The following is a 63,656-nucleotide window of genomic DNA, read 5'->3' as shown; positions in this document are numbered from 1 at the left end:
CAAAGTCCATGGCTGAATATGACGTCCTTGAATTATGGTCATTATTGGCCATTCCCAGTGATATTGACTTACATACTTCATTGTTTAACAAAAGAATCACATTTCCCGCAAATATGAAGTGGGTTAAGGTTTTGCTAAGAAATCCAAATAAGTAGAGATGAGGTTTACATTGCAATAATGAGAAGTGCATTTCTGGGTGGGCTTAAACCACTAACCTTTCAATTAACAGAGACTCACGTGTGTCCCTTTTCTCCATTTGCAAGCTTCTGATTAAAAAAAAGAAAATAATGCTTCTTTCTTACCAGCCTGCGATATACAAGGCAAGATTTGTATTTCATCTTTCACAAGCTGTATGAATTTCATGAAAAGCAAGTTGTTCCAGAAAGAAAATGAAAACTTGCGTTAAACAAAATCAAGCTGTACATAATCATCCATAGTGATACATTTTGTGAGACAAGACAGGAAGAAAAGCACTGTTGGGATTTGAATTCAGCATCTCCTGTTTAAGAGGAAAGCATGTTAACCAAATCAGCCAAAGTGCCATCAGTGTATCAACACCATCTCTGACTCAGTGATTGCAGCTGACTGTCACTGGAGGACAGTTCATCGTGAACAAGTCAGCCTGCATAATGAGGGGGAAGAGACTGACCTCTGTGATGCAGTATCGACAAATACTAACCTTCTGTCCAACTGTTCTCTGCTGCATTCTGGATTAGCAGGTAAATATTGGTTTCCATGCATGTGTAGGGGTTTTGTGTATTTACTTGGACAATTATTAATTGTAGCAGTAAGTCACAAAATGATTCTTTGATGGCTATTAGAAAACCGACCTTGCGGGTTAACTCATTAACGCACACACACAGATACTTAAACACTTATTAATACATAAAATGTGCATATAAACATAACAGATCTTAAGAGTGTGGGTTAGCAGAATACAAAAGGTATATATTAAATCACGAAGAGTTCCAAACCAAGAGGGACATACATTCAGTATACCATTCATTTAGACTGTTTCGTAAATGAACTGGGATTACAACTTCTACACTAGATACTCAAAAGCAAGTACATCACTCATAGGTATTAGATTGATATCAATTGTGGTTGAGGTAACAATTGAATTCTCGAGCTGTAATGCAGAATGTTGAATACTCATCCGATCTGTGTGGATTCAGATCTCCCACGGACACAAAGAAGTAGTGGCAGGCTGTTGCTGTGTGCAATCGGCGCTCTCTGGCTTGGTGCCAGGCAGTGGCCGGTGCGGCTGGCGTGAAGGAGAGGAGGGAGAGATTCCTGCTGCGATGCGCTGCTAATGCTCTTTGAAGACCGGCTAGTTAGTGTTGGCTGAAACTAGCAGAGCTTGTGCACATGGAAAGTGACTGCGGGCCCAAGCAAGTCACACTCTTTAGATGGGAAGAAGACCAGTTCGTTCCCGATGTAGCGCTAGTCCTGAATCCTGAGATTCAGCTGTCGACAGTTCCAACCGTAGTTCACTCGTTGATCAGGCGAGCTTTGGCGGTGGAGTAACGGTGGTTCACGAGGCTGTCAGCTGGGCTAACCTCGGGCAGATCTTTTTGTTATGCACGGGCAACCTCCGCTCTCGACTCTTAGAACAAAGTTAAGTCCTGGCACTTGGACACACTGGCCGTCACGTGATTGTCCGAGCTGAGTCTGAGAACATCCTGGAGGGGCACCTTCTGGGCATTGTGCTGCCTGTTTTATCTGGAGGAACTACGGTAGTTCAGTGGCTTAAAGTTCCGCGGGCATTTGAGACCCACGTGGGGTTACCCTGCCCTTCCAGTTCCTGATTGGCTGATTGAGGTGGAGGATGAGTAACAATGACCTTAGGGTTGTAAACCTTGGGATGAGACTCTCCCATGGAATCTCCCAGACAGTAAGGCGCCAGAGATGACCATTTATTAGGGTGGCTGGTGAATCTCAGCCTTGGGAGCTGTTCCTTATCAGGAAACTCTATCAGCTAGAAAAACACCTTAAATGTGAACCAGATGGAATGGCCTCTCTGTATCCAGCTGCACTGAGATGAGGGAGAGAGGGACTGGCAAGGGAGCAGCAAACTTTATTCCTGTATTTTAAATCAGCCTTGCTGCTACAGAAATGTCCTTAGAAGAAAAACATCTTCTATGATAGTGGTACAGTCCATCACGCCCCTCCTATAGCCTTTCGAAGAGAAAAAAAAACTGACAACAAAGTATGTCTATGTGTGGTAATCAACCAGGTCTTACAAACATTCTTAAACCCTTCCACCTCTTTTCATTGCAAATGATTTGTATATGTTAGAAGGTTAATTTTGGCTTCTGATATTATGGTGGATTAAGAGTCCTGGAATCTTTGTAGATGTACAAAGATGAAAGAAAGAGCAGTGTAATCATGTCCAAGAGAAGGCAAATGTTGGACTATCTGCTTGGAGTGAATGGAGCAAAACGTAGGCAACTCCTTGAGCAGAACCTGCTTCATCCTTCAGATTGGGGTTTCTGAAGATCTGTACATTTGAACTTTCAAAGTGACTAAAGTAAAGGAGTTTTCCCTTTTTACCACATAATTCCCACAGATCAACACTAACAGAGAGCCTAATTCCAGACAGGATTCAATCACTGTCTCTCAGGCATCCCAGCAGTGGATTTCATGACTTCAGAAAGCCATCTTCACCAGTGGAGAACTCAATGCTCTGAGGTTTACTGGCAGAGTCTCACACTGGGTAATGTTAGATGTTGATAAATAATGTCCTATGGAATTCTACTATTGATAAATTCTACTATGGAACTGTGATGTGTCCTCAAAAAAATCTTCTATGATAGTGGTACAGTCCAGCACAGCCTTTAAAATAGAATAAAAAACGGACAGCAACAAAGTAAGTCTGTGGTGTAATCAACTAGGTCTTGCAAACATACTTAACCTCTTCCAGCTACCAACATTACAAATGCTGTTTACACATTAGATGGTTATTTTTGGCTTCTGATATTATGGTGGATAAAGAGCCCTGGAATCTTTGTAGAAGGACAAAAGATGGAAAGAAAGGGCAGTGTAACCATGGCCACTTTTTATCATTGTTTTTCCAGCCCAACAAAGATCAACATATATGAGCAGGCGTCCTGTACCAAATCCAATCTGCCTTCCTTCCAAGCATACTGGAATGTCAGTGAATTAAATATTGACATATGAAAATACACAAAAATATGCAATCACACTGTAGTGTGCTCTCTGAAGGCACCAGTTCTGTAGGGTTTGGGAATTTACTGGGACAATTATTAATTGTAGCGGTAAATCACAAAATTGATTCTTTTGATGGCTTTAGAATCCAACCATGCGACATATCTCAAACAACGCACACACACAGGTACTAATACACAAGGATACATTTATTAATAAATAGAATATGCATATAAACTTAACAGATCTTATTGAGAGGGTATCAGAATACAAAAGGTATATATTCAGTCAGTTACAAAGTGTTACACATATCAAAAGGACATACGTTCAATATATCATTCATTTAGACCGTTTCGTAAATGAACTTGGTTATAACTTCTACATTAGATACTGAAAACAAGTACATAACTCTTAGGAGTTAAATTGATATCAACTGGTTGGGATAACAATTGAATTCTCGAGCAGTAATGCAGTGAAGTTGAATACTCATCCAATCTCTGGGGATTCAGATCTCCTGCGGACTCAAAGAAACAGTTGCAGGCTGTTGCTGTCCAATCCGCGCTCTCTGGCTCGGTGCCAGGCTGTGCTGTGCGGCTTGCGACGGTGCGCTGATGATGCTCACTGACCGGCTAGTTAGTGTTGGCTTTAACTAGCAAAGTTTGCGCACAGGAGAAAAGATGACTGTGGGTCCCGGCAAGTCAGGAAGAAGACCGGTTCGTTCCTGATGAAGCGCTAGTTCTGAATAGTGATTCAGCTGTCCACAGTTCCGACCTGTTCACGAGGCCTGCTGCTGGTGCTAACCTCGGGTGGATCCTCTGGTTACTCTCTGGCAACCTCCGCTCTCGACTCTTAGAACAAAGGAAAGTTCTGGCACTCGGACACACTGGCCGTTCCGTGGTTGTCCGGGCTGAGTCTCAGGATGGTCAGGAGGCGCGCTGTGAGAATGTCCTGCCCTTGGGAGCCTTCTGCTCCTGGGCCGTCCTGCCCTGGAATTCTCCTTTGAATTCCCTTTAGAAAAGTCCACAGAATTCTCCTGAATCTTACTACAGGCTCTCTGTGTTGCCTGTTTTTACCTGGAGGAACTTCAGCTCGTTGATTGGCTGAAAGTTCCATGGGCATCAGAGTCCCACGTGGGTTACTCGGCCCTACCAGTCCCTGATTGGTTGATCAAGGTGAGATATGAGTCATTTACTCCTGACACCTAGGAATGCAGTCCAGATGTCCATCTGGCACTCCCTAGACAGATAGGCGCCAATGGATGACCATTGATCATGATAGCCAGGCTTAGCTAAGTGCATCCCCCTTTGGGAGCTGTCCCTTATCAAAGGAAACCTTAAATCAGCCAGCATGAATAGTTTCTCTGTGGCTGCACCACAGAGATGAACAGAGATGGGGCCTCATTTGGGAAGGCTCAGAACACTTAATTTTTTCTTATTAATAAGCCTCGCCGCTACAACACATATGCAGTTTGAGCAAACATAAGACAATAACGAAGTACCACAAACTACCAGGCATCTAGTATCATTAGCAGTTCAGGTGGGGAGCTGTGTCACCATGTGTAGGCTGCAAAGGAACAAGTAATAGGTCTATTCCATGCTTAAAAGAAAAGAAAGAAAACACAACATTTCAGCCGTGGAGCCCTCACACCTGAAGAAGGCTCCACGGCTGAAACGTTGTGTTTTCTTTCTTCTCTTTTCATCTAGTGTCATTAGCCTTTTAACAGTTCCTGTCAAAATAAAATAGAAATGGATAACATTCTAGAGAGAGTTTGAAATACCAAGGTACAATTTAAAACATATCTCTTCCACTACAACCACAATATTTTGGAGAGATCATTTAACCTCACTGTTCTGACATGTCCGTTAGCCTCCGTCCTGCTTCAGCAATGAATGTGGCGGGGCACATTCTGAGGGAGATGAGGTCAATCAGGTGGCAGGAAAACCACGCTATGCTTTTTTTTGAGATCCTGAAAAGGACAGAGGGGCCATCTATATGTGTGCAGCTGGATATGTAATTGCAGGTGGCTAGCAAATTCTGCTGAAGCCCCACTGCCTGGTGTGGACGGTAGCTGTGCATGTTGCAGCAGAATTGTGCATGTGAGATCAAGGGGGCATGTCATGTGTTTCAGCACTTCACTCCCTTCAGAAGCACATGATTCCCTGAGTTCTTTGGATGACCTGTGGACCGATCTTTCACGATGAAGAATTCCTTAAGAAGAATAGATCTTGGCCCACCATCCGAATGCCTCCGTCTCAAAACAGCGACCTCCCACTGCCCTTGGTCTGCAAGGCAGTCTTTTCAAGTGCGATGACGACGCCGGGACCTTCGTTGCCTATTGTACGAGCTGAACTTTTGTGCTCATCAATTCAACGGTCTTTCCATCAACTCATCTTGTCTTTTGACGCTTCGTGTTTTGCGCTCCTTTGACTATCGGCATATCGGGTGACTGCAAACACTGAAGTTCTTGCTTACGGAGTGTGGAACATTGTTTTCAAGTGATCGCTGTTCTGTCATGTTGACGCCGAGTGAATCTTTCTTTGGCAACATGGGCAGGCTGACAGCAGTGCGAGCGAAAGTAATGGCAAATTTCTTGACTTATTTCTGAATGTGAATGTTCTTTAGAAAAGGGATGTGGCGTTGCTTCTCGCCCGTGTAAAGGTCACGCATTCCAGACGTGGTTATGAGCGAACAGTTGCCGCAAGTGTTTGAAAAGAGCAAGAGAGGAAGCAGCCCTGCCCCGTGTGAGGATCAAACTCAGGCCCTTCAGATGACGAGACTGACGCACTACCAATTACGCCAACAAGCCCAGCTGCAGTACACACACCGGAAAGTTTGCCTCACATGGATTTCAGTCGCCCGTTCCCTAATCTTTAGACGCCCTCTGCTGAATGTTGCATTTGCCTTTTGATCTCACCGATACATTTTTGGTCTGTTTCTGTTGCGAGTCCGTCTTTCAGATCTCACCTAGCACAAGTCTCTGTGGCTGAAGTGGCCTCTCTGCTTCAGCATCGTGCCCTCACTCAGCCATTAAAAATGTCACTCGGACTTCTGACATGCTGACATGAAATGTCAAGAGAGAGGGGCGGAGTGACGCTTAAGCCAGAGAGAAGATGAAAAGGGGGCGTGGCTGCGAAACGCTTGACAGCTGCACGATGCTCTCCATGCAAGGCGTGACCACAGGCTAAAGGACACCTTTCGGCACATCAAGCTCTAAGCACACACCTGGAGGATGCAGGAATTGATCCTGCTACCTCCCACATGCAAAGCAAGCGCTGTACCATACAAGCCAACCCCCCTCGCTGGGACTTATGCCTCGGCGTCACCTAGTGCCGCTTGTTCCCCTCTTACCGGGCACAGTCTTCTAGCACGTCTTCTAACAATTCGTGAGAGTATTATCAGCACTGTTTTCACTCGGATATACTTTTCACTTGCTAAGCTGACAAATTGGACTAGAATATGCCGGAGACGCACTCAGTGCAGACTGAGGTTCGGAAGGAGGTGTGGCCCTTCAACGCTTGACAACTGAAGGACATTCTCTCCGCAACGGAGGAGCACCTCTCAGAAGTCGCAGAGGCTGAATGAGAGCACCGGGCTCCCGAATCTCCAAACTCAGACCTGGAGGATGCGGGCATTGATCCCGCTACTTCTCGCATGCTAAGCGAGCGCTCTACCATTTGAGCTAATCCCCCTCGCTTCATGCTTCTCGGCATCATGGCTTACCGCCTCTGCCCCTCTTACCGGGCACCGCCCACTGCCCTTGGTCAGCAAGGCAGTCCTTTCAAGTGCGATGACGACGCTGGGATCTCCGTTGCCTATTGTACGAGCTGAACTTTTGTGCTCTTTCCATCAACTCATCTTGTCATCTTACAGTCTGGGTAATTGGAGACTGCACTGTTCTGCTTCCTAAGGTCATATACGGGTTTTTCTCATGAAGCCGTATTGAGCAGTATTTCTCGCATTGTGAACATGTGCACACAGCGGTCCCCCGGGTTCCAGTTAGTGCGTAATTACGCATCGATGAAAAACGAAATTAGCTCACTGAAAGTTTGATGTAGAGAATGTGGAAATTTCCACAAGTTGTGGTCTTTAAAATGCATTTGGTTTGAAGACGTTCTGTGTTTCCATTGTGAAGATATGGACAAAACAATATTTGAGCGTGGTAAAAAAAAGTCATAAAAATGGCAAAGTGAAGGCTGAGAAAGCATTCCCAATGCATTTTAATCACAAAGCAAGTGTTTTTGTAACTCTAAGAGATTTCGCGAAAGCACTACAGGTGTGCCAAAATCGTTTTTGAACTTCAAGCTAACTTTACCCCGGTCTTAGAGAAATGACTGCCTTTCACTTCTCTGTGTTTTCTTTCACAGCGCTGTGCACTTTTTCATTGCCTCGCTTTCAGAGCCTCTGCACAGCACACGACTCGACATCAGGAAGCACATTGAAGTGAAAGCAGAAAGCGCTGCGACATGCACTGTGCAGATCCCGCCACAATAAGAGGTGAGTGGGTCTGTTCGATCACAGCGCTAGGCGTATCCCAAACAGTGTGCGTGGCAACAAAAAAAGCTGCTCTGTTTTGAACTGGGGACATTTCACATGTGAGGCTAACGTGATAACCACTACACTATGGAAACAGTGGGAAATTGTGCCCAGTGGCCCAGTGCTGAGCTTCGCCAATGCTATTCAGGGGCTATTCAGGGGCCAATGCTATTCGATGTGAATTGAATGCTATTCAACTCACCAATGCTATTCAGGGGTGGAAAAGGGTGGAGCCGTGTGTGTCTTTTGTTCAAAGACACCCCCATCTCAGAGCCGGAAGTACAGGCCTTCCTCCCGCAGGTTCACAAAGATGTTATTTTTTAAGAAGATCCTGCGAAAGTCGGCCATCCGCCTTTCAGCCCTGCAGTAGGCCAGGCTGAGAGAGAAGCAGTCCTTCACCCTGGCAATGTACAGCCTGACAAGGTCTGGCTTCAGGCCATTGTACATCATGAGGTTCCTCCTCTCCCAGACAGCTGTCCTCGTTAGGCTGAGGAGGAGGTTCACTAAAATGGCGTTAACCCCCCTCTCAGACCCGCGGTACCCAAAGAGGAACAGCTCTTTCCAGGGCACCCCGTCAAGAACAGCTCCTCGAACTGAGCGAAACAGGCCATCCAGCAGATCCGTCAAGTACGCCCTGGCTCGAGCTGGGGGAAGATCTTACCCCAGAACACCTCTGAGACCGGCACTCTGAAGCGTTTCGCCAACATCAGCCTGTAGAACATGCTGGTTGTGCACCCCAGGAGGTCCACCCCACGGTCTCCCCACTTCACCCTCATCTCCGGCCAGGCCGGGCCTGCTGCCCCGTCTTGTAGATGGAGCTTCTCCAGCCAACTGTCCGGGAGACTGAGTTTGAGCTGCTCGTAACATCCAACATTCTGATGGATGTTACTGACTGGCAGCTCGTCGTCGACCTCTCGGACAGCGTCGACAATAGCCTGGGTGGGCAGAAACCCGTCTTTTACTTCATCAAGAAGATCCTTGACCTTGGATATGCCAGCCTCGTAGAGCCGCCTGTTCCATCGAGACCCCAGCAGGGGGTTGAGGAACAGAGGCTGCTACAGAAGCTGGGCCCGGGTCTCCGGCGTGTAGGAGACATGCTGGGACATGAACTCCCCCCACTCCAGCAGGACCTCCCTGTAAAAGGGGGGCAGATGTTTTACCAGCCCCGGAGTCAGCCTCGTCAGGAAGTCTCCTGCCCTAAGCCCCCACAAGTCTCGAGGGCCCGGGCGGTTGTACCCCGGCTCGCCCACTCCCCTCCCCTCCCCCACCTCCCTGTCCTCCCTCTCCACCCAATCCATCTCCACCACCTCCCCTTCCCCCTCCATCTTCATGCCCTGTAATTCCACCTCCTCCGTCCCTGCCCCATCCATCTCCAGACACCCATCCTCCATTCCTACTTCCACCACTTCCCCTACCTCCTGTGTAGTTGAAAAGTGAAATTAATTCTCCGGCCCGCGTGACAGTTCCCCCGCCCTTTCTGCCACATTCTCATTGCCAACACTTGCCGCTTCCTCCGCACCTCCTGTCTCCGCCACCGCAGAGACATCAGGGATGGGTCTGCGGACAACTCTTGAACTGGGCTTCAGGTTGGGCTGAGGCCTGACGTGGTGCCACTGGATCCCAGCCTTCGAGGGCCCAGGCGGTTGTACCCCGGCTTGCCCACTCCCCTCCCCCTCCTCCCTGTCCTCCCTCTCCACCCCATCCATCTCCACTACCTCCCCTTCCCCCTCCATCTTCATGCCCTGTAATACCCCTCCTCCGTCCCTGCCCCATCCATCTCCAGACACCCATCCTTCATTCCTACTTCCACCACTTCCCCTACCTCTCCTCCCACGACCATATCCAACTCCCCTTCCTCAGTCTCTGCCAACGGTGCCTGACCGAGTATTGAAGAGGCTCCCTCACCTGGCAGGTTGGTGTCTTGTGGCCGCTGCAGGGCAACCGGGCGCTTCTCCTCAGGCTCCTCTGAGTCCTCGGGCGTCTTTTCGTCTGGGCCTATGTCCACCTTGCCAGGGTCTTTTCGCCGTTGCCGCTGCCGCTGCCGCTTGGTCACACGCCTCGCAGCAGCGCCTTTGCTGACCCCAGCAGGCTTCTCATGCCTGGACCCAGAGGAGGGCCCTGCTGGCTCACTGGTAAGCTGGGGAACCGCTGACGGTGATGGTGGTGGTGGTGCTGGTGCCGTCGCCTCCTCCCTCTGCCTCTCTCCCTGCACAGGCTGGGGTGTCAAAAGCCCACTGGTACGCTGAGGGGCCGCCTCTGGTGGTGGTGGTGCCCGTAGGATCTCAGCTGCACCACGCTGCACCGCCGCATGTTGTGGAGCAACCTCCCTCTGCTTCTCTTGCGGCACAGAGTGGGATGCAGCAGGATTGTTAGGGCAACGGGGCGCCCCTGCTGGTGGAGATGCTGGCTGGTCCCCGGCTCCTTTCTGCTGCGCTGTACCCAGGATTGGAGGGGCCTCACTCTGCCTCTCCCCCATCACCGGCTGGGGCGTTGCTGGCTCACTGGGGTCCTGGGGCGCCGCTGCTGGCAACTCTCCATGCTCAGCTGCAGCGGCCACTCGTAGTCCATCTTCAACCCCCTCAGCGTTGCGGGCAGCTGCTCCTGCTCCGGCTGGATCTTCCGGCTCCGGCTCGCAGTTGCAGCTCATGAGCGCATGGAGGCAGTCCGGACACTTGGCAGCGGTGCAGTTCCTGGCGCGGTGGCCGGGCTGTCTGCACTCATAGCAGAGGAACTCGGGGCAGTCCTTGGCAATGTGCCCCGAGTCCAGGCAGACATGACACACCCTTTGTTGCTGGTCGTGGAGGACCCTGAAGTACTGGTCCCCCTCTGCCGTGGCGAAGCGGGTGCTGTATGGCAACGAGGCTACATGCCATCAGCAATGGTGGTCCCAGGGTAGTGGCGCATCCTGATGTCCGAAATCACTCTCACCCCCCAGCTACTCAGCTTCTCCTTGATAGTCTCGTCTGAGATATATGCCGGGAGGTGGAGGAAGGAAACCACTACCTCCTTCTGCTCCAGCCTGCGGCAGGGTCCGCGTGTTCTTTTGAGTACAGAGTCAGTTCAAACTCTTTTGGCGTCTGGGGGCGGCAGGCAAAAAGAGAGCCCTCCCCACAGACGCCATGCACCGCTGCGATAATAGCACCCGCAGATGGTTTCTCCACACCGCTCACATCCACCACAACAGTATGCGCCCTTGCAAAAACCCGCCGGGGGGGTCGATCCGAATTCCTCATCCTTCTCTTTCCTACACCACTCTCCTCCTCCACTACAATAACATTCTCTGCCTCCATGTTTTTTCCTTCCATTAAAACACAAACAGGACTCAGAAAGCAACAAAAAAGCAACAACAAAAAACCAAAAGTCTCTCCCCTCCCCAAACAGCGCTAGGCTGAAGGGGAGGGCTTCAAAAATCAACCAAAAATTCACAAAAAACCACAAAAATTCACAAAAAACAAAGTCTTACTTGAGACAAACAAATGCTCTATTCCTCTCCTTCTTCCTGCTCTCACGCTGACCACGGCCCCTGTGACGTCAGAGGGCCTGCTCAAGGGGGTGTGGCCGTAAGCGAGAGCAGGGCTCAATGGCACCTTTCTTATAGAGAGGACAGCTCCGTCACCTCTTTTACGACGCTGCTTTTTTCCCTTGCGTTTTTCTCTTCTTCCCACGTTCTCTCTCTTCACTGCCTTCGTCCCCACTCTATTTCACTTCAGTCTTTCACTTGTAGCGGCAATGCTTGTTAATAAGACAGAATTAAGTGTTGCTGTGCTTTCCCAAATGAGGCCCCATCTCTCTGTTCATCTATGTAGTGCAGCCAATGTGAAGCTATTCATGCAGGCTGATTTAAAGATGTTTTCTATTGATAAGAGACCGCTCCCAAATGGGGATGCACTTAGATAAGACTGGCTATCATGATCAATGGTCATCCATTGGCGCCTATCTGTCTAGGGAGTGCCAGATGGACATCTGGACTGCATTCCTAAGTGTCAGGAGTAAGTGACTCATATCTCACCTTGATCAACCAATCAGGGACTGGTAGGGCCGAGTAACCCACGTGGGTCTCTGATGCCCATGAAACTTTCAGCCAATGAACAAGCTGAAGTTCCTCCAGGTAAAAACAGGCAACACAGAACTATTCAAAGGAGAACTCCAGGGGTGCGAGACAGTTCCAGGGCAGGACAGCCCAGGTGCAGAAAGGCTCCCAAGGGCAGGACATTCTCGCAGCACGCCTCCTGACCATCCTGAGACTCAGCCCGGACAACCACGGAACGGCCAGTGTGTCAGAGTGCCAGAACTTTCCTCTATTCTAAGAGTCTAGAGCGGAGGTTACCAGAGAGTAACCAGAGGATCCACACGAGGTTAGCACCAGCAGCAAGCCTCGTGAACAGGTCAGAACTGTGGACAGCTGAATCACTATTCAGAACTAGCGCTTCATCAGGAACGAACCGGTATTCTTCCTCACCTGCTGGGACCCACACTCATCTTTTCTCCTGTGCACAAACTTTGCTAGTTAAAGCCAACACTAACTAGCCGGTCAGTGAGCATCAGCAGCGCACCGTCGCAAGCCACACAGCACAGCCTGGCACGGAGCCAGAGAGCCCGCAGGATATCTACATCCCTAGAGATTGGATGAGCATTCAACTGCACTGCATCACAGCTCGAGAATTCAATTGTTATTCCAACCAGTTGATATCAATTTAATTCCTAAGAGTTATGTACTTGTTTTGAGTATCTAATGTAGAAGTTATAACCAAGTTCATTTACGAAACGGTCTAAATGAATGATATACTGAACGTATGTCCTCTTGATATATGTAACTCTTCGTAACTGATTGAATATATACCTTTTGTATTCTGATAACCCTCTCGATAAGATCTGTTAGGTTTATATGCATATTTTATGTATAAATATTTTATGTATAAATATTTTATTAATAAATATTTCCTCGTGTATTAGTACCTGTGTGTATGCGTTGTTTGAGTTATATCGCATGGTTGGATTCTAAGGCCATTTAAATAATCATTTTATTATTTACTGCTACAATTAATAATTGTCCCAGTAAATGCCCAAACCCTATAGAACTGGTGCCTCGTGAGAGCACACTACAACTGTATTATTATTATTATTATTATTATTATTATTATTATTATTATTATTATTATTATTATTATTGAGAGACAGGCTCACTGTCTGTTCCTCAGGCTGGGACAGGAGATCACACACTGTATTTTTATTATTGAGAGACAGGCTCACTGTATGTATTTTTATTACTGAGAGAGAGGTTCACTGTCTGTTCCTAATGCTGGGAAAGGAGATCACACACTGCATTATTATTATTGAGAGACAAGCTCACTGTTCCTCAGGCTGGGACAGGAGATCACACTGTATTATTATTATTGAGAGTCTGGCTCACTATTCCCCAGGCTGGGAGAGGAGGTCACACACTGTATTATTATTATTGAGAGACAGGCTCACTGTATGTATTTTTATTACTGAGAGAGAGGTTCACTGTCTGTTCCTAATGCTGGGAAAGGAGATCACACACTGCATTATTATTATTGAGAGACAAGCTCACTGTTCCTCAGGCTGGGACAGGAGATCACACTGTATTATTATTATTGAGAGTCTGGCTCACTGTTCCCCAGGCTGGGAGAGGAGGTCACACACTGTATTATTATTATTGAGAGACAGGCTAACTGTCTGTTCCTCAGGCTGGGACAGGAGATCAAACACTGTATTTTTATTATTGAGAGACAGGCTCACTGTTCCTCAGGCTGGGACAGGAGATCACACTGTATTATTATTATTGAGAGACAAGCTCACTGTTCCTCTGGCTGGGAGAGGAGGTCACACACTGTATTATTATTATTGAGAGACAGACTCACTGTCTGTTCCTCAGGCTAGGACAGGAAGTCACACACTGTATTATTATTATTATTGAGAGACAGGCTCACTGTCTGTTCCTCACGCTGGGACAGGAGATCACACACTGTATTATTATTATTGACAGACAGGCTCACTGTTCCTCAGGCTGGGACAGTAGATCACACTGTATTATTATTATTGAGAGACAGGCTCACTGTCTGTTCCTCAGGCTAGGACAGGAAGTCATACACTGTATTATTATTATTGAGAGACAGGTTCACTGTCTGTTCCTCAGGCTGGGACAGGAGATCACACACTGTATTATTATTATTGATAGACAGGCTCACTGTTCCTCAGGCTGGGACAGGAGATCACACTTTATTATTATTATTATTATTTAGAGACAGGCTCACTGTCTGTTCCTCATGCTGGGACAGGAGATCACACTCTGTATTATTATTATTGAGAGATAGGTTCACTGTCTGTTCCTCCGACTGGGACAGGAGATCACACGGTTTATTAATATTATTGTTGAGAGACATGCTCACTGTCTGTTCCTCTGGCTTTGGCAGGAAATGACACACTGTTTTATTAGTAATGAGAGACAGGCTCAGTGTTCCTCATGCTGGGACAGGAGATCAAAAACTGTATTATTATTATTGAGAGACAGGCTCACTGTCTGTTCCTCAGATTTGGACAGGAGATCACACACTGTATTATTATTATCGAGAGACTTGCTCTTTCTTGACTGTTCCTTAGGCTGGGACAGGAGATGATAATCTGCTTTATTATTATTGAGAGACTGGCTCACTCCTGTCTGTTCCTCAAGATGGGACAGTGGATCACACACTATATTATTATTACTGAGAGACAGGCTCACTTTCAATTCCCCAGACTGGGACAGAAGATCACACACTGTATTATTATTATTGAGAGACAGGCTCACTGTCTGTTCCCCAGGCTGGGACAGGAGATCACACAATGTATTATTATTATTATTGAGATACAGGCTCACTGTCTGTTCCTCAGACAGGGACAGGAGATCACACAGTTTATTAATATTATTGTTGAGAGACATGATCACTGTCTGTTCCTCAGACTGGGACAGGATATTCCACACTGGATTATTATTATTGAGAGACAGGATCACTGTCTGTTCCTCAGGCTAAGACAGGAGATCACACACTGGATTATTATTATTGAGAGACAGGTTTAGTGTCTGTTCCCTAGGCTGGGACAGGAGATCAAAAACTGTTTTATTATTATTGAGAGACAGGCTCACTGTCTGTTCCACAGGCTGGTACAGGAGATCACACAGTTTATTTATATTATTGTTGAGAGACATGTTCACTGTCTGTTCCTCTGGCTGGGGCAGGAAATGACACACTGTATTATTATTATTGAGAGACAGGCTCGCTGTCTGCTCCTCAGGCTGGGACAGGAGATCACACACTGTATTATTATTATTGAGAGACAGGCTCACTGTCTTTTCCTCAGGCTGGGAAAGGAAGTCACACACTGTATTATTATTATTGAGAGACTGGCTCACTCCTGTCTGTTCCTCAGGTTGGGACAGGAGATCACACACCGTATTATTATTATTGAGAGACGGGCTGACTGTCTGTTCCTCAGGCTGGGACAGTGGATCACACGACGTTGCGCTGCTGATGCTCTCTGAAGACCGGCTAGTTAGTTTTGGCTGAAACTAGCGAAGTTTGTGCACAGGAGAAAAGATGACTGTGGGTCCCAGCAGGTCAGGAAGAAGACCAGTTCGTTCCTGATGAAGCGATAGTTCTGAATAGTGATTCAGCTGTCCACAGTTCCGACCTGTTCACGAGGCCTGCTGCTGGTGCTAACCTCGGGTGGATCGTTTGGTTACTCTTTGGCAACCTCCTCTCTCGACTCTTAGAACAAAGCAAAGTTCTGGCACTCGGACACACTGGCCGTTCCGTGGTTGTCCAGGCTGAGTCTCAGGATGGTCAGGAGGCGCGCTGCGAGAATGTTCTGCCCTTGGGAGCCTTTCTGCTCCTGGGCCGTCCCGCCCTGGAATTGTCTCACAGCCCTGGAATTCTCCTTTGAATTCCCTTTAGAATAGTCTTGGAGCTCTGTGTTGCCTGTTTTTACCTGGAGGAACTTCAGCTCGTTTATTGGATGAAAGTTTCATGGGCATCAGAGACCCACGTGGGTTACTCGGCCCTACCAGTCCCTGATTGGTTGATCAAGGTGAGATATGAGTCATTTACTCCTGACACTTAGGAATGCAGTCCAGATGTCCATCTGGCACTCCCTAGACAGATAGGCGCCAATGGATGCCCATTGATCATGATAGCCAGACTTAGCTAAATGCATCCCCATTTGGGAGCTGTCCCTTATCAAAAGAAAACATCTTTAAATCAGCCTGCCTGAATAGCTTCTCTGTGGCTGCACCACAGAGATGAAGAGAGAGATGGGGCCTCATTTGGGAAAGCACAGCAACACTTAATTCTGTCTTATTAACAAGCATTGCCGCTACAATTAGTAGGAAGAAAGATACAATATTTTGAAAATGTAATATGTTTTAAAGGATTAAAGGGAAAATAAATACTTTATATACGCAAACTAATTCTACTGAGCTCCTCTAAACAATATCGCCTGAAGAATTGTCAAAGCACAGTGTATCAATTTGGGTGACAGTGGGGGAAAAGGATCACAACATTGAAAACCACAAGGCTTATTTTCAACAACAAAATTTGTGCTTGATAATATTTGACAAAAAAATGAATATTACACGCACGGAAATCAATATTTACCATTAGGGTAGAATGCAGCATAGAACAGTTGGATAGAAGGTTAGTGTAACTCTATAGTGCATCACAGAGGCTGGTCTCTTCCCCTCATTATGCAGGCTGACTTGTTCACAGTGAACTGTCCTCCAGCGATAGTCAGCTGTAATCACTGATGCAGACATGATGTTAATACTCTGACAGCATCTTGGCTGATTTGGTTAAAGTGTTTTCCTATTAAACAGGAGATTCTGCGTTCAAATCCCAGCAGTGTCTTTCTTCTTGTCTTACAAAATGTATCACTATGGATGATTACATGCAGCTTGATTTTGTTTAATGCAAGTTTTCATTCCCTTTCTGATGGCTCTCTACAGTAATTTTTAAAAGTACTAATCGGGATGGATTACTGTACATATCCTCAGTAAAGGGGAATATATAAGTAGTGACTATCCAAATTGCATTTTTGTGTGAAACACATTTCAGAAAATCGAAAACCAATTTTCAAAACTCACAATAACAAGACAAAGGCAAAACATAAGTTCACTTTCACTTTATGCATATTTACCACAACCTTGCCTTCTGATCATAAAAAGTCTTAATTTTAATATAGCAGTTTTAAATGGGACATTCAGAACATGGCATATGAGAATATATGGTTAACCGAGGATGAGCAAAGGATGATCGCACTTTCTGCTTATTGCTATGAACCTACCCCTGGTTATAAAAATGTCTCAAAATTCTGACACTGAGGTGTGAGACACAATGTAACAGGCTCTCATAATCCCGAAATACAAGAAATTTTACTGTAGCGTTTTATAAATTTGACCCTGTGAACATTGCATGTCCCTCCATCCTCATTACCAAAACATCTCAATGTCCCGACACTATGTACTTTTGTAATTACAACAATTCACTTTCATTTATGAGTTGTGACATTGTGAACATGGCATGTTAAAGTATTTAGAAAATCTAGATCAGAACAGGCTAAATGCAATTCCTAGTGATTTATCATTTTCTTACTTTCTAAATGAAAAAAAATATTTTTTCAGTGATTATGACACTTCAGTATGACATAAAATATGCTTCAATGACAGAATAAATAATAATAATAAATAATCATCGAAAAAATACCCAAAGTGGACATTCATAGTTGTGATTATAGGAATGTTAGATATCGGGTGAGTAGCTGCGTCAGCATGCGTAGGCTGCAAAGGAACAAGTAAAGGACTATTCCTGCTGAAAAGAGAAGAAAAGAATCACAATGTTTCGGCTGTGGAGCCTTCTTCAGGTGTGAGAAAGACAGGGCAGTAAGCAAAGATAATTTTCTTTTTATCTTTGCTGAGTGCAGTTTATCGCTGATGACAACATCAAAGACATTAAGGAGATTTTACAGCTAACAGCTCCATATCAACTTCCTTTCATAACTAACCTCATCAGATCCCTCAACTCCCAACTCTTCCAGTTTCTCACTTCAGAGAAGGATAAAAAACTCAAAATCCTCTACAGAGAAAAACCATCAACACCCTTATCACCTCCACCAATCCTAACCTTGGTGTTACTACACCTCTGACCTTTCCCTTTCACCCCTTTGCATCCTCAGCTAACATATTTTAATAGTACAACAAAATTACAATAGATTGTACAGTATTTATGTTTAAAATTAAGGTAAATGTGTCAAAATATCGAAGTCCAAATGCACGGTGCTAATGTAACAAAGCTCGCAAGTTCTTAAACAAATCTGCATTGTATTTTTAAAATATTTCAGCATAGGATGCAACGGGGGTATAAATGACGACTCGACTTTTTCTTGGGTGAATTTGGTTTTCTGGGGAGTTGCGATGTTGGGCATACAGTAATTGGACATTTCCCGGTGATTCTGACACGTGTTAAGCTCTCGCATTTCCTGCAAATATTAAAATGGTTAAGGTTTCGCTGAGAAATCCAATCGACCTTTGCGAAGACAATGTTTACATCACATAAGAAACCCGTCCCTGGGTGGACTCAAACCACCAACCTTTCAGTGAATAACAGAACGCACCACACAGACGGAATGGTGGGTCCGTGTCTCGCATCACAACTTTCAGGTTAAATTTTTTTTTTTTGCCAGCTGGTAATATTTCTTCTGCACTGATAATCAAGAATTGAATTTCATTTCTCACAAGCTGTGTGAATTTCTTGAAATACAAGTTTTCCAGAAAGGAAATGAATACATGCATTTAACAAAATCAACCCCTTTCTGATAGTCCGAAATGGTACGTTATGTACCACAAGATAGGAAAAAAAACATGACTGGGATTTTAAACTACGTGACCTACAGTACCAGACCGGGTAAAGTTAGCTTGAAGTTCGAAAACGATTTTGGCACGCCTGTAGCGTTTACACGAAACCTCTTAGAATCGCGAGAATACTTGCTTTGTGTATAAAATACATTGTGAATGCTTTCTCAGCCTTTACTTTTTCGTTTATATGACATTTGTTTGACCAAGCACGAATATTCTTTTGTCCATATCTTCACAACGGAAGCACAGAACGCCTTCAAACCAAATACATTTTAAAGACCACGACATATGGATATTTCCACAGCCTCTACATCAAAGTATCAGTGAGCTAATTATCTTTTTTTAAACCTCCGGTTTTTCATCGATGCGTAATTACGCACGAACTGGAACCCGGGGGACCGCTGTGTGCACACGTTCACAAAGCGAGAAATACTGTTCAATACGGCTTCATGCGAAAAACCCGTATATGACCATAGGAAGCAGAACAGCGCGGTCTCCAATTACCCAGACTGTAAGCACGGGAATAAAGCTTTGTTTGATTTCTGAAACCCTTCCTTTACGTCCTGTTTTCATTCAGGTAAGGGTCAACTATATTCACAATACTACTGACAGCAGGAAGATTCAAATATTCTTTACTCAGCAGCTTATTAAAAACAGCTCCCATGATGTTCAAACCGATTTTTTACACAGAACACTGACACAGCTTTGTGTTCTGAATCTCTTTTTCTCTTGCTTTTATTTAATGTGGCACAATGCACTGGTTCACAAACCAATAGCATTTAAACCACAGCACCCACAATGCTGCAGGTAAGTGTTTTGCACACTAAGCAGGTCATCTGACTATTCCCAGCTTTGTTTTGGGTTATGGAACCTTTATTTTTTTATGATTTTCTGAAGATAACACTACAGGTGGGATGGGTGGGTTGTCTTCATGGCTCAATAGCATTGCAAATACAGCACCCACACTGCTGAAACCAAGTGTTTTACACACCAGACAGGCCCCCGAACCTCATACAACCTTAATGTGGCTGTGGCCCCTTTATTTATTTTGTAATGAGTTTCTGAAGATAACACTACAGGTAATACACTGGGACAGGTGGGTCGTCTTCATGGCTAAATAGCATTTCAAATACAGCACCCACTCTGCTGAAACCAAGTGTTTTACACACCAGACAGGCCCCCAAACCTCATACAACCTTACTGTGGCTGTGGCCCCTTTCTTTATTTTGTAATGATTTTCTGAAGATAACACTACAGGTAATACACTGGGACAGGTGGGTCGTCTTCATGGCTCAATAGCATTTCAAATACAGCACCCACTCTGCTGAAACCAAGTGTTTTACACACCAGACAGGCCCCCAAACCTCATACAACCTTACTGTGGCTGTGGCCCCTTTCTTTATTTTGTAATGATTTTCTGAAGATTACACTACAGGTAATACACTGGGACAGGTGGGTCGTCTTCATGGCTCAATAGCATTTCAAATACAACAGCCACACTGCTGAAACCAGGTGTTTTACACACCAGACAGCCCCCAGAACCTTATACAACCTTGCTGTGGTTGTGGCCCCTTTCTTTATTTTTTTATGAGTTTTTCAATATGGCACCATTAGACAGGCGGTACATGGGGATAGTACATCGTGCTCTTCACGAGTCAATAGCTCTTCAAGCACAACAGCCACAGTGCTGCAACCAGGTGTTTTACACACCAGACAGCTCCCCTAACCTTATACAACCTCGCTTTGAGTTGTTTAACATTTCTTTCAAATCACTTGGGTTCATCAATCATTTGATCATTTTTCAGCGTGGAATAAACCTATTACTTGTTCCTTGGAGATTACCATCTGCTGATAAGATATGATCGCTATATTGACCATATACAATTTCTTGCATAAGGAATTCATATTTTGCATACACCGATCCCCCCGGAGTCCCAAGTGATTCTGGTTTTGGAAAGCTAAAGGACAATGAGCTTCACGATACCAGGGGGACAGTGGGTGGTCAAGTCTCCCCTAAACAATGGATCTTGTCAGATTATGATGTCAGTGCATTTAATAAATGTTGTTGAACTCTCTTTAGCCCAAATACAGAGGAGCCCAGACCCAGAATGTTACACATACTGACAGAGAGTGATCTCATTATGTGTGTTTGGATTTTAACAACTATTTTTATTGTTTGCTAGAACCAAAACAATCTATGTTAGACATTTTCATCTTCAGCCAAAAATACAAACCTGTTTACGTAGTGTGGTGCAGGTTCTTGTCCCATCCTGCTCTTGGTCCAGGTTGGAGGGTTGCACCGATTCTGAATCTTGTTAGCTGGTATGGATGGGTTTGGGGGTGTTGATACCAGAGTGGTCCAGGAGGGTGATTCAGGTGTCTCGGGGGCATTCTTGTTTTTCTATGAGTTCAGGTTGATTCTGTTGGTTCTGTCATGAATCTCCCTCACGCAGGCAAGCACTCCCGCATTCCCTCGAGCTCTCCCCATACCAAACGTGCACATGTCAATCAGTCCTCTACTTAAACCCTCATCTGTCCCCCGGTCATTGCTCACGATTGAGATTCTCTCCCGGAACTTACCTACTAACTACGCCTTTGCCTTACTATGACTTCTCCCCTGGACCTCGACCCCGCTTTTCCGACAACTGCTTTAGCCACTCGATTTTGTACCTTCGCCTGTTTTACGCTTTCTCGGATCCTGACCCCAGCCTCTCTCTTCATTTACGCCTCTGCCTACCGACGCAACTTCTACGCCTTCCCGGACTCGGGCCCCTGCCTGCTTACTCCGACTACGCCTGCGTCTCGCGCCAACCCTACCAAGGGCACCGCATTGGATCCCTATCCTCAGCAGTCAGCCCCTGCGTGAGAGGTTCTGAGTGTCTTGGTTACATCCGTTTGTGTGTATAGATGAAAAAGCTATTGAAGAGCACCCCCACACCCCCCACCCGTCTCGGTGGAAGTTGCCATGTTCAAAAAATCCTAAAAAGATAATTAAAGTTGCACACAACAAAGCATGACTGTGAAAGGTCAGGAGGCCTGCCTAGTGAGCACAACACTCGATTACAGTAAAAAAAAAACATTAAAAAATAAAGAAATGTTCCACAACTCAAAGCAAGGTTGTATAAGGTTAGGGGAAATGTCTGGTGTAAAACACCTGGTTGCAGCACTGTGGCTGTTGTGCTTGAAGAGCTATTGACTCATGAATAGCACCCCCCAATCCCCATGTACCGCCTGTCTAATGGTGCCATATTGAAAAACTAAAATTCTTATTAAAAAAATAAATAAAGGGGCCACAACCACAGTAAGGTTGTATAAGGTTAGGGGACCTGTGTGGTGTGTAAAACACTTGGTTTCAGCAGTGTGGTTGTTGTATTTGAAATGCTATTGAGCCATGAAGATGACCCACCTATCGCACTGTGTTACCTGTAGTGTTATCTTCAGAAAATCATAAAAAAATAAAGAAAGGGGCCACAGCCACAGCAAGGTTGTATGAGGTTCTGGGGCCTGTTTGGTGTGTAAAACACTTAGTTTCAGCAGTGTGGGTGCTGTATTTGAAATGCTATTGAGCCATGAAGACGACCCACCTGTCCCAGTGTATTACCTGTAGTGTAATCTTCAGAAAATCATAAAAAATTAAAGAAAGGGGCCACAGCCACAGTAAGGTTGTACGAGGTTCTGGGGCCTGTCTGGTGTGTAAAACACTTAGTTTCAGCAGTGTGGGTGCTGTATTTGAAATGCTATTGAGCCATGAAGATGACCCACCTGTCCCAGTGTATTACCTGTAGTGTTATCTTCAAAAAATCATAAAAAATTAAAGAAAGGGGCCACAGCCACAGCAAGGTTATATAAAGTTAGGGGGCCTGTCTGGTGTGTAAAACACTTGGTTTCAACAGTGTGGGTGCTGTATTTGAAATGCTATTGAGCCATGAAGATGACCCACCTATCCCAGTGTATTACCTGTGTTATCTTCAGAAAATCCTAAAAAATATAAAGAAAGGTTCCACAACCCAAAACAGAGCTGGGAAAAGTCAGAGGACCTGCTTAGTGTGCAAAACACTTGCTGCATTGTGGGTGCTGTGGTTTAAATGCTATTGGTTTGTGAACAGAATACCCCTATCCCAGTGCATTGTGCCATATTAAATAAAAGCATGAGAAAAAGAGATTCAGAATGCAAAGCTGTGTCAGTGTTCTGTGTAAAAAATCGGTTTGAACATCATGGGAGCTGTTTTTAATAAGCTGCTGAGAAAAGAATATTTTAATCTTCCTGCTGTCAGTAGTATTGTGAATATAGTTGACCCTTACCTGAATGAAAACAGGGCGTAAAGGAAGGGTTTCAGAAATCAAATAAAGCTTTATTCCCGTGCTTACAGTCTGGGTAATGGGAGACCGCGCTGTTCTGCTTCCTATGGTCATATACGGGTTTTTCGTATGAAGCCGTATTGAACAGTATTTCTCGCGTTGTGAACGTGTGCACACAGCGGTCCCCCGGGTTCCAGTTCGTGCGTAATTACACATCGATGAAAAACCGGAGGTTTAAAAAAAGATAATTAGCTCACTGATAGTTTGATGTAAAGGCTGTGGAAATATCCACAAGTCGTGGTCTTTAAAATGCATTTGGTTTGACGGCGTTCTGTACTTCCATTGCGAAGATATGGACAAAAGAATATTCGTGCATGGTCAAAAAAATGTCATAAAATCGAAAAAGTAAAGGCTGAGAAAGCATCCACAATGTATTTTATACACAAAACAAGCATTCTTGCAACTCTAAGAGGTTTCGTGAAAGCGCTACAGGCGTGCCAAAATCGTTTTCGAACTTCGAGCTAACTTTACCCCGGTATTATGCACTTACTGGAACCCGGGGGACCGCTGTATACATATACTGTATAACTTATGCCGCTGTATAAGTTCACAACGTGAGAAATACTGTTCAATACGGCTTCATGCGAAAAACCCGTATATGACTATAGGCAACAGAATAGTGCAGTCTCCAATTATTCAGACTGTAAGCAAGCGAATAAAGCTTTGTCTGAATTCTGAAACCCTTCCTTTATGTCCTGTTTTCATTCAGGTAAGAGTCAACTATATGCACAATACTACTGACAGCAGGAAGATTAAAATATTCTTTACTCAGCAGCTTATTAAAAACAGCTCCCATGATGTTCAAACCGATTTTTTACACAGAACACTGACACAGCTTTGCGTTCTGAATCTCTTTTTCTCGTGCTTTTATTTAATGTGGCATAATGCACTGGGATAGGGGTATTCTGTTCACAAACCAATAGCATTTAAACCACAGCACACACAATGCTGCAAGTAAGTGTTTTACACACTAAGCAGAGAGCGATGTCTTCCTCGTTAGTATAGTGGCAAGTATCCCCACCTGTCACGCGGGAGACCAGGGTACATCAGGACGCGCATTGAAGTGAAAGCAGGATGCGCTGCGACATCCACTGTGCAGATCCCGCCACACTCAGAGGTGAGTGGGTCTGTTCGATCACAGCGCTAGGCGAATCCCCAAACAGTGTGGGTGGCAACAAACGAAACGGGCCTGTTTCCGCCCGGTTTCGATCTGGGGAAATCGGGCCCAGTAGTGGCGGGATCTGTACAGTGCATGTCGCAGCGCTTCAATGTGCTCAACATTCACTCCTACCCCGAGTGCAGAAAAGACAGCGTCCGCAGCAACAACAGCTCAGGTCTCTGCACAGGAGCTAAGCTGCCCCCATCTCCTCTGCTCTGCGGCTCCTGCGGAGTGGAGTCCTGCCTGGAGCCGTGTTTGCAGGCGGCGGCTCCCCACGCCCTGTCTGGGCGTCGTGTCCAAGAGCTCCTGGGAGGAAGAGAGAGCCCTCCCACTCGGGGGCTTTTCCACGGTCTGTGTGATGAGGGGCGGGTGTGTCCAGTAGCTTATCGAGCGGAAGCCTGGGGCGGCAGAGAGCTGTGATCGTGCAGACCTTGAGGTGTCACCTCTTTGTCTGCTTTCCCGCCCCCCCTCCGCCCAAGCTCTGCTCCAAAGTAGCCCGGCAACCTCTCACACCTGCAAGTGTCACAACCTAAGGTGCGGTCATGAGACACCCATGGGGTGTCGTTCTGTTCTTGCTAATTGTTTCCTGCCCGTCACAGGCAGGAGTCCATGCGAGGAAGATGCGCTGGACAGAGCTCAGAGGGCGCAGCTGGGTGGCTTTCCTTCTGAGTGACGTTCCTGCAACACTCTCCCGGTACTCTTGGTGCGCTCATGCCACAACACAGGAAGGCTGGAGCAGGTGGCTGTGGGCTTTGCGCACCGCTGAAATAGCTCAGTTGGGAGTTCGTTAGACTGAAGATCTAAAGGTCCCTGGTTCGATCCCGGGTTTCGGCATTTTGTTTCATCGCGCCCTTTGTTCCTCTCTCCAGCGCCCCCTTCCTAAAGTGACGCGTCCCTTTCTCAGCCCGAAACGCAAGCGAGACGCCAGCAGCGGTCCCTGCAGGTTTCCGTAGTGTAGCGGCTATCACGTTCGCTTAACACGCGAGAGGTCCCTGGTTCGAGACCGGGCGGAAACAGCCTCATTTTGCACGCTCCTGTACTTCACAGAGGTCTTGAGCGACCGGTCATTTGTTCCCAATGTATTTCCGGTGCTTTCGTGCACTCTTGTACCAAACTTACGTTCCTTCTGTATGCGGAGCCGATCATTTGCAATTGGGCTGTGCCGACAGACCAGGACGAGCTCTGTCGGCTCAAAAGCAGCGCAGGACCTGCAAGAACAACAGAAAGATGAGCATCCAGCGAGGGCCTCTTAGTGAGCCCAAGAGCTCATCAAGAATCGGCTCCAGCAACAGGGCTGGGCGCATTGTTCCATTCTCCGCCCACTCTCGGTGTAAACAAGTCCCTCCTGGTCTCTGCTTGAAATGCACTTTCCTGCGTTTGCTTTGGTGTAACTGGCTTCCCCTGCATGGGCGAATGTGAAGAAGATCCTTAGTAAGTCATTGAAGAAAACCGAGAAGAGGTCGGAGTGGCCTCTGTCGTTCATCAACGATCCAGTCAGGCAGTACTCCTCTGTAAAGCGCCGTTCATTCACATCGATTGGCTTTTTTTTGCCTTCATTCGTGCGAGTAGTAAAAGCAGACGCCCCTATTCTGCCGTGACCCGGATTCGAACCGGGGTTCTTGCGGCCACAACGCAAAGTACTGACCACTATACGATCACAGCGAGTTACCGAGACACACGCGGCAGGGCGGAAAGGGCTGTGCTCTCTTCGTGTGACATAATTCGGAAAAGTCCTGACGTTGCATTTCAACTGAGTATACATCGACCCTTCGACACTCTGAGTGACAACTCTCTTGCGTGTTTTCTCATATTTATGTAGTTTGCTTGCATGATGCCGGTGAAGTGGAAATCTAATAAGTAAATTGATTCTTAAAAATGTAGAGAGCTTTGAAAAAATATATTGGTGCTTTTAGATAATATATTTCAAGGATGTAACTGCTGTGCTACAGTGCGTGCAGAATTTTAGAAAACAGTTCGTCAACAAAGTACACTGTGTAGATTAGTTTAGAAGACAATGTACCAAAACAATATATGCTGTCTGGGTCATTAGAATTAGCTGAAAGTAACTGATAAGCTTTGAATAACAAATCTAGTTTTTCTTCTCTCGCTCTATGATGTAATCTGTTTTCTCTTAGAGAAAGGGGAAGTTTTAGAAGGGACCAAGTGCTGAACTTTTTTACAGCGCAACGTCTTATAAAAACCCTGTACTGCTTGTAACAAATTGAGTCTCTGGTTGCACTTTGCAGGGCTCCCAATATTGCAATATTGAAATAAAGACCTTACTCAGGTGAGAACTCTCTCTTGTGGCTTCCTTGATAGTTATATTTCCATGACAATTTGGGGGCTCGTCCGGGATCACAAACCTGAGCGCGAACGGCTGCTGAAACTCCATCCGGACCCGGACAATTTTAGCAAATTGGACGAACCTCGGAGGATAAACTGTTTATCCTTCCAGAGACGCGTCTGGAGAATTGGCAGCTGTCTGACGTCAGTAAGTGATCCTTTAAAATTAATAGTTATATTTCCATGACAAGAGAAAAACCATCAACACCCCTACCACCTCCACCAATCCTAACCTTGTTGTTACTACACCCTCTGACCTTTCCCTTTCACCCCTTTGCATCCTCAGCTAACATATTTTAAAATTACAATAGACTGTATAGTATTTATGTTTAAAATTAAGGTAAATATGTCAAAATATCAAAATCCAACTGCACAGTGCTATTGTAAGAATGCTTGTCAAGTTCTCAAACAAACCTGCATTGTATTTTTAAAATATTTCAGCAGAGGATTCAACTGGAGTATAAATGAAGATTCGACGATAATTTTTTTTGAGTGAATATGGTTTTCTGGGGAGTTGCAATGTTGGGCATTATTGGACATTTCCCGGTGACCCTGACACGTGTTAAACACTCGCATTTCCTGCAAATATTAAAATGGTTAACGTTTCGCTGAGAAATCCAATCGACTGAAGAGAATGTTTATATCGCAAAAGAACCCCGTCCCTGGGTGGACTCGAACCACCAACCTTTCGGTTAACAGCCGAACGCGCTAACCGATTTCGCCACAGAGACTGACTGGTAAGGTCACTTCTCGAATCACAAGTTTTCGGTTAAAAAAAAATCTCTTCCCGTTTATTTTGCCAGCCTGTAATATTTCTTCTGCACTGATAACCAAGAATTGAATTTCATTTTTCGCAAGCTGTGTGAATTTCATCAAAAACAAGTTTTCCAGAAAGGAAATGAACACATGCATTTAACGAAATCAAGCCCTTTGTGATTGCCCGAAATGATACGTTCTGTACTACAAGATAGGAAGAAAGACACGGCTGGGATTTGAATCTCGGTTCTTTTGTTTAATAGAGAAGCGCTTTAACTAACTAGGCTACGGTGACAGGACAACCTTCACCTTTTACAGCCACTTGGACACACCGCTCTGAGACATCTGCGTTCAGTAAGCGCTGAACCTGCGCTCAGAGCAAATTGCCTCTTTTACATAGCAGCCCCGACACTGAGAAACGAAGAGAACTGGCTTTTATCTGCCATTTTCATGTCCAATGCGCTTGACATCTCCCAAGGGCGACAGAGTTCTTTTGCAACACTATTTCTTCTTCTTTTTTATTTCTGTACGCTTTGATAAAAAACGAGAAATCGTGCAACGGAAAAATGTCTTTTTTTCATAGAGAAAACGTGCACCAGGAAATGTTGTGTTGAGAAGAAATGATTTAACATGATACGTGACCTAATTTATCGGAGCAATTGCTCGACCAGCAAGATCTGGAGAGGTTGGAGAGTCTGTGATAATTATACGGTGTTGTGGAAGAAAACAGTCTTTCTTTGAATTCTCAGTCAATCGGAATTTCAGTGCGAAACATAAACCCCTTGTCTGATTTAAAGAGATTATATTTTAAAACTCATAAAAAATCAGAAAACACGTTTCTCACTTTGAAATTTTAGACGGAGCGGTGCATTACTAGTAGTGGCGCTGAGCACACTATGGGGGAATTCAGGTCATGTGAAATGCCAGCGGTTTAATAAACAACGCGTCTGATTTCGGATCATAAGATTGTAGGTTCGACTTCTACCTTGCTCGTGTAAATTTTATTCAAGCTCCTCAGTAATAGATGTATATTATGTAATGAACCGCACCTGAAAGCAAACGTTGGGTCTGTTTCCTTTGTTTTCCAGCATGAAATAGCAAATCGTTACAAAAAGCACCTGCTAATGTCCAATAGCGGGTTTTGTTTTCAAATTACAGTTTCAGGCTTCAGACACTTTTTAATAAAACAAAAGTGTCCGGAAACTCATTAACTTTCAGGTTTGCTTGAACCTGTATTAAAAAAAGTTATCTGAAACTTCCGGGATTCCGTTATCTGATGTAGCTGTCTCTAAAGTTGGACGTGATGTTAAGCAGATGTGAACTGTGCCTTTTCTCTTAAAAAAAAAAAAAAAAAGTTCTTTTTTCCCCTCCACTCCAATGCTGGAGACTGTAAGCCTGTGTGAGCTCCACACTGCGTGTCCTGTACTGCTCTATTTTGTTTTGATTATCTATGTGGTGTACAGATAGAACTCAACTGCATGGGGTGAATTCCGTGTTCAGGACCAGCAGAACCTGAAAAAGTAACAGCTGACCTCGACATGATTTGAACACACAGCCTTCTAATCTGGAGTCAGGCGCGCTACCATTGCACCACGAAGTCACGGTTGTCAGTGCTGTTGAACTTCCCAAAGGAGACAAATCAGCTTCACAAAAAAAAAATCTCTCCAGCTCTCCGAAGAGAGTCTCTTCTTCCCAGACCACATTTTATTCTTCCTGCGCAGCTCTTGTGCAGGTGTTGTTCTCAATTACAGATCCAGGAACACTGATTTTTTTTCTATTTTTTTTTAATTAAGTACCCCATGGTGCAACGGTAGCACGTCTGACTCTAAATCCCCAAGTTCATTTTCAAAGTATATCGGAGTCAACTGATACTGATCAGGTTCTGCTGCTACTGAACCCGCAGTCTTCACCTTAAGGTTCAATTCCTCAAGCCTTTTGACCTTATATGTCCATCCCTTCTCGTCAAAACCCGTATTTTCACAGAGTACCCTTCAGAAATCGCAGTATAGAATGAAAAAACTCCAGTAGATCTCGGCCACTGTTGGTGATTTTCCTTTAAAAATAAATGAATCTCTGGAAATTTTACGGAGTGTATCACTTTCACTGAGACCGAGAAGTGTTAAGCTGTACATGAGTCTTTGTGGTTCGGTTGTTAACCAAAAGGGTGGTGGTTTGAGCCCTCCCAGGGACACTATGAGCCTTTTAATGTACACACCCGTCTCACTTTATCTCCACAGCCGGTCTTGTGCCGCAATCAAATACAGAGCCCGTAGGAGGCAGTAAGCTCGCATATATAGCTCACTGTGTATATAATGAAGAAGCAGAGGTTAGTTTCTCATCTGCGCGTTACAGAGCCTTACGCAACTCGTACTGTACCAACAGCTAGGGTTTGATCCCTGCACGGGCTATTAGTTGAAAAGCCATTGTAAATGACGTGTAAGAGATTTATAGATACTGTAGATCAGTGGTTCTCAAACTGTGGTACGCGTACCAGCAGTGGTACGTGGAGTGCCACCAGGTGGTACGCCAAATGACCCTGGAACTGTGTAGTGTGCACTGAAAAATCGGGACGGGTTTTCATATTTTGTATTTTAATACGTGACGAATACGCAGCCTACTTACTACGATTCAGTGTGTGCTAATACTTCAGTGGACACAAGAGATACTCTGTAATTCTATACCACTCTATAGGAATGCGTGCTACGGATGCAAGTGACCAATTGTATTTAAAAAAAGCTATTGTATCTCCAGCAAATAGGGAGAAAGGAGAATGTGCGTGATTTTGGAACAATGCCAACATTGTAAACACAGGAATGCATAGAAATACGTGCTACGAACGCAGGCAATCTTGTGAGCACACGAAAGCGTGATAACAGAAAAATATTTAAGAACTGTTCTAATTGGAGAAAAATACACCAAGCGTTTCTGTGTTTCGCTCCCATGCGCATGAAATAAAAACTTTAAATAAATACGGAAATAAAAACAGAAACGCGGAAAAATGCAAGCTTGCGGATTGCTAAAGCAGGTAAGCTATACTATTTTTGAAGAACCTTATTTACCGTTGGCAAAAGAGCTGACACGTATTATGTGTGGAGAAAAAGCTGCTAAACAGCTCGACCTGCTGCCCCCCTCCCCCTGAAAGACACAGTCATTCAAAGAATTATTGAAATGAAGGATTATATCAAAAGTACACTGATAGAGCGCGTTAAGATGAGCAAATGTTTTTCACTGCAATTAGATGAGTCTGTAGTCGATTTGGCCAATTTGCTCGTTTACGTTAGATGCGAGTTTGAGGGCATGTCCCATGAAGACTTTCTGTTCTGTAAACCGCTACCAACAGGAACTACAGGAGAGCACATATTTCAGCTTCTGAATGAATTTTTCGAAGAGAATGGCCTCGACTTGATAAAATGCGTCTGAGTTTGTACAGACAGTGCTAGAGCAATGACAAGCCGACATAACGGTGCAGTTGCACGAATTAGAGAGGTTGCTCCAGAAATTAATGTACGCATTACAACATCCACCGCAAGACCTTTGCCGTCAAGAAAATGCCTGACGATTTAATATCTGTTAGACTCTGTTGTGAATTGTATCAAGGCTCGAAAAATTAATTCACATCTCCTTTGCTCAACTAAATAGGCTCACCCCTCTCACTGAAATGGTGCTTTTTTATTAGTTGTTGTTAATGTTTTTTTTCTGTAAAATACTTTGAGAAGCCACCTTTAAAGGCGCTATATCAAATAAAGTTCATTATTATAATATTTATTTCTGGGGTTCCTATGAGATGATGACTTGTAGGTGGTACTTGGATGCTTTGGTTGGATTAGGGGTGGTACTTGGTCCAAAAAGTTTGAGAACCACTGCTGTAGATACTTTATTGATCCCATGAGGGAAATTAATAATGCTTACTCACATTAATAAAACTGAGGTCACTCCTTTTTATTTAACCCAGATTGTGAAGACAACTCCACCCTATCAAAGGTAATTGTTGCACAAAAGTTGGAAAGCACACTCTGAATCCATTTGTACTGTATATTTGATTTCCGCGATCCATTCAAGGCTGCTTGGTGCTTCGCAAGCAAGACATTTCAGGGAAGAAACTCAGTTTAGAGAACTACTGGTGCATTTTCACTCATTGAATTTGATCTTTGTACTCTCTTTTCATTCTCACCTATAATATTTCAAAATTACAGTTCGGATTTGTTGGAAAACTTCACAGGCATTATTAAGTTAGGACTGTATAATTGTATTTTAATATCTTGGTATATTTACCTTCATTTTAATATGGATGTAACCATAAATGTTGTACTTTTGTCGTACATTTTAACTGAGGACGCACGACGACTATTATACCTTGTGATACATGCAAGACATCTGTAAACGAAGATGTAATTACAGTCAAATTGGCAATTAACAGAAAACCACAATTGTATAATATTATTTCTCTATGTCGATCATCAGATGAAGGATTTGAAGAAACTATATATTATTCCTCGATATCGATGATCAGTTGAAGGATTTGAAGAAACAGCAGCGATAGCAGGTGATTTTGGTTTTGAACCCATCTTTACACTTCAATAATCCATTTGTCTTTGAAAAAAGAAAAGACAGGCATGTTTTGAGTCTCATAATGATCATCTTCTCGATCCAAAGAAACATATAAATTTGATTCCTTCTGTAGTATTGGGATTTTCTTACGAAGATCTCACGAAGTATTGCCAGGATCTATATTTAGCGTTCGGTAGCGATAACACTGCTGATATTGATTGAGTAGAAATCTATGATGTATTGACAACTTTATCTGAAGCGAGAAGTCCTAGAACGCTGTCTATGAAGTGTTAGGATTCATACCAAGATATACTTTTTGTTTTCAACCCAAAATGCTGCTATTGCATTAATCATTATATGAACTATACCAGTTTTGGTAGCTTCTCTGCATGATTTTTCAAAACTGAAACTAATTACAAAATTATTTAAGATCAACCATGACAAAAAATTATAAATCAGGACTAATATTAATATCAACTGATGTTACTACAGAAAAAAGATTTAACTGAAATATTAATAAGACTATTTGTGATTATGTCACTTCTCTGCTTCGGCAAGGTCAATATAAGACTCTGAAAGTAGTAAAGCAAAACTGAACTCAAAATCATATTAGGAATTCTGAGCGATATCTCCATACAGGTAATCCAACAGAACGTTGAAATATTTGAATATCATCTCTCTGTATATTGCGCTGCTTTTAACCTAGAGTAAAACTATTGGATTGAAGGAATGCTAACCGCTGGGTTAAAATGTATAGTTGTTATTTGGAGAAATCTGTAAACTCGTGATCTTATATGTTTTAAAAGACAGCACAGGAAAAAACAGTGCTGATTATTTTCCGGAGACGGAGCACTGATGACCTATCTGAGCTAATCGATAAAACCCACCCAGTGGATACTCTAGCAGAACGTCAAAGAACATTCACCTTTGTATCCAAAGAAACCACAGGAACAATATCAGGTAGCACAATCAATTCCCCTTTTAAATCTTTCCTGTAAGGTATGCTATGTGAATTCATGAAGTTAATCCTCTGATCTCTTTTGAGCACGAACAAAGTATTTCTGATGGAGCGCTCTGTTCAAAGATAAGCTATTACCCCTGCCAACGATTCGGGTGAAGAATTAAAAGTTTCACAGACAAAAGCAGCTCACCACCACAGCCAATATTGAATGTACTGTACTTGCCGGTACACTATCATGTGCACTGCCTCAAAAGTGATCTTGGAAGATGTTGTTCCCTACATAAAGCTGAACATGCCAAAGAGAATTTTTGTTGAGAAAACAAAATATTTTTTCTGCCTTGATGTTAAGCCTGTCTTTTAGAAAGTCTATCTCTAAACACCTCCTGCAGCCTAACAAAAAGCACTTTTACTGATCGTATTGCAGGTCTTAAAACACTAACATTTGGCAGCGGTGGGATTCGAACCCACGCCCCCAGAGAGACTGGAGCCTAAATCCAGCGCCTTAGACCGCTCGGCCACACTACCTTCCTCCATGCCCATCTTCCTCACATTCCTGGCTTGGACTGGGGGGCTTCAGCTCTTGTCGTCCGATCTAATGATATCATGACATGTGGAAGTGACTGCAACTTCATCTTCCGAGATGCTTTCAATAGCACAAACGCTACTTTCACCGGCACAAACATAGCAATAACGAAAGAGGTGGGTTTCATCCTTTGTGCTGTTCGTAGGGGCGCAACTCTACGTCGATCTACTGACTTGAAGAGCAAAAATCAAAATCCTCTGCTATTACTGTTGCTTTTTTCATAGTTTCTTTAAATCCTTCATTTGAACATAGATTTTGAAGGATATTGATGATAATACCACATAAATTGTGGTTTTCTTGTGATCGCCATTTTTTTTCAAATACCAGCCTTTTTTACAGTTCCTTGCGTGTTTCACAAGGTATAATAGCCCCCCTCGCATCCTCAGCTAACATATTTTAAAATTACAATAGATTAAGCATGCATGTTTACATTTATATTAAAATTAAAGTAAATATACCAGAATACATACAGTGCTAACCCAATAATTCTTGTCAGGTTCTCCAACAAATCTGCGTTGTTATTTTAACATGTTTCAGCTGAGGGTGCAACAGGAGTATAAATGAATTTTCCCGCCAGCCGTTCAAAGACCAAATTCCATGAGTGAACATTATTTTCTCAGAAGTTGCCGGTATTGGACTTTGCCGGTGGTAATGAATTATATCCACAACTGTTGTAGTAGTTCCTTCTTGAAATTCGACACGTGCAAAGCACTCGTAATATCATAGGTGTTAAAGTTCGCTGAGTCTATTCGAGTCATGGTGTGTATCCCTGCCTATCATTGGGAGACGGGTAGCTTTTTTACACTCAGATTCCAATCTTCAATGCTTTGTGTGAGAGCTTACATAACTTTCATTTTCTCACATTTTCTGACGACTGTTCCAAAGGGGGACCCTGTCAATTCCGAATACTTTTCAAAAATCTGCCTGCATGTTTGATTATTGTCATTTCATTTCGAAAAAGTTCAATATTGATTATAACTAAAGAAAATAATGATCACGAACAAAAAAGGGATAAAGATGCGAGTCGATCTTGAATCACAGCTGGGTGACACGGTCTTCTGTTCTGATATGGTTGTACGAGAAACAGGAGGAATCGCCAATCTCCTATAGAACATGAGTTGAATCAGGAGTGAGACATTTCGTATACTCGTGCATATGTCAACGCCTGACCTACATCGTAAAACTAACATTAAGTTGTCAGAGACATTCATTTATATACAAACAAGAGACAGACCAAGTAATAATTCTACATTAGTTCAGGTGGGTAAACCTGAACTAACTAACTAATAAGCCTATTAATAATTCTACATTAACGTGTCCTACACTGATCAGACTGATTGACATGGTCTGATTCAGAGCCTGTGCAGTTCGTGCTAATTACAACAAGGACAGTTCTGAACCCTCATCACCGAACTGAGCACAAGTTCAGCTGTTCTCCAGTTTTGTTACGCATGGTTTTTCATTGCAATTGAGTTCAGAGCTGGAGCTGAACTCCAGACAGTACAGTGTTTTGGGTAAGTTGTCGAAATTCGCATGAGGCTGCAGACAACTTACCTAAAGTGTGTTCTATAGCTTTCAGGTGGAGTTCATTTATATAAAAGAATGTAAGTGGTATAAACGAAACAAGCCAGACGGCAGTCCAACCTACAGTATAATTTTCTGATGGAAGTCCTGACGTGTTATTCATTACGCCACTGACCCTGCTATTGTAGTGCTAAAATAAAACACGTTTTCTACATTTATGTCTGTTTAAAAATTACTATCTAAAAAAGACAAAGGGTTTGTGTGTCGCGCTAAAATTCCGCTTCATTTCGAATGCAAATAAAAACCATTTTGTTCCAAGAAATCATAAATTTGTCACATCCTTCATACTACTAATAAGTATACGAATAAATACTCGGAAGAAGCCGCTCAGGTATTAGAGAGATTTAAAATCAGATCAGAGGATTTAGAGTCCAGACTGCAAACCAACAGCTGACACAGGTCTTTTATAGAACCGTTTTGATTTCCTCTACTTTGTCCCTGTGACGTCATTGTCCTGCTCACAGCCGAGCCCAACACACGTCTGGTTTCTGTCGCTGGGCGCTCACCCTGCAGTCCATGCGGGTCCTGATACCTCAGTACAATGACGGGGACACTAAACTGTAATCAGGTGCCGTCCTTCAGCTGAGACGTAAAACCGAGGTCCTGAATCTCTGTGCTCATTCAGGAGAATGGTGGTGGTGGAGGGGAGTCCCCATTACCTGTAAAGCGCATTGAGTGGAGTATCCAGAACAGCGCTATATAAGTGTAAGCAATAATGATGATGATGATAATTATTATTATTATAATGTAAAATGCAATAAAAAAATCAAACTTTGATTCAAAATAGATTAATGTAAAAACTGATAAAGCTAATGCTTTTTTCAGGGCTATATCAACTTTTTTTTAAAAAAGCGAAGTCTGTCGCGATTGTGAGAGTTAGAGAATGTGTTCCAGCGGGTGCCTTCATATCATGAGCGTCAGTCTCGCCCGTAGCTGCGAGAAGGTTAAAAGCGCACAAGTGATCTGTAGACGATGTTCGGGGAAGAAATAATTCTGTTTTCAGCAAAGGGAGTGAGAATGAGCTCAGCCCGGCTCCCAGCAGAATCCATTCTGGTTTGGTTACTGTTAGACTGTGCATCTGAGGCTCTTTGGATCGCAACGTAAAAAAAACAATTGCTCACATCGTGTGACTTCCACGACAGGAAGGAAAGATGTCACTTTAAAAAATCAGAACTGAAGATTTGGATCCTGGGCCTCAACTTAAAAATAAACAGAGTTTAACGACAGGAAATTGATTCCAGTTGTCAGATCACGTATACGCATACCTTAGCTTTGTGCAACAACCTGAAACTTTCAGGTACCATAAATAATATTATTGCTAAACATATGCCATTCTAATCTGCAATCTGCATTCTAAAAATGCATTAAGTCCTGTTCTACACTTGCATGCTTTGGAAGCGCTGGCCTACCTGTATCAAAATATCAGATTGTGTTTCTGCAACATTTCGTGCATAGTACGCCATTTTATCTAAAACAGTCACAACAAGGGCTTTACATGCAGTCTGGGGTATTTTCCCCTTTTATATTTTTGCCACTTTATATCGAACCTGTTATACTCCCAGAAGTGCACAGTAGCTTGTACTTAATAAAAATGTACAATTCACCGCTGGTATAAACAGATGTGTGCCGTGTTTGCCTTTGTAAGCATTTGTTTAAAAAATAAGTTCACAATACGATAAAAACACAGAAAGCACAAACTTTATAATACAACGATACAAAATCAATACCAAATCATTATGCCAATGAAGTAACTATCCTTTGAAAACAGAGAACACCTTTATATCTACAAAAAACTTGACATTTGTATGTATTTTTGAATTACAAAGCAGACAGTCTAGTCCCTTAATTCAAAGATCAGATCTTGGCCAAAACAAGACAATCAGACGTGGGCTGAATTCGGAACAGGAGCCTTTGCTTAGTCGATTATTGAGCTTTTGATCAATGTCTGAATAAAACGTTTTTAACTCTTTGATTAAATTACACAAAAAGCACCCTCCTTCGAGCCGGAATCAAACCAGCAACCTAAGGATTCCCTGTTGACTCCACTACAGTCCTCCGCTCTACCAACTGAGCTATCAAAGGGATGCTGTGGCATTGCTTTCAGGCACATACTGCCCAATGAAGTAAAATGTGAAATGGGTGATTTAAATCCCACTTCGACATCAAGTTTCCAACTCGTTTCCTTAGTCTCATTTACCTTGAATTTAAGCCACGAACCAGGATTCTACTGTATAAACTTCCAGGGATATTACAAAATGTTTGATGGGGCATCAATCATTCCAGGCGGAAATTGATTCCTTTTTTGTCTCGAGGGATCATATTAAACATTTCATTAGTATCGAGAGGAGGATCACCAGTAGACACAAAACAAACAGTTTCTTTCTGTCTTTATTAGAAAGTAGCGTTTGTGCTACATTAATAATATTTTCAAATAAATAAAGAAGTTGTAAATTTTAAAAATTTATATTTGAATCGAAATGTGGTTTTGAGTTAAATATTAGCGTGTTCATGTAATTAGTTTGTGTTTGTCATTAATATATATATATATTGCCATGTTACTAGAATTTGTAACTGAAGTTTACTAGTTGTGTTTTTTATAATGATTAGACATTTGAATACAATATTGTATATAATGTATAATTTGAACTACATATTGTTAAGGTGTGAATAATTGTATATTTTAAGAATACATTTCTAAAACAAATCATTGGCTTTATTTACTAGTTTCTACACCTATAAAAATCTTTCTTTGATGTATAATAGACATCAAAGAAAGATGTCTATTATACATCAAAGATGAGCAGTGTGTGTCGTGTTCACAGCTGATAACTAGAAGATGTCTGGAAGAGGCAAATGCGGAAAGGGACCCGGGAAAGGAGGCGCTAAGCGTCACCATAAGGTTCTCCGTGACAACATCCAGGGAATCACCAAGCCCGCAATCCGCCGCCTGGCTCGCTGTGGGGGAGTGAAGCGGATCTCCGGGCTGAACTACGAGGAGACCCACGGGGTGCTGAAGGTGTTCCTGGAGAACGTCATCCGCGACGCCGTCACCTACACCGAGCATGCCAAGAGGAAGACCGTCACCGCCATGGACGTGGTGTACGCGCTGAAGCGCCAGGGCCGCACCCTGTACGGCTTCGGAGGCTAAACAGGAGAGGAGCTTCACTACCGGACCCTGACGTATAAACCCAAGTGACCCAGTGACATTTGTCACTGCTGAGGTTGCTTTATGGGTCTATTTTCTATACTGTGCTGATCAATTGGAAATCAAATTGCAAAAAAGACCCGTTCCCACACCTAAGGTCAAATATTAGGAATCAAAACTGCTCGAGTGTATGGAAGCACACAGCTTTATCAAGATTTCCAAGTGCAAGATCTTTTTATTCATAAAAGACCCTATTTATGTTGTATGAGAAATATTAATATTAATACAGAATCTTTTTTCACCAAATAAATGGGCTTCCTGACTTCTGAAAGCCTTCTAGACAAATACTAAAAGAGCAAAAATTCCAGTTGGTAAATGAAATGAAAACACATTCCCTACCAAACCTTGAGTACAGGCCATTCAGGATGATAATACAAAACCATTTATAATTCAACAAATAAAACCTGTCAACTGGTAATCACCACTTATCATAAAAAAATAAGTAGCAATACACAGTAGGGGACTCTTGGGTGCAAGTTAAATCCATGCAAGAAGGGGGTTTAGTGTTGTATTTCCAAATCAGATATGCAAATGAGAGATCTGGCCCAGCCAATCTCAAAGCTCCCTTGGTCTGGAATGGAGCTGCTCCCCTCTTCTAGTTATTCACACTGGAGTTAGGTTACATATTAGCACATTTCATCTAACAGTTGCTGCAGAAACAAAAACGTAAACAAATGACCTGGACTGTGACCACACCTATTAGAATGTAGTTCAACAGATAACTTGTAAACCATGTCATAAGATTTTTTTTGTTCTACAAAATATACTTTATTCCGCAAAAAAAACATCTCAAAAGGAACATCTCACACATATTAGCACTCCATGTAATAAAAAACAACGGCGTAACGGAGATTGATTGTCCGTTATCAATCTTTGCAAGGGGGGGAGGATTTGCGCAATTAAGAGAGTCCCTCCAAACCTACCACTCGCTATTGTCCTTTAATCCCTGTATAGGGCCCAAAGTCCTTTCCAGCGCTCCCTCGCCGTGGGGAAGCCCCATTTGGCGACTAGGCGCTTCGTCCTCCTCCTGAGGTCCGATGGGCTCCCGCAGCGCCCGACAGAGGTTGCAGTAGAAGATGCAGTCGAGTTTCAGGGGGAAATGTGGGACATCTCGACCCCCTTCCTCGACCAGCTGACACATCCGGTTTCTCGTGATGTACTCGTACTTGCCGCCCCAGACAAAGCCGAAGATCATCCCTTGCAGCGCTCGTCTGAGTCTGGCCGGCAGCGGGTACACCACCGCCAGGTAAACCAAAGCCGGCAGGATGTCTGCTTTCAACACCATCACTTTCCCTGTGTAGGACAGCTACCGCGTTTTCCACAGACCCAGCTTCGCGTTCACCTTGGCGATCCTCTCGGTCCAGTTGTTGGTCTCGTTGTCCTGGCTCTGGAAGGAAACCCCCAGTATTTTGAGGGGCTCCGTGCAGAGCTCGAGACCCTCCGGCGCCGTCGTCCTGTGCTTCCAGGGCACGAAGAACTTCAGTTTGCTCTTTCGGCGGTTGAGCTTCGACCCCGAGGCTCTGGAGTATTGCTCCATGACCTGCAGGGCCCTCCTCAACCCCCTGTCCGACCTCAGGAACAGCGTCATGTCGTCGGCGAACTGGGAGATCTTCAGGGTTTCCCCCGCGCCTCCAGGTATCTCCAGGCCGTCGATGACAGGGTCCCGTCTCACCGTCTCTGCTAAGGGCTCTTGAAGAGCAGGTAGATGATGCCCTCCCTCATGGTGTCTCCCCCGGCGGAAGATCTCCTGCGCCACTTCCACCAGATCTGCCGCCAGGGTGTCCCAGAAGCAGGTGTAGAGTTCCTTTGGGAGTCCGTCCGGCCCCGGCACCTTGCCATTCTCCATGGACAAGAGCGCCGCCTTCAGCTCCTCGGCCGCGATCGGACCCTCCAAGTCCTCCCTCACCTCCTCCGGTACTCGTGCCTTCAGCTCCTCCAGAAAAGCATCGCCTGCCTCCACCTCCGTCTGCTTTTCTGAAAAGAGCTCCGTGTAGAAAGCGGTGGCCGCTTCTACCTTGTCGCTCTCGTCCAGCACTTCCTCTCCATCTCCTCGTCTCAGGCCGTGGATCACCCTCTTTTTCTGGGCTCCTCGGACCTGATTGAGTTTGCGGAGCCTCTCCTTCAGGTCCCGTGCCCGGGCTGAATTGAAGGCTCCTCCCCCGTTAGCCGAGCTGTACTCCTCCTCGAGTTGCCTCTGGAGTCGTGCAGCTTCCTTCCTTTCCCTGGCCGCCTTCCGTCTGCAGTACATCTGCGCCAGGGTTCGGGTCCTGTCCTTCACCGACTCCCACCATTCCACCATGGAGCTGTAGCCGTTTCTCAGATCGACCCAGCTTGCGTAGTCTTTACGGAACAGTGCCTTGAAGTCGTCTTCCTCCAGTATCTCCCGGTTCAGCTTCCAGTACCCACGACTGAATGCCGGCAGGTTGGTGTTAGCCATCACCGTCAAGCGCTCGTGGCTGGAATACCACTCCGGGGACACCGTCGCCGACTCCAGGGAGCAGGTCGTGTGCAGAAAGATGTAGTCCAGGCGGCTGCACACTCCCCGGGAGTTTTTCCATGTCGTTCTGGCGTCGTTAGGGCGGCACCGTCTGAAACCGTCTACCAGGGAGAACTGCTTGAGTAGCGACTCCAGCTCTGCCGAGCTAGCATCGCTCCCCTTCTCCCGGTCGACGTTGAAGTCCCCGCCAAGCACCACCTGTCTGTTGGTGGTGCAGCAGCTGGCCAGGTCAGCAAACACTTCCTTCCGGATAGAGGGTTCCGTCGGAGCATAGACGTTAATTGCTCTCAACTTCTGCCCCCTCCAGTCGATGTCTGCGACCAGGATCCGGCCCTGCACCACCGAGAAGGAGGAAACCAGCGTCATTTCTGGGTTTCCGAGGAGGATTCCCACTCCGGAAGAGTGGACCCCTCCTACGCTCCAGCATGATTCTCCCTTCGTCCATTCCCTGGAGAATGTCAGCTTGTCGCTTTCATCCTTCAGGTGGACCTCCTGTAAGAAACAAACTGAGAAAGACTTTGAGGCCAGATCATGAAAGACTCCCCGTCTTTTCACCGGGTCTCTTAGCCCTCTCACGTTAGTTGTTAGAAAGGTAAGTTTCACAATCATGATTAAACAAGTGAAAGTTGAACCTCCTCTCTTTGTGCTTACAGTGGAAAACTTGGGAGTCTACATCTGGGCACTGTTTAGCCTAGATGTAACTCCTCTCGTTCGGGTCCTGGGGGAAATATGCTGGGCTCCCTCCAGGTCTCGCTGGGGACTGAAATGTAAACATGCTGGACAGGTCCAGCCCTACCATCAGTCCCGGCTCCAGGGCGGCTTCAAAGTAATCCTCGTCTTCCTCGAGGATACTCTCCGCCACCGCTTCGGGAAGGCTTTTTTCTTCCCTTTCTCCAGGAGTTTCGGGGACCTCCAGTTGCTCCTGGGCCTTGGGGTAGGGGGGCCCCAAATCCTTTTTCATTACCTTCCTGAGAGGGATCCTGCAGTTGGTGGCCGGAGATCTCTACTGCCTGCAAGACAACAAGGCAGAGAGATACATGGAGGCCTACATGGCCACGGTCGCCTCATATGAAAAGGCAACGAAAATGATCAGAGGTAAGCACCCCCGTTTCTCTGATTTCAGGCCGGAGCCTATGAGGAAGACAAACCAGAGGACCATCACAGTCCTCACATACAACCCCTACGTACCAATGGAACTGGTAACAGCGTACCTAGAGAGGTATGTAACTGTGGTGGGCAAACCGACGGAGATCAGGGACAGTTGCGGCGTCTGGTACGGCAAACGCCAGTACCGAGTCCTCCTGAAAGAGGACCTAGAGGGCGTCGACGGTTTCCAGCACCCCCCGGCCCGCTTCAACATCGGAGCCGACAGGGGGTACCTTTACTACCCCAGGATGCCGGATTTCTGCAAGAAGTGCAGACAGTCCGGCCACTGTAACAAAGAGGGGCACCTGGCAAAAAACTGCCAGGCAGCCATAAAGTGCGACGGATGCGGCGCCGAGGGACACCTCCTTCACCAATGCAAGGTAAGCAAACCTTCGTTTGCGCAGGTGGTGGAAGCCGGCCGGCAGAAACCGGTCTCAAGGGAGAGAGGTGAGAACAAAGAACCCACACCTCCCCCGCAGAGAACCGAAACTGCCGAGGCCACACCCCCAGCCGCACCAGTGCCACAAGATGGCCGCCAGGACGACGGACAAAATGGCTGACCGGAGGAAGGGCCCTAATAACTCCCAGCAAGAAGGGAAAGAGAAAGCGGGAGAAGAGATGCAGGGTCGATCCACCTTCCGAAGGACAAAAGAAAAGAGTGGTAAGGGAGAACTTTCTTCCCTATGAGACTATTGCTTTGTCTCAGAGAGAGTGAAAGTTGTTGGGGTCACTCTTCAGCCTGTCTTCTTCTCAGATCATCAGGCTTTAGGGTGTAGAGTGGAACTCCAAGGCAGGACTGTCTTTGGCCCAGGCCTCTGGAAACTCAACACAAAGCTGCTAGAGAACGAGGGGGTAGTATCCCGCTACAAGGAGAAACTATCACAGTGGCTGTCCTTGCAGTGTCTGTACGGGTCAGTAGGGGAGTGGTGGGAGGAGGTGAAGGTGAGGACAAAGGCCTTTTTCATGGCTGAGGGAAGGAAGGCTGCTGCCAGACGGAGAGGAGTGCTAGCCAGGAAACAGAGGCAGCTGCAGCGTCTCTACACGATGCTGCACAGTGGCTTCAATGTGCTTGAGGATATCACCCTTTTAAAAAAGGACATCCGGAGCATAGTCGAAGAAAGTAGTCGAGGGAGGCTGTTAAGAAGCAGAGGTCAGTTCTTGGAAGAAAATGAGAAGTGTACTCGCTTCTTTTTCAGGAAAGTGGTAGGCTCCAAGTCTGTCATGGAAAGTGTAGTTGATGAGGAGGGAAGAGAGAGTACAGAGCTGAGTGCTATCCTCTCCTGCATCGAGGCCTTCTTGTCACGGACGTCCAAAGGGACTAACCGTGGGGAGCAGGAGTGCGGAAAAAGACCCATATGCGTAGCGGCGAGACGGGAAAAAGGCCCGGGCTCATTAGTGCAAAGAGTTCAGGAATGCCGTATAGAAACCTATGCCCTCAGGGAGCGGACGTGGGGCGCCCTGGTGCTAGGCGGGTCTCAGGACATCCGAACGTCAATGCTGAGCGAGGACAGAGTGCAAGACCCGGAAATATATAGCCCAAGGGAAAGAGAGGGACAGGAAGGACAGCAGACCAGAAACTAGGGACAGGACAGAGAAGCTCTACAGGGGTAAAGGATGAAGAAATTCATTTTTTTACCTCAAAGCTAGAAAACGTTTTGAGTGTAGAAGATAGGGAAGTACTTGAGGGGGATTTGACAGTAGAAGAGCTGAGAGGCTATGGAGAGCTTACAGAAGGGGAAAACAACGGGTGCTGACAGGCTCCCTAAAGGGGCGTCTGCTTTTACTACTTGCACGAATGAAGGCAAAAAAAAGTCAATCGATGTGAACGAACGGCGCTTTACAGAAGAGTACTGCCTGACTGGATCGTTGATGAACGAGAGAGGCCACTCCGACCTCTTCTCGTTTTTTCTTCAATTACTTACTAAGGATCTTCTTCACATTCACCCATGCAGGGGAAGCCATTTACACCAAAGCAAACGCAGGAAAGTGCAATTCAAGCAGAGACCAAGAGGGACTTGTTTACACCAAGAGTGGTCGGAGAATGGAACAATGCACCCAGCCCAGTTGCTGGAGCCGATTCTTGATGAGATCTTGGGCTCACTAAGAGGCCCCCGCTGGATGCTAATCTTTCTGTTGTTCTTGCAGGTCCTGCGCTGCTTTTGAGCCGACAGAGCTCGTCCTGGTCTGTCGGCACAGCCCAATTGCAAATGATCGGCTCCGCGTACAGAAGGAACGTGCGTTTGGTACAAGAGTGCACGAAGGCACCGGAAATACATTGGGAACAAATGACCGGTCGCTCAAGACCTCTGTGAAGTACAGGAGCGTGCAAAACGAGGCTGTTTCCGCCCGGTCTCGAACCGGGGACCTTTCGCGTGTTAGGCGAACGTGATAGCCACTACACTACGGAAACCTGCAGGGATCGCTGCTGGTGTCTCGCTTGTGTTTCGGGCTGAGAAAGGGACGCGTCACTTTAGGAAGGGGGCGCTGGAGAGAGGAACAAAGGGCGCGATGAAACAAAATGCCGAAACCCGGGATCGAACCAGGGACCTTTAGATCTTCAGTCTAACGCTCTCCCAACTGAGCTATTTCGGCGGTGCGCAAAGCCCACAGCCACCTGCTCCAGCCTTCCTGTGTTGTGGCATGAGCGCACCAAGAGTAGCGGGAGAGTGTTGCAGGAACGTCACTCAGAAGGAAAGCCACCCAGCTGCGCCCTCTGAGCTCTGTCCAGCGCATCTTCCTCGCATGGACTCCTGCCTGCGACGGGCAGGAAACAATCAGCAAGAACAGAACGACACCCCATGGGTGTCTCATGACCGCACCTTAGGTTGTGACACGTGCAGGTGTGAGGGGTTGCCGGGCTACTTTGGAGCAGAGCTTGGGCGGAGGGGGGGCGGGAAAGCAGACAAAGAGGTGACACCTCAAGGTCTGCACGATCACAGCTCTCCGCCGCCCCAGGCTTCCGCTCGATAAGCTACTGGACACACCCGCCCCTCCTCACACAGACCGTGGAAAAGCCCCCGAGTGGGAGGGCTCTCTCTTCCTCCCAGGAGCTCTTGGACACGACGCACAGACAGGGCGCGGGGAGCCGCCGCCTGCAAACACGGCTCCAGGCAGGACTCCACTCCGCAGGAGCCGCAGAGCAGAGGAGATGAGGGCAGCTTAGCTCCTGTGCAGAGACCTGAGCTGTTGTTGCTGTGGATGCTGTCTTTTCTGCACTCGGGGTAGGAGTGAATGTTGAGTTGCCCTTAGAAATGAAGCAGAGCACTTCAATGGCACGGGTGTGTGCGCCCTGGTGATTCTGGGAGACAGATCGAACCTGGGCTAAAAGAGAGGGGGCTTAGCCCTCTTCCATTTGCTAGTTCAAAGTTGTACAACCCATTTGTATCTGCTAGGCGGCACAGTCGTCGTGCACAAAGAACGCTTTGAAAAGCGTCAAAGGCAAGTCATTCCGAGTTGGTCGTTTGTGTTTTCCGTTCAGACGCGAAATGCTGAAATAATCTCTCGGCTCCTCGGTTGTCATTTCTGCTCTGTAAAGGGATCACAGCACGCGCCGGCTTCCAGCACGCTGGGTCGGGACACGATGCCGGGGGTCGGAGAGAGCGATGTCTTCCTCGTTAGTATAGGACCTGTCACCTGTCCCCACCTGTCACGCGGGAGACTGGGGTACATCAGGACGCGCATTGAAGTGAAAGCAGGATGCGCTGTGACATGCACTGTGCAGATCCCGCCACACAGCGCTAGGCGAATCCCCAATCCCCTTTTGTGCCTGGCGACAAAAGATGTCTGTTTCCGCCCGGTTTCGAACCGGGGACCTTTCGCGTGTGAGGCGAACGTGATAACCACTACACTACGGAAACGGTGGTAAGATGTGCCCAGCGGCCCAGCGTTGAGCTTTGCCAATGCGATTCAGCTGCTTCCAGTGCCTTTATTGGAGTGCGCTGATGGACCGTGCTCTCTCTCCAGAGACCAGCACGCCTGTCATGGACGGAGCAGGAAAGGCGGCGCCACATTCTACAGCCCTCTTCACGCAATCGACGAAATCGGGCTACTGAAGTGGAGAAAATCGCCTCTCCAGAAAGTGCAAATATCATCTTGGAGACTATAAATCCTATTGCCGAAGGTCAGCCCTGTCTACCAGAGTAACCCTCCCACAGCGATGATCAGCTCGTCTCACACGCGAGAAGTTTCGGTTGGAAACAAGCGCCCCCTCTTCTCGCACGTTTTGCACGTTCGAGTAGTTTTAATGCGGCTCTTTCGTACACGGTGCTGATCTTTTGGAAAGCAGGAGGCAAAACCGAGTCAAACCCGGGCCGCCTGGGTGAAAACCAGGAACCCTAACCGCTAGACCATATGGCAACGAGCAGCCATGCTGTTCCCGGCATCATGCAAGCAAACTACATACAGATGCAGCCATTCAAAGTGTGCGGTACAGACACATACCGCAGGTAAGATGACACGGGGTACCGCGGTGCGTGATTGGTTGACCGACAGGGGCACTCGTGATCAGTTGGTCTGTCGTAGAAAGACTTACTGTAAACGTCTTTACTGTGCCCATTGTAGATATTGAATTTTACCACTGAAGGGAAATCTTAGTAGCTGAGCATAAAAAGAATAGGAGCATATTGTAACGCGTGTGAAGGCCATAAACGATATTAATTTTGGAACGTAAACATACAGTAAATAGCTGGTCTCGGTACTAAAAAAATACACACCAGTATTCCATTTCTCCCTAAACATTGTAAGCTTCGAAGTCTTTAACTAACGTGATACCGGAGTCAACAAGCATACTTTTAGAATTTGATTAAAAGGGAATATAATATGGAATCGCGTATCTCAAAAATTTAATAACGGTATGATTATATCCGTGTACTGCGGCAGGGCTGTGTAGGGCTGTTTCGCCTGCCTGTTCATGTGAGCTGTCTTGTAGCCTACTGGTCTAGGTGCATGACTGTCAACTAGCAGGTTGTGTGTTCAAATCCAGCTGGTGCTGGACTTTTCATTTTTATTTATTTATTTTTTAATCGCGTAACATAAACATATTACCGTATGCAAACTGTACTGTATACAGTATGTATATGTATATTTAATGTCTTAACTGTGCCCGTTTAATTGAATTTAAAAAAATTATTTAAAACACGAACATTAAGCTGTTTACATCTTCCGCCTGAGAACAGTCACCCGTTGCTACCCAACGCAGAATGGTGATTGGCTGACACCATCTGACACCCCTCTGATTGGAGAAAAAAGACGTGCTGGTTTGCTATACATACTGTACCAGGAAGAGGATTTCTTTCTATTCAAAACGTGTATTTTAAAAGTTTAAGAAGTAAAAACCTTACAGCGTACACAGATTTCTAAACTGATCAGGATCGTTATCTTTGTCTTATGCATAATAATGTTCACCGCTCTGTCCAGCAAATTAATAATAAACTTTATTTTATATAGCGTTTTAAACGAATAAGTAATTAGATTGCTCATAAACCTAATCACTTGCTTTTTCTTTTTATTTAGGCTCTGATTTCAACTATAGATCGTATTATTAATAACCATAATAACAACCAACCAACAAAAACAACCATATAAACATAATACCAACCAAAAACATAGATAACAACCACAATACAAAATCAAATAATCAAACCATTTTACTCTCGCAAAGTCCTCATATTATCATAATCCCGCCCCTTATGCAAACCTTTCTCCCATCCCAGTTTATCCTGTTTATCATAAACAAAATCCACCTCAATTTTCAACATAAAGCATTACACAAAATCAATACCTCAACACTCTATACTCAACAACGATAATTCACAAACAACCAGAACATGTACCTCCACATTCCTAAATATACCTCATTTCCATAGCCCCACCCCTTATGCAAAACCAACATCCCTCCCCTGTTCTCTCTCTCCGCTGGCGTTTGTAATCATTTTTATTTTTAAATAAATTTTAGCAAAGTCATGTATTTTTTAAATCTTAAGATTTCTATATTTATGTCTTTATTTAGTGGTTTCATTATTGACAAAGGCTTAACTTTCTTGGAAAAATGTCTTTTATGTAAACCATGTTTGCTATTAATTCATTTAGGGCTAGAATATGTTCATTGTCTTCCAATGAAAGAATGGTTCCTTTTGCCGTAGTCGGGTTGACATTAGAAGCTTGCCACGCCCGGACTGTTACACCAAAGCATTAGCATGTTAAAGCGATTTCATTGAGGAGCCTAGCTTTCTTAACTAGTAAGTAATGTACTTTTGGAGGGGGGAGGTGTCTTTCGCTGGAAAACTTGCCCCCTTCTACTTTGAAAATACCTGTGAAACCGGTTTAATTTGTCACAGCCAGCACTCCCGCAGAGAGGGGGGTTGTACTTGTTAATGTCTTAGCCGGAACACATAATTATATATCATTTTGTATTTCTATAAAAAAATCGTTTGCCCAGCCTAACACTATTGTTGTTATTGTTTTTATCCTGTAAAGCGCTTTGAGCAGCACAGCTTTCTCACCAGTTAGATTACTTTTTGATACCATCCTTACACAAAGCAGAAACTTCTTGTATTTTCCGATGACATACAAGTGGAAAGATTACAGATTTTAATCGTCTTTTTTCTGAACCAGGGAAAATCTGATCATGTTTCTCTATAACAATAATAAAAAACTTTATTTTACATATCACCTTTAAAAGTGGCATCTCAAAGATGGAAACCACAGATTACAAAGTAAATACCCAGACAAACGCAAACGCGTTTTTAATAAAATGCTTTTATTCATTCAGCAGAGAGAGCGTAAAACCTGGGCATAACAGCTGTTCCTTTTTCTGATCACCCGCTCTCTGGATACACGTCTCACCTGTCCTGTTCTTTGTTTTCCTAATTTGCTGATTATGCCTTCTGCGATCCACTCCTGCCCTCACACCCAAAGAAGACTATTTTAAATTGATTTGCGCGGTCCATTGTGCAATTAACACTTGTATGTGCTGTCCTTAAGGTGATATCACATAAAGGTGATATGTAAAATAATGTTTTTTTATTGTTATAGAGAAACATGATCAGATTTTCCCCGTATCAGAAAAAAAGATCTAAAGTATACTAATTTGTCACTAGTATACTTTTAATACAGTCTTTGCTGTGCTCTTGAGGATCCTTGTAATATTTCGAGCTCTGGATGAATGATAAGTGTAGCAGTTTAAATAATTTTCGTAGTTAGATATTATGAAACGCTCTGTTAAAAGCAAGGGAGTTTTTATGTCCATTACAGTAAAAGAAAATGCCTGACAAAGCAGGGCTTGGACAGATTCCAAGTGCATTTTTGCAATTTACGTTGCATTGTGCTGCTGTAATACAGTTTAAAATAATTAAAAGTCTAAACAGTATCAGCTTTATTTATGGGTTGCAATTAAAAAAAAGTCAAAAACCGCACTCAAAATGCAATTTAGAGCTTTCTGGCAAGAGGAGACACCCAAATTAATAATGTAACATGCCACTGCCTGAACAAGGTTATACTGCTATTTCCTTAGATACGCGATTAAAAAATAATTTTTATTAAATTTTTAATAAAATGTTTTTGTTCACTCATAATCTGACAATTTCAGGAAGACTAAGGAAGGACTAAGGGAATTGTCATCTGTTGTGAAAGGTCTGTGAGCTCTGTGACTTTGAGACCACTTGTTATCCCAGGTTGTTTGAATTGCCACAATTCAAATAGAGAAAAAAGAGCTGACTGACAAGATTTAAGATGTGGCTGTCAATGTTGGATTAAAAAAAACACATTGCCCGACGTTAGTTGCATTGCTTGAAAAATAATTTTATTTCGAGAGACTGGATAAGTAATTCAAGTGTTTTTTTTTTAACTTCCTGAAAAACAAATAATAATTTAACTTTATCTGCAAATGTTTTATGATATGTCGCTGTTGTGAATGTCTGTGGAGTGTATCTTATTTGCCTGTCTGTCCTGGCTGTGCTCTCTCGCTTGCTCGCCCTCCCCTTCTCTCTCTCTCTCAATTCAAGGTGCTTTATTAGCATGACAGATTGGTACAATCAGTGTTGGGTATTTACTTTGCTTTGAGATGCCACTTTTAAAGGTGATATATAAAATCAAGGCTTTAACTTGCTTTAACTCCGCAAGTCTGAGTTCTCGTGTCTGTCCTATCCGAACCCGAAAGTATTACAATATGTATCTTTATAGCAGGTGGTGTACAACTTTTTAGTATAGATTACACTTTTCTAAAATGTATTTTAAAAAAAAAACGATTACAATCTAATCTTTCCATGTTTGATCCCAGGATCCCAAGAAAAATAAATCTAAACGGGGAGAATGCTATGCTGAAAGTTTATTAAGATACTTAGAAGACAAAGATATCAATTTATGTTGCATTTGTCTGATTGTGAATCAAAAAACACATATATTTAAACCTGCGTTTGCGATTTAAATCAAAACGCGATTTAAATCAATATAAATGTTTATATTGTAACACATAGGTGACTATTCATTGTTATTAAAATGACTTAAATTCGATCATGTTGTGATATTTAGAAATATAAATTTGTTTGGTGCGAGTAAGGTTTTATTTAATCTCTGACCCAGGGAAATGTTTAATTTTTTCAAAGAAATGTTTGTTGAAAAAAAAGTCATGACTCCAGCAGGATTCAAACACACAGCATGTGAGGTAGGAGTCAGGAGCCTAACCCACAGTGCCACCAGCAAGGTCACATGCAGAGTGCTGAAAAAGCACTACAGAAACATTATCAACAGACAATGTACAGCATGTACTATTCTTGTGTTGCGGTACATGAATATAATTATATCGTTATTAATTTCTTTAGATACGCAATTCCATATTATATTCCCTTTTAATCAAATTCTAAAAGTATGCTTGTTGACTCCAGTATCACATTAGTTAAAGACTTCGAAGCTTAAAATGTTAAGGGAGAAATGGAATACTGGTGTGTATTTTTTATTTAAAGTACAGAGACCAGCCATATACTGTATGTTTATGTTCCAAAATTAATATCGTTTATGGCCTTCACACGCGTTACAGTATGCTCCTATTCTTTTTATGCTCAGGTACTAAGATTTCCCTTCAGTGGTAAAATTCCATATGAATATTCAATGCTAAAATGGGCACAGTAAAGACATTTACTGTAAATCTTTCTACGACCGACCAACGGACTACGAGTGCCCCTGTCGGTCAACCAATCACGTACCGCGGTATTTTGCGTCATCGCGCGTCACAATGCGCGACGCCGTAGCCAATTACCTCCGGTATGTGTCTGTACTGCGCACTTTGAATGGCTGCATCTGTACCTTCCAATCACTGATGTCGCTCTCCCTAAACCTTAACGTGATGTTTTGCAGATGTGCAGTGTGCCTTTACTCCTGTATTAAAAACGACCTCTGTTGTCGGGCGGAGTTGAAGGAGAACTAACTGCACAGAAAAAGTATGTAACGATAAAATGTTTCTACACTTCAGAATGTCCCTTTAAATCCCTGCTCACACACGTCGGTGTGGGGAGCGGGCAGGTAGAGAGCTTTTCCAGAAACTCATGATGTTTCTCATGGGGTGTGTAGGGAAAACCGGTTCAGGGACGCCAAATATGTAATCATAGTGGCTCTCTGAAGGCACCAGTTCTGTAGGGTTTGGGCATTTTACTGAGACAATTATTAATTGTAGCAGTAAATCACAAAGTTGATTCTTTTGATGGCTTTAGAGTCCAACCATGCGACATAACTCAAACAACACACACACACAGGTACTAATACACGAGGATACATTTATTAATACATAGAATATGCCTATAAACCTAACAGATCTTATCGAGAGGGTTATCAGAATACAAAAGGTATATATTCAATCAGTTACAAAGTGTTACACATCAAGAGGAAATACGTTCAGTATATCATTCATTAAGACCGTTTCGTAAAGTGAACTTGGTTACAACTTCTACATTAGATACTCAAACAAGTACATAACTCTTAGGAATTAAATTGATATCAACTGGTTTGGATAACAATTGAATTCTCGAGCTGTAATGCATTGAAGTTGAATACTCATCCAATTTCTGGGGATTCAGATCTCCTGCGGGCACAAAGAAACAGTTGCAGGCTGTGCTGTCCAATCCGCGCTCTCTGGCTCGGTGCCAGGCTGTGCTGTGCGGCTTGCGACGGTGCGCTGCTGATGCTCACTGTCCGGCTAGTTAGTGTTGGCTTTAACTAGCAAAGTTTGTGCACAGGAGAAAAGATGACTGTGGGTCCCAGCAAGTCAGGAAGAGGACCGGTTCGTTCCCGATGAAGAGCTAGTTCTGAATAGTGATTCAGCTGTCCACAGTTCCGACCTGTTCACGAGGCCTGCTGCTGGTTACTCTCTGGCAACCTCCACTCTAGACTCTTAGAACAAAGGAAAGTTCTGGCACTCGGACACACTGGCCGTTCCGTGGTTGTCCGGGCTGAGTCTCAGGATGGTCAGGAGGCGCGCTGCGAGAATGTCCTGCCCTTGGGAGCCTTCTGGTCCTGGGCCGTCCTGCCCTTTAGAATCTTACTGAATCTTGTTGAATCTCCCTTTCTGAATCTGAATCTCCCAGGCTCTCTGTGTTGCCTGTTTTTACCTGGAGGAACTTCAGCTCATTGATTGGCTGAAAGTTCCATGGGCATCAGAGTCCCACGTGGGTTACTCGGCCCTACCAGTCCCTGATTGGTTGATCAAGGTGAGATATGAGTCACTTAGTCCTGACACTTAGGAATCCAATCCAGATGTCCAACTCGCACTCCCTAGACAGATAGGCACCAATGGATGACCATTGATCATGATAGCCAGGCTTAGCTAAGTGCATCCCCCTTTGGGAGCTGTCCTTATCAAAAGAAAACATCTTGCATGAATGGTTTCTCTGTGGCTGCACCACAGAGATGAACAGAGAAATGGGACCTCATTTGGGAAGCTCAGAAACACTTAATTCTGCCTTATTATTAAGCCTCGCCGCTACAGGTGTTACCTGCAGTAGTATCTCTCTCCACGCCTTTGGAAAGAAAAGAGTGGCTCCAGTGCAGGGTAAGGTCAGAACAGCTGGTCTGATTGTCTTAGAAAACAAGAAATTAAAATCAACAGGGAAATTGAACAATACAGAAATCAGAGCAGTATACAATAGGAAGCAAGCAAACAAAATGCTCAGCAAAATCGTAGTTGAGTAAATTGGTGTAAAAAAAATATTTGTAAGCAAAGGAGAGCCCGTGCTGCGTGTGAAACACATCAATAGTTCAGCATTTCTGAAACGTTTAATTGAATTGACAAAGAAATCCTCTCCTTAAACTTCAAAAAAGGATTATCTGTGGAGCCAGCATTTTTTTCATTTTGTTTTTCTTAAGCCATTCAGAGGTGGACTTGCTGGTGTGTTTTGAACTTGAACTTGAACTTTATTGCCATATGTAACCGGTACTGGTACAATGGAATTCTTACTTACAGAAAGTCTCTCGATTGTAAAACAAGTGTAAAAAACAAGACAAAGTGCAAACAGTGCATCAAGACAATGTACAAACAAACAATAGACAATGTGCAAGTAAACATGTAGACAGTTTGAATGTAAACAATACAGACGTGTAAACAATGACTGGAGATGTGCAATAGATAAGAAATCATAAAGAGGTAGATGGTGATGGTGTAGGTGTGGTCCGAGGGGGATGGCTAAATTTGTTCGCCAGTCTCACTGCTTGTGGATAGAAGCTATTGAAGAATCTAGTGTTAAGTGTCCGTATGCTCTTATATCTCTTGCCTGAGGGCAGTGGGGTGAAGAGCTCATGCCCGGGATGGTGACTGTCCTCTGTGATGGCCAGAATTCTACCACGGCAGCGGTCCTCATAGAGCTGTTTAATCTCGTTGAGACCGCAGCCGATGATCTTCTGGGCCATATTGACCATTCTCTGTAGTGCCTTTCTTTCTCGCGAAGAGGTGTTACCATACCACACAGTGATCCCGTTGGTGAGGATGCTCTCGATGGTGCAGCAATAGAAGTTCACCAACACATGTATTGGCATCCCCCATCACTTGAGGCACCTCAAGAAATAAAGGCGCTGCTGAGCCTTCTTCATGATAGAGTCAGTGTTCACAGTCCAGGTTAGATCTTTAGAGATGTGAATTCCCAAAAACCTAAAGCTGGTGACTGTTTCCACTTCCGTTCCATCAATACTGAGTGGGCTGTGAGTGTATGGCCTGTGTCTCCGAAAGTCCACTATTAGCTCTTTCGTTTTCTTTATGTTCAAGTCCAGGTTATTGCTATGACACCACCTAAGCAGCTGTACAACTTCATCCCTGTAAGTGGACTCGTCATCATCACTGATCAGTCCTATTATAGTGGTGTCATCGGCAAACTTAATGATGCGGTTGTTGCTGTGTCTTGCTGTGCAGTCGTGAGTAAATAGGGAGTACAACCTTGGACTCAGACAGCAGCCTTGTGGGGTTCCAGTGCTCAGGGTGAGTGGTGTTGATGTTTTATTGCCTATCCGCACCACCTGTGGTCTCTCAATAAGAAAGTCCAGCAGCCAATTGCAGACAGAGTTGCACAGACCTAATCCCCTGAGCTTTGTCACCAGTTGACTGGGTATGATGGAATTGAATGCTGAACCGTAGTCCACAAACAGCATTCTCACATACGAGTTCTTAGTGTCCAGGTGTTCCAAGGTTGTATGCAGAGCCAGGGAGACAGCATCATCCACTGATCTGTTGTTCTGGTAGGCGAACTGCAAGGGGTCCAGGGACTCTGTGATGGAGGAGTTGATGTGTGACAACACCAGCTTCTCCAGGCATTTCATCACCACAGATGTTAATGCTACTGGGCAGTAATCATTCAGGCATGTCACTTTTGTCTTTTTGGGGGTTTGGAACAATAGTGTTTTTTTTAAAGCAGGTGGGGACCATGGACTGTGACAGGGAGGAGTTAAAGATGTCCGTAAACACTGTGGTCAGCTGGGCTGCACATGTCCTCAGGACGTGAGGTGGTATCCCATCAGGCCCTGCAGCCTTACGGATTTTCACCCTGCTCAGAGTCTTCTGCACGTCCTGCTCTGAGAGTTTCAGAACAAACTCACCCTGCACACTTGGGGTCTTCTCAGCATTGCCCGTGTTCAGAGCATCAAAATGGGCATATAAGTTTGCCCGCTTTGGATCATTGTCCTGCTGTAGAACCCAAGTGCGCTTCAGCTTGAGGTCACGAACAGATGGCCGGACATTCTCCTTCAGGATTTTTTGGTAGACGGCAGAATTCATGGTTCCATTTACCACAGCAAGTCTTCCAGGTCCTGAAGCAGCAAAACAGCCCCAGACCATCACACTACCACCACCATATTTTACTGTTGGTATGATGTTCCTTTTCTGAAATGCTGTGTTACTTTTACGCCAGATGTAATGGGACACACACCTTCCAAAAAGTTCAGCTTTTGTCTCGTCAGTCCACAGAGTATTTTCCCAAAAGTCTTGGGGGTCATCAAGATGTTTTCTGGCTCATCAGTGGTTTTCGTCTTGGAATTCTGCCATGCAGGCCATTTTTGCCCAGTCTCTTTCTTATGGTGGAGTCATGAACACTGACCTTAACTGAGGCAAGTGAAGCCTGCAGTTCTTTGGATGTTGTTGTGGGGTTTTTTGTGACCTCTTGGATGAGTCTTCGCTGTGCTCTTGGGGTAATTTTGGTCTTTAGAACTGGCTTTATAAACTTTTCCAGACTGATAAATCTCAATCACTTTTTCAGACAGGGCCATGTAGCTTTAATTTTTCCCTTAATAATAAAAACCTTCATTTAAAAACTGCATTTTGTGTTTACTTGTGTTATCTTTGTCTAATATTTCAATTTGTTTGATGATCTAAAACTTTCAGTGTGACAAACATGCAAAAAAATAAGAAATCAGGAAGGGGGCAAACACTTGTTCATACAGCTGGCTCTGTGGCGCAATGGAGAGCGCGTTGGACTTCTAGGCCTTGATAGAATGAAGTCATTCAAAGGTTGTGGGTTCGAGTCCCACCAGAGTCATGTATCATTTTTATTGAACCTTTCGAAATCCTCTAGGGATTGGTGTTGATCAAGTCAAATACAGGACTTCTTAAGAGTCCACAGTTGAAAATGAACCAGCAGCCACAAGAAAGAAATTAGCACTGGACTGTGATCACATCACTCCTGTCCTGGAGTCCTTGCACTGGCTTCCTGTCAACTTCAAAATCCTCAAGCTCAGCTATAAGGCTCTCCATGGCTTGGCACCTCAATACCTGTCTGGGTTATCGCCCTACTCCCCACCTCACAACCTTCGCTCTTCTAATTGTGTTTTCCTATCTGTCCCCCAGTCCATCTGGACTACACTCTATGGGTGACAGGGCCTTCTCCTGTTTTGCCCCAAAGCTCTGGATCTTTATCCCCAAGGATATCAGTCACCTTCTCTAAACTCCTTCAAATCCAGACTCAAAACCCTCTTCTTTAGAAGAGCTTTTAATGCACTATTCTTTACCCCTCTGTTCCTACTGTATTTAATACCACCATCTATTGTCTCCTCTAACTGTGTATTCTCATCCTGCTTATCTTGTGTATTTTTTTAACTTTATTGTTGTCATTCTGTAAAGTGCTTTGAAAAGCCACCTTTAAAAGCGCTATATAATGTCAAGATTATTATTATTATTAATAATGAACAGTGCATTTAACACTGAGCACATGTGGTCCTTCTTTGCAAAGGATTGCAAAGGTTGGGAATTAGCTTTTCACTCGTGTTGTTGAAGACCGTATCCTGGCTGTGTTGCAGGAAATGTCTGGATGCCATCACCGGATCAAGGAGAGGATCAGGGTTTTGGGAAGTCTTTTTGATGCCTGACACTGTGTGTTTCCTGGTTGTAACGGGTGTCATTCTGGACCTAAACAACAGAGAACACCATTGAAATCGCTGGACTGCCTAGCGGACACTTTGTCGCCTTCTTCTGACCTGTAATTAATGTGATTCTCTGAAAACGTGGCACGTTGTATCTGTGCTACCTTTATGGAGGGTGACCACACTCATAAGGATCATAGATTCGATCACAAGCATCTAAAAACGAGAATGAGAAAATGACATCACGCTATAAGGCTGAATGGCACGAATTCTCCTGTTCCTTCTGCAGCAAATGTGAGTTTTTTTGCTTCTTAACACTGAGATAGTTGGAGATATTTGGCAGCTGTGGGATTCCAACTCAACCCTCAAAGAGACTGGAGCTTTAATCCAGCTCTAAACTAAAAACTGGGTGACTTGTAAGGGCTGGTAGGAGAGGAAAAGAATAAATGCTTCTTTTTTGGTCTTTAGCTACTAAAAGAAAGGAAAAAAATATTTGATTATTATTTATTCACCAGTTGTTTTGATCAAATTATTGTAACGCAGTGCCATATTAAGGTATAATATGTACATGAACGTCATGTCTGAGTCGATGATGGCAGCTGAGTATCGCTGGAGGACAGTTCATCATGAGTGGGTAAGCCTGCATAATGAGGGAGAAGAGATCGGCCTCTCTGATGCAGTGTCCAGTGACACTAACCTTCTGTCCTACTGTTCTCTGCTAATGTAGAGGGTGAATGCTTATTTAGGTGAATGTAAGGTTTCATTCTTGTAAAATATTTCCGAGCACTTTTTTTGTTGCTGAAAATTAATCTTGTGCATTTGAATGAATTCCGATATTGTCACCTAATTCTATACATTGTTTCATCAGACTAGAACTTTTATAGGAGCTCAATTGCATTTATGAATTGCATAGTGATAGTATTTCTTTCCGTTTAAATACTTCAGTCAAAAATGTAGAGAAGGTGCTCCTGTTTTCACCATTATAAGAACTGTGATGCACCAGTATTATTTACTCTCACAAAAGTATTGTAATTGTATTGTTCTGTTCTGTAACAATCTTGAGTGACACAAACCTTCTGTTTTACTGCACTACACTTCTCCAGAGGCCAGTTCAGCACACAAGGATCCTCAGTCAAACAAACACTGCAATCGCTTGATAAAAGCCATTCCTCATCCTTTCTCTTAGTATTGGTGCAACTTTTGTATCCAAAGAAGGCGATTTGACAATGAAAGGTGCAATCATCTTAAAGAGAGTCTTCATGAAGGCATGCACAGCTTAAGGCACATGAAGCTGAATCCGTGAGCTGATTGACACAAAACAATGTCACTTCACATTATCCGCAAAGCTGTTTTGCTTGTCTGACCACCTCTTCGTACTTTACAGTGAGCGCATATATTTCAGTTTCTTCTTTTGTATTTTCCTTACTATTTTACTGTCCCTTTCCCCCATGTGGAGATGTATCCACTGCCAAAACTGCTGTCTGATTATTTAAATTATCTGTAAAACTGTTACATGACTTCATCTAATTGTAAATTTATAAGACAGTCTGTGAGACATTTGTGAGAGTAGCTGAATCCCAGGGCTGGTGTGGAATCACACACAGACAGGTCTTCTGTGTGATCTGAATCCCACTGCCCAGAGCTACAGACTGGTCAAATGGTCACTATTGTAGACACGACCATCGGACAATCGGCTACAAATAATCAATATACTGATCATATTGTCACTACTGGTGTTTATTACATAAATACTATATATAAATAATAAGATAATTCCACACTCATGTGTGTTATAAAACATTTATAAACATTTTGGGAGGCTGACATACAGTAAAGAAAGTAATACTGAAGGGCTGGAAGTCCTGGAAAGCGTTAATAGAACCTTCTTGCTTTCGACCTGGAACAGAGCCCACAACTGCCAGATCAGTGACCCCTGAGCCCAGTTCACAGAGAGGAGAACCAGGGGCTCTTCTATGTCTCTAAGAGGGCTGGGAGGAAGGATAAAAGGGGGAAATGTGACATGAGTCCAGGCTGTTCTGTCTGATATTGTTCATTAAGCAGCACTGATTGTCTGAATATCTTCTGGTTCTGGATTGTGAGGATAGAGAGCAGTACGGAGTTGAGATCCTGTCTGAGTGTGAGTCTGAGCAATGAATCTGACTGAGAAAAGAATAATGATTTTTTATTCTGCCTGAGAATTTTCCTGAGAATTTTTCCTGATAATTGTTCTTCTTTTCCAAGTGGTGTTACATCCCCTTCAGATACTCTACACAGACTGCCAGAGAGAAGAGGAGCGAGAGATGGACAGATAAGAGCACACACAGCAAGAGACACATACGTCTTGATTTACTTTGAAGCAAGTGTTCATTTCTTTTCAGAAACAAGTTGTTTTTGAACTTCAAGAAATTCATACAACTTCTGAAAGATAAAATACAAATCTTGCTTCTCAGGACAGAAGAAATGCTGCAAAAAAATGCCAGTGATTTGTGAAAAGCAACGGGAATGTGTCCCTGTGCAGCTGTTAAACAAAGGGCTGGTGGGTCAAACGCACTCAGGGATGTGCTTCAGATTGTGATGATGTAAACATAATCTCCGCTAAAAATTGAAGGGATTTCTTCGCAAACCCTCTTGAATGTTGCAGGAAATCTTCGTGTTTTACTCGTGTGCAACTAAAACAAGTAAACAATTCAGTACCTAAGTCAATGTCCAAGAAAACCATCCTCACGTGTGGAATTTTTCTTTAACTGGCTGTTGGGAGAATTCATTTATACACCCGTTGTATCCTTAGCAAAAATATTTTAAAATTAGAACACAGATTTGTTGGAGAACTTGACAATCCTTGACAATCATTATTAAATGAGCATTATAGAAATGTGCGTTGATATTTTTAATATGTACCTTAATTGTAATATATATATATAATTGCTTTGATATGGATGTTCATTTGAAGGAATTGAGGAAACTATGAAGGATCGCAGAACAACCAAAGATACATTTGGGCATCTGCTATTGGTAAAGATTAACGAATACAGTAAGTGTGAAGCTTGCACATACACGAGAGAAAAAGATCAGTTTAAATTCACTTCATTAGACTGACGGTGTGTATAGCAATGGATGGTTCCGATACATCGACCTCTGGGTTATGTGCCCAGCACGCTTCTGCTGCGCCACTCTGCTGACAGCTGTCGTAGTGTGATTCAACACAACTGCTCTATCTTTGCTTTCTAAAAGTGCGCCCGAGATGAAAAGTTTCAACGGCAAACACAGACGTCACTTTGAGCACTTGGTCTTTTATAGTACGAATCATCACACGCTGCTCTACATGGGCGTGTCTTCAAGATCGTTGAGAACCAAACCTTCTGCTTTCCGAGGCAACTGATTCTTTCCTTGTTAATTCACAAATCTTCAATGGGAATCAGTGAAACGAAAACCAAACACATGTACACACTCGCGTCCTAGCCTGAAAGAAAAATGATGGAAGCATTTGAGAAATAACAAGAGTAGTCTGAACAGCTCCAGTCTATCAACTGCTCTACAAAGTGATCGCTACTTCCACACCCAGTTTATAACGCTGAAAATGATTCAGGAAGCACAGCAAAGTTCTAAAAGCAGTGGTTGAAAAGCGTCTAGATACATAAAATGACAGTTTCTCAAAAGTAAAATCTTAAGCTTTTAAATATTGTCATCCATATATTTTCGTTTTTCTCTTTTTTACATAACACGCTTTCGAGAAATAGACTGTCTTGTAATGAAGGCTGCATTAGAAAATGTGTGTCTAAATTAAAATCGGGTTTATGACTTCTGCGTTTTTCAGCTTTCTTAGCGCTTGGGTCTCGATTCAGATATTGCAATGAAAGCAACAGGGGAGTAAGTTTTCCTTTTCTAAATCAAAGGTGATCTGCTCACAAGGAAGTATAAAAACTTCAGCGTTTACTTTTTGAAGACCTCAAATTGTCGAAACACTATTGCTTCATGAGCTAATAAGTAAGGTTTCTGAGCACGCATTGTATTACTAATGCTGTTACTAATAAAAAAAAAGGCTTAAATTCACATAATGGAATTTGGACGGCTCAAAGTAGTCTATTCTTTGTACAACTTTACTTGCCCGCTGAGTAGAGTTTAAAGCAACGGCAGCAGAAGTACTGTAGCAGTAATAGCAACAACGTGGTTAGAGTGTCACAATACACTCTATGAAATTATTGCGGCTTCAGATCGTTTTGTTCTGTTGAAGCTGCCTACAGGCTCTGAATTGCTGACATTGGCTGTGATCTTTTTTCAGGTTTCATGAAATTCTTCACATATTTGAAATATTTAATTCGGGTTCGCCTAATACACGGTGCAAACCGTACCTGCAGCAGAATGCTGTGGCACATGAAGCCGTACTTATCGGTTGTAAGGATTTAGGAGCGTACTACAAATCGAGCAAGCGAAAAGAAAGTTAAACAGGAGTCACTTTTTGGATTGCTAATTCATTGTGCTCTGCTCGTCTAGGTTCAAATCCTATCCTTGTCATGGTTAAGGCCTGAGACGTGTGTGTTTTTTTCTATACGGTGTTTGCATTTGTTTCCTCTTTACTCCTGTAAACTCAGGATTTTTTTTCCTTGGTGGCAACAATACGCTTCTGTAAATGGTAGACTCTGCTTTCAAATGAGCTGCACCAGGCATTCGGATACAGAAGAACACAGGGATTTAAAATTCAGGAATATGAATGGCCAATTGCTTACAGCTAGGGTTTTTACGTTTTCTTATTTAGCGATTTGTGTATCAATCTTTTAACAATTCATTAAAATGCTAACAATATGTAAAATCAAAACAACAGCACCGTTAAATGCTGGGGAGACAGGTAGTTTTTTTTTTCCATCAGATGCCAATCTCTAATGCTGTGTGTGAGAGCTTACGTACCTTTCCTTTTCTCACATTTTCTGACAACTATTCCAAAGGGGCACCCTGTCAGCTCCTAATACTTTTTAAAAGTCTGCCTGCATGTTTGATTATTGTCGTTTTATTTAGAAAAAGTTCAATATTGATCATAACTAAAGAAAATTAGGATCACGAATAAAAAAAGGGCTGAAGATGCGAGTCGCTCTTGAATCAGAGCTGGGCGACACGGGCTTCTGTTCTGATATGATTGTACGAGAAGCAGGAGGAATCTCTTCTCTCCTATGGAGCATGAGCTGAATCAGGAGTGAGACATTTCGTATGCTCGTGCATATGTTAACACATGACCTAAATCGTAAAACTAAATTAAAAACTAACATTAAGTTGTCAAAGACATTCATTTATATACAAACAAGAGACAGACATAGTAATGATTCTACATTAACTTGTCCTGCACTGATCAGACTAATTGAAATGTATGAAAGCCCGTTTCCGCCAGGGAGTTACAAAAAAACGCGCTATGGTATCGCAGAATTCCGACTAAGTAACTCAGAATTGCGACTTAGTAACTCACAACTCCGACTTTATATCTCACATTTGCAACTTCGAAATAGCCCATATTTCATTGTCTGTCCTTTTGTTATTGTAACGGATTCGGGTTCTAGCTAGCAAGACCTGGGTTTGAGCCAATAGAGTGAGGCACGAAGTAGGGTGGGAGCGGCGAGGGCACAAGCCCTAGAACCCGAATTCGTTACAATAACAAAAGGTCAGACAATGAAATATGGGCTTTTCGAAGTCGCAAATGTGAGAGATAAAGTCAAAATTCTGAGTTTTTAGGTCGCAATTCTATGATTCTAAGTCACAATTCTGAGATACCATAGTGCGTTTTTTTTACTCCCTGGCGGAAACAGGCTTCCATAGGTTCTCAGTGCTGCGAAGCAAAAGCAATCTCTGGAAAATCAGACAAATTATTATCAGATCATGTCAAAAGCTGATCAGTATTTCTTTACTGGGAAGCAAAGAAATGCTTGTATTACACATTTTAATATGACATGCAATTACACATGAAAAATAGTAAAAATATTTTCATTGCGGTACGTGTTGATAGAACAGCCCCCTCGATAAAAGAAAGTGTGGACGGACGTGTCGCATGTTCCGTACTCTGTCTGACAGCGAGTTTAACACACTTTCCTCGGAAATTAGAAACTAATTGAACAATAAATTAATCTGAGCAAATTTAACACGTGTGGGTGATTTAATTCTGTCGAAATTGCGTGGAACTCCTCCGCTGAGGTCAGATACACACGGGAAAATGTTCAGGCGGCTTCACGGAGTCCCGCCTCAGACTGAAATCAGGTTCTAATTAGACGCTGAGAACAATCCGGATCTCTGTATGTAATTGATTGTGTTGATTGAGCGGTAGTGTGACCAGGTGTGCGGTAGCAGGTCCTGCCAGTATAAAAACCTAGTCACCGCGTTCACACTTTATGCTTTCTTGCTTCAACAGTTTTGTGGTTTACTTATTTTACTCCTGTAGCAATTGAGCGGGACGTTAATTTGGTGATGCGCTCGTTTCTCTTTATGCTGTGCCTGTGCACAGGAGCCGGGCTCCCCACACTAGTTTCCGCCGGGCCGGCTGGCTGGGACTCTCGGGAATTGGCGCTCCAGGCCGACCTCCCGGCTCCTGAAGACGCAGCCCAGTCAGAGGACTTGAACCTGGCAGATGCGCCCTCCGAAGACCTGTCTGCAAGCGAGAACGACTCGCAGTCCTTGGCTCCCGACTTTCGCCGCCTTCCCGTGTCCAGAGACGCGTACTCGCCCTACTTCGACAAGGAGAAGATGAAGCCCGAAGCCGGCAGCCGCCCCTTACCCGCCTACATCAAGAGCGTCCTGTTTCCTCCCCAGCGAGGGCGGCAGCCGGCTCGCCCGGCCATCGGGGGCACCCGAGGAGTGGCTGTGTGGTGTGACTCCAGCAGGATGTATGTGAGGGTCAGTCGGCTCCTGTTCGGCTTCAGCTGTCGGCCATCGGAGGTGACCTTGGGCAACTGCAGCGTCAGCTGAACCACACGCAGTTACTTCTACTTCATCTACGGGCTTCACGAGTGCGGCACCGAGCGATCGGTAAGTAGGTCTTCATCTACAGGCAGTGTATCAATGTGAGCTGTAGGGCCAGTGTCGGGGTTGCCTTTCCTGGGAATATCCCTTCCTCTGTG

The 63,656-nt window shown here is 44.2% G+C and overlaps 2 protein-coding genes and 11 non-coding genes across 13 annotated transcripts in view; 5 read left to right on the top strand and 8 right to left on the bottom strand.

Moving 5' to 3' along the window:
* Positions 1-24,883: 24,883 nt before the first annotated feature.
* trnaf-gaa (transfer RNA phenylalanine (anticodon GAA)) lies at positions 24,884-24,956 on the top strand. Its single transcript has one exon. It is a non-coding gene; the product is annotated as a tRNA-Phe (tRNA).
* Positions 24,957-25,065: 109 nt separating this feature from the next.
* On the top strand, positions 25,066-25,138 carry trnav-aac (transfer RNA valine (anticodon AAC)). The gene has a single exon. It is a non-coding gene; the product is annotated as a tRNA-Val (tRNA).
* Positions 25,139-25,712: 574 nt separating this feature from the next.
* Positions 25,713-25,784, bottom strand: trnah-gug (transfer RNA histidin (anticodon GUG)). Its single transcript has one exon. It is a non-coding gene; the product is annotated as a tRNA-His (tRNA).
* A 1,338-nt stretch (positions 25,785-27,122) lies between these two features.
* On the bottom strand, positions 27,123-27,196 carry trnan-guu (transfer RNA asparagine (anticodon GUU)). The gene has a single exon. It is a non-coding gene; the product is annotated as a tRNA-Asn (tRNA).
* A 5,977-nt stretch (positions 27,197-33,173) lies between these two features.
* Positions 33,174-33,255, bottom strand: trnal-uag (transfer RNA leucine (anticodon UAG)). The gene has a single exon. It is a non-coding gene; the product is annotated as a tRNA-Leu (tRNA).
* A 3,636-nt stretch (positions 33,256-36,891) lies between these two features.
* Positions 36,892-36,979, bottom strand: trnay-gua (transfer RNA tyrosine (anticodon GUA)). The gene is given in 2 exon segments: positions 36,892-36,927; positions 36,943-36,979. It is a non-coding gene; the product is annotated as a tRNA-Tyr (tRNA).
* Positions 36,980-37,733: 754 nt separating this feature from the next.
* Positions 37,734-38,045, top strand: LOC138242710 (histone H4-like). Its single transcript, XM_069198268.1, has one exon. The coding sequence runs from the start codon at positions 37,734-37,736 to the stop codon at positions 38,043-38,045; it is 312 nt and encodes a 103-aa protein (XP_069054369.1).
* A 306-nt stretch (positions 38,046-38,351) lies between these two features.
* Positions 38,352-38,409, bottom strand: LOC138243848 (U7 small nuclear RNA). The gene has a single exon (XR_011192466.1). It is a non-coding gene; the product is annotated as a U7 small nuclear RNA (small nuclear RNA).
* Positions 38,410-44,082: 5,673 nt separating this feature from the next.
* trnav-aac (transfer RNA valine (anticodon AAC)) lies at positions 44,083-44,155 on the bottom strand. Its single transcript has one exon. It is a non-coding gene; the product is annotated as a tRNA-Val (tRNA).
* Positions 44,156-44,264: 109 nt separating this feature from the next.
* trnaf-gaa (transfer RNA phenylalanine (anticodon GAA)) lies at positions 44,265-44,337 on the bottom strand. The gene has a single exon. It is a non-coding gene; the product is annotated as a tRNA-Phe (tRNA).
* A 1,192-nt stretch (positions 44,338-45,529) lies between these two features.
* Positions 45,530-45,602, bottom strand: trnav-cac (transfer RNA valine (anticodon CAC)). The gene has a single exon. It is a non-coding gene; the product is annotated as a tRNA-Val (tRNA).
* A 10,050-nt stretch (positions 45,603-55,652) lies between these two features.
* On the top strand, positions 55,653-55,745 carry trnar-ucu (transfer RNA arginine (anticodon UCU)). The gene is made up of 2 exons: positions 55,653-55,689; positions 55,710-55,745. It is a non-coding gene; the product is annotated as a tRNA-Arg (tRNA).
* Positions 55,746-63,086: 7,341 nt separating this feature from the next.
* LOC138242650 (zona pellucida sperm-binding protein 3-like) overlaps positions 63,087-63,656 on the top strand; it is a 2,144-nt gene continuing 1,574 nt past the window's right edge. Inside the window, exon 1 of the mRNA XM_069198203.1 lies at positions 63,087-63,564. The gene's annotated coding sequence lies outside the window, so the exon portion shown is untranslated. The remainder of the gene's footprint in view (positions 63,565-63,656) is intronic.

The sequence above is a fragment of the Lepisosteus oculatus genome, chromosome 14 (assembly GCF_040954835.1).
Source record: "Lepisosteus oculatus isolate fLepOcu1 chromosome 14, fLepOcu1.hap2, whole genome shotgun sequence".
NCBI lineage: Eukaryota > Metazoa > Chordata > Actinopteri > Semionotiformes > Lepisosteidae > Lepisosteus > Lepisosteus oculatus.
The sequence above is the reverse complement of the archived record's forward strand: the minus strand, read 5'-3'. Positions and strand labels throughout refer to the sequence as shown.

Excerpts from the sequence above, each read along its gene's own strand:
- LOC138242710 (XM_069198268.1), top strand. The coding sequence starts at position 37,734 with ATGTCTGGAAGAGGCAAATGCGGAAAGGGACCCGGGAAAGGAGGCGCT.